Source organism: Lepisosteus platostomus, chromosome 7 (genome assembly GCF_059453375.1).
Source record: "Lepisosteus platostomus isolate fLepPlt1 chromosome 7, fLepPlt1.hap1, whole genome shotgun sequence".
Classification (NCBI taxonomy): Eukaryota; Metazoa; Chordata; class Actinopteri; order Semionotiformes; family Lepisosteidae; genus Lepisosteus; species Lepisosteus platostomus.
The window spans coordinates 20,583,464-20,645,599 of NC_142617.1; the positions used below are offsets into that span (position 1 = coordinate 20,583,464).

The 62,136-nt window shown below is 39.6% G+C and overlaps 3 protein-coding genes across 17 annotated transcripts; 2 read left to right on the top strand and 1 right to left on the bottom strand.

The window, feature by feature from the left end:
• Window positions 1-1,525: 1,525 nt before the first annotated feature.
• Window positions 1,526-23,745, top strand: LOC148658461 (maestro heat-like repeat-containing protein family member 1). Of its 13 annotated transcripts, none has more exons than XM_088639675.1 (39): window positions 4,544-4,728; window positions 4,966-4,993; window positions 5,389-5,480; window positions 5,984-6,120; window positions 6,456-6,590; window positions 6,797-6,959; window positions 7,266-7,364; window positions 7,602-7,735; window positions 8,029-8,175; window positions 8,538-8,630; window positions 8,884-8,953; window positions 10,045-10,155; window positions 10,293-10,366; window positions 10,551-10,676; window positions 10,888-10,977; window positions 11,190-11,331; window positions 11,752-11,792; window positions 12,052-12,184; window positions 12,831-12,883; window positions 13,174-13,281; window positions 13,660-13,779; window positions 14,684-14,800; window positions 15,368-15,490; window positions 15,983-16,105; window positions 16,242-16,321; window positions 16,633-16,738; window positions 16,986-17,081; window positions 17,417-17,521; window positions 17,834-17,966; window positions 18,221-18,327; window positions 18,704-18,859; window positions 19,238-19,386; window positions 19,584-19,704; window positions 19,867-20,055; window positions 20,287-20,436; window positions 21,671-21,805; window positions 22,202-22,304; window positions 22,700-22,765; window positions 23,294-23,745. In XM_088639675.1, the coding sequence occupies exons 3-39, from the start codon at window positions 5,396-5,398 to the stop codon at window positions 23,374-23,376; spliced, it is 4,203 nt and encodes a 1,400-aa protein (XP_088495801.1). In that variant the 5' UTR covers window positions 4,544-4,728; window positions 4,966-4,993; window positions 5,389-5,395; the 3' UTR covers window positions 23,377-23,745. The 13 variants fall into 13 exon arrangements, with proteins under 13 accessions (XP_088495806.1, XP_088495802.1, XP_088495801.1 ...); XM_088639679.1 differs by lacking the exon at window positions 4,966-4,993 and adding an exon at window positions 5,037-5,101; XM_088639680.1 differs by lacking the exons at window positions 4,544-4,728; window positions 4,966-4,993 and adding an exon at window positions 1,526-1,544.
• Window positions 23,746-26,554: 2,809 nt separating this feature from the next.
• Window positions 26,555-30,306, top strand: timm10b (translocase of inner mitochondrial membrane 10 homolog B (yeast)). The gene is made up of 3 exons (XM_088639692.1): window positions 26,555-26,907; window positions 28,400-28,495; window positions 29,769-30,306. Exons 1-3 carry the CDS (start codon window positions 26,881-26,883, stop codon window positions 30,027-30,029), a joined length of 384 nt encoding a protein of 127 aa, XP_088495818.1. The 5' UTR covers window positions 26,555-26,880; the 3' UTR covers window positions 30,030-30,306.
• A 27,595-nt stretch (window positions 30,307-57,901) lies between these two features.
• LOC148658463 (maestro heat-like repeat-containing protein family member 1 homolog) lies at window positions 57,902-61,374 on the bottom strand. 3 transcript variants are annotated; one of them, XR_015940554.1, is made up of 5 exons: window positions 61,293-61,374; window positions 60,737-60,892; window positions 59,535-60,350; window positions 59,162-59,311; window positions 57,902-58,078 (listed from the first exon to the last, which is right to left on the bottom strand). XR_015940554.1 is itself a non-coding variant. In XM_088641946.1 (5 exons), the coding sequence occupies exons 2-4, from the start codon at window positions 60,737-60,739 to the stop codon at window positions 59,168-59,170; spliced, it is 336 nt and encodes a 111-aa protein (XP_088498072.1). In that variant the 5' UTR covers window positions 60,740-60,892; window positions 61,293-61,374; the 3' UTR covers window positions 57,902-58,078; window positions 59,162-59,167. The 3 variants fall into 3 exon arrangements, 2 of the variants coding, with proteins under 2 accessions (XP_088498072.1, XP_088498073.1); XM_088641946.1 differs by having other exon boundaries at window positions 59,535-59,723; XM_088641947.1 differs by having other exon boundaries at window positions 59,535-59,723; window positions 60,737-60,971.
• Between the last annotated feature and the right edge of the window lie 762 nt (window positions 61,375-62,136).

The following is a 62,136-nucleotide window of genomic DNA, read 5'->3' on the forward strand; positions in this document are numbered from 1 at the left end:
AAAGTATAATTTACTATTTTGTTTATAAATTCAATATATACTGTAAAAAGGATTGTCTGCTGCTCAACCTTACCTACCCCAGCCCAGACAACACCCAGTTAAACACAGTTTTTATGGCTTTAAAAAAAAAATGGCGTTACTCTGTCTTCTTCATCCTAGCGTTAATCCCGCTTGTCGGCACACCCATCTCCATTTGGTGGTTTGAACCAAATCTTTGAGCTTACGTTACCATTAAATGAGACTGAGAATACTCCAACCGGTGTGTCGCTCCACCTGCCATCGGAGTGGGGGAGGAGAACAAAGTAGCAAATTCATAGAGGGGGATTATTTGGAGGCATGGGAAATTTGGGCAGGATGCCGGGGTTACACCCCTACTCTTTTCATGAAGAACGCTGGGATTTTTAATGACCACAGAGAGTCAGGACCTTGGTTTTACATCTCATCAAAAGACAACACTTGTTTACAGTATAGTGTCCCTGTTACTATACTAAGGTATTAAGACCCAAATGGACTGCAGGGTGAGTGCCCCCTGCTGGCCTCACTAACACCTCTTCCAGCAGCAACCTTACTTTTTCCCAGGAGGTCTCTTATCCAGGTACTGGCCAGGCTCACACCTGCTTAGCTTCAGTGGGTTGCCAGTTGTAAGTTGCGGGGTGGCATGGCTGCTGGCTCAGTATTACTCTGTCTGATTTGTGAAATTAATTAATAGCAACTGGGACACACCAGGGGCATTTTTATTTTTAAATACCTGTAAACTATAAAAATAATACATTGTGTGTCCCTGCCAGAAGTGTAAGTGTGAATTGTCTGCAGATTAGCTCATATACAGTACAGTACAGTACATCACAGATGTAAGCCTCAGTCCTCACTAGGTGGAGCCAAACCTCAGTATTCGCTGGTAGACTAGAAGGGAGTTTATCTATTTTTACCTCCTGCCCAGTAATGGAGTGTTGTTTCTCACAGAGGGGATTTTTAGTTTTTGTATAGTGCTGTTTCACATGACCCTTCAATATTTTCTGTAAACAGATAAAGATTAGTCTCTACCCGAATTGTGCATTCCCATTTGCATGGAGCAAAAGAAGGTACTTCGTCACTAAGATTTCACCACAATTTACATTCTGTTACATCTCATGCAGGTATCTATCTTTACCTATCTCATGCAGGTAAAAAGGCTCTCGTACAAAATCAAGCTTTCACCGCATTTCATATTATGCAGCATTTCTGAGTTCATGTGATACATGGAGGCGTCCTCGTATCTCTATAAGACATGTCTCTATGAAATGTGTTCCATGTTGCAAATATTTCTGCACTGACTGCCTCCTGTGTCAGTACTGCAGCAGACTATATTGGGCACAAGTTTCTTCCTTGCCAGGCTTATGAATGTCACCAGGAAACAAGCCGATGTTGTGTCCTTTCAGAGTCTCCTGACCGTTGTGTGTCCAGTATCTCTGATTGTTAAACCTCTGGGTTTCAGGCCTCTGAGCGCAGCAGCAGCAGAAGAGCCTCTGCTCATGCTTGCTTGGTCATCAGAAGGGCCAGTCAAGGTGAAGAAACTTTCCTGTTTCTCTTTGAAGAAGATTCAATATGTTGCGCAGTTGTTCTTGCTAAAAATACATTTCAGGATCTACCAGTAAATATGGCTGTAACCTTTAACAATACAAAAAAGGAACCAAAACCAGAAAGGAAAGGAAAGATCTATTGGTCTCAGCATTGATGTACAACTGTCAATCTACTGTCAATCACAGTCATTCTGTTCAGAAAATTCTTCTTCAAGTAAATTATTCTCACCCACAATTGAAGAAACTGCTGTGTAGCATTTTGTCCAAATATTAATTATGCTTCATTTAAATGTATTTAAAACAAAAACAATATAATATTTGCAGTTAGAATTGCATTGGTTTATTGGTTTAGTTTTTAAAGATAGAAAACTGTGATTTGTAAATTCTTTGAGAGGTTCTTTCTATGTTTTGTATTTTGTGCCTTTTATAGGTTAATACTTTTTTATGAAACAGTTCGTCTTCAAATTAATGTTAATAATAATGAAAGTTAATGAAATACTGTCTTTTTCTTAGAAAAGAGAAATTCAGAGAAATCTGACCTCGCACAATACATCTCATTCTCTTTCTTTAATGCATCTTCACTTCACTTGGTCCAGCCCATGTCATTCTAAGCTGCAGCCAGTCTTTTGTCTGACCATCAGCTCTTGTCTGAGAGCCTGGAGGAGCCCTGTAGTTTTTGTTTGTTGTTGAGCAGAATTAACAGGTTGCCAAAAGAAAAAGACTCCCTTTTTTCTCTTATTTTCAGGAATTTCTCTATTTGGTTACTACATATCTGAGGCTCCCTGTTTCAAAGCAGCAGAAAGCTTCGCTTCGCGCTGTGCATCAGTTTCAGCAGCCTCAAATCTGCCCTTCAAATCTGTCTGGTTCCATTCCCAAGAGGCTCACCATTCGGTTTCTCCCATACACAAGGCTCCCCGTTTCCGTCCAGTGGACTGTTTTCGGTCAGTTTCAGCAGTTTCAGCAGTTTCGGTTTCAAGACTGTGCATCGCATTGTGAAGCAGCCTCAGCTCTCAGAGTCGTCCAGTGCATTAGCTTCAGCTCCAAGCCTGTTCTCTGTAACGCCTGGCACACCAGCCGCAGGTCCTACCCTGCTCTTCGCGCCACCTGACGCAGCAGTCTCAGAATCTAGCTTGCACTCCAGTCCACATTTTTCTTTCACTGGTCACTGCATCGAGCCTTGGGTTTGCCAACCTACAATCCTGGCACTCCTGAGGGCTGCCCTTTTAAGCCTGTGTGGATCCCTTTTCAGGGTTTCACTATTCAGTTTCTTTCCATATCTGAGACACCCTTTTTCCAACCGACAGCCCTAGTTTAGCAGCCTCTTTTTGCCAGGGATGCAGTTAGTCCGGGTTCTCCCTGGATAGTCATTCCTCCCCATGGGTCCTACTGATAGCCCTGGGCTGATCAAGCCCTGCCGGCCAGTAATCAATTATTTCATTATCACCCTTCACTTTTCACTTTTTTCGGTCTCTTGGCTCTTGATTTCAGCTGTGGAACCTTCTTTGGTTGTGTTCACACACCCTACATATTATTGCTAATACATGCTGTATGTAACTACACATTAGTATTGGAGTCATTTTGAATCATCCTAGCTTGTACCTCTGGTTAAAACTATACGAAAAGCTGAATATTCATATGGCTGACACTGTTGAACCACCTGCTTAGCATCCCACAGAATATCTTGAGAATATTTTATTTATTTATAGTTTATTGAACTCTCAAGGGTGACATACAAGTAACACAACCTTGATGGAGAGAACTTGTGGATCATGGTACTACGACATCCTGATAAGAGTAGCCAAGAGCGTGTTTTCAGGGAACATTACGGAAATGTACTACCCCTGCAGATTCAAGAAGGGGACACCAAGTTTAACATCCCCGTGTCCAGGGGTTGCTATGGAGAACTTTCTTATTTGGGTTTAATTTACTTAAGTTTTATCTTTCAGTTTTACTTGTATTGTGGAATGTCCATTGTGTGCACATTGTGAATAAAAGAAGAAAATTAATCTCACTGCTGTTTCCATCTGGTTCATTTGGGCTGTCCTGACAATGTGCCTTGAAAATTAATTCTGGTGTGTAAAATACTGTGGCAAGTCACACAAGTAGTTGGATGGCCTCTGTGTGCAATAGTATTGGTTCACATTAGTCAATGGACAATCAGGACATGTTCAGGAAGACAAAGGCTGGAATTTGTTCTGTGGACAAATTGAAATCAGGAATAAGAGAGGAAATAAAGAACTTATAAAACTGATAGGTTTCAGACCCTGGTCCTGGAAGTTGGAAGTTACAGTCAGCAGCCAAAAAAAAAAAAACGTGGTAAATAATATTTACCAAGGCTCCAACTACATTAAAAGAAAGGGTAGGTGCACCACAAGCATTAAGTAAGCAAATAAAAATAGACATTAAGCTGCATCACTATTTATGTGTACCAGTTTAGGAATGAAAGCCTTTACAAAAGTAGAAGATGGAAATGAAACAAGAGAACGCTCAACACATCACTAAGCTAGAGACCAGAAAAGCCTCCAGACTATCATATTTATTCTGGTATTATTATTCATCAGAAGACAAAGAATGAATATTGATAAAAGGCCGACTTTTCTAGATAAAACGTGTATATTTACATCTATAATAACTTTTAATTATGCATGTTATAAATTTCTGACTTTCGTGAAATAATACAATGCGTGTCCTCTGTTGTATAATTTTACTCTGGTTGTTTCACGCTTCGATAACTGGTACATAGCTTACTACCTACAATGGAGTGTTCATAACCGTGTAAGAGGAGTATATTAAAACACCCCAGTGCTGTAACGATGTTTAGTAAACACTTCTATCGTAATGTGGTGTTTTAAAACGAAGTATAAAAGCAAACCCTGACTTTGGGAAAGATGCTTTAAAAATCGAGCTGTTTCGGACACGGTATAGAAAAAATAGCAATTCCTGTAAATTAGTATGGTAGGAGATTTTATATGCTGTTATTACTAAGCAGTATAGCCCCGATTTATTTTTCTGTCGTAAAACGAGGTTTATTTTGCTTATAAAACAAAAAGTGGAAAAAATAGTGGCGTACTGTACATTTCGGAGGAACTACGACATGCTCTAAATCACATTGCGTTTCGTCTTTCGAAAACTCGCTAATACATTCAGCAACAAATCATTGCTGCTATTGGTGAGTTAATTAATTAATAATAATAATAATAATAATAATAATAATAATAATAATAATAATAATAATATATCAGGTGCGTTGCGAAATGGCATAATCCCTGTGACGTAACAATTAGATGCCTAGAAACGCGATGTTGATGATTAGTTTTTACAGAGTTTAGCGTGATAGTCATAGCGGAGAAATCACTGATTTCTACTGAGAAAAAATTAAAGTCTTTTTTAATCTTTCATTTGAAAGGAAGAATCAGACATTCTTAGTGGACGAGGTACGGGAATGGCCTGATCTTACTAGAATGTTTTTGTTGGCAGGATGGAAGGAGCCATTTTAGCGACACCATTTCCGACCGAGAAGGAAAGGGTTAAGAGCTCTTAAGGTGTATTCCTGGGGGGGTGGTTCACTAGCACAGTTTAGCAGCGCACAGAGCAGGTCTCAACAGAAAACAATTGTTGTTTATAGTTGGGCTTTTTATTGAGGATATGTTCTTAATGAGTTTAATAATGTTAATTATGTGATATGGAAGAGTTGGATTATAGACATTTTTTGTGGTATCCATAGAATCTGTGTTTCTGGCTTTTCAAAAATATATTATATTTACTGTATAAACGCTGAGTAACAACCAAAGTCTAGCTTACTTTCTACTGTTCTTACTACCTGTGACAGAAACAAGATGAGCATGAGTCACTGTGAGTGTCAGAAGAGACAAAGCAATTGGGTCTCCTGTCTGCCCACCCAGTGCCAGTGCCCTGGGCCAGGTATGACACCTTGTCTTCCACACAAACGGTGCATTATTCGTACACAGTCACATTTCATTACTTTGTTAATCTCTTGATTTAATAGTTTCCAGCTCTTAAGAGTAAGAATATTTTAAGTTTTCTTTGATACTATAGAGAGAACTTAAAAAGCAGTGATGAAAATATTAAATCAATAAATAATAAAAGCAAATTAAGAAATGATCATTTCAGTGGCCTAAATAAAATGATGGTTAAATCAAAATCTAGGATAAACGTCAGAGCAAATTTATGTTTTCCATTCTGTCAAAAAATAGGTCTTTAAATGTCCTGTTTTATGTGTGTGGTGCTTCAAATACAGTTTTAATCAGTTTAAATTGTTATTAGAAAAATGCTAGTTAATTGGGGCTGTTGTCCCTCAGACGGCAGTTTTTTTCAGGGTTATCCAACTGGCAGCTTTAGGGGAGTCTGTGTTGAAGCAGCACCAGTGTCTTCCTGCTGTCCTGATGACTGTGTGTCTATTGCAGATGAAATCATAGCAGTAATGGAGGCTATGAACTCTGAGCCAGACACGCAGGAGCTAATCAAAGAGCTCTACACCCTCCTACAGCAAAACACAAAGGGGGCACTGCCGGTGGTCTTGAAGTTTCTCAGCAGCACCCAGGTGACTCATCCATACAGAAAAGCCTGAGAAATTGAGGCACACTTTCCTAAACACACTTAAGAAGTGTGAAGAATTCAAATTTAAGAAGTGCAGTTTAATCTGAACCCCAGAAAAGGGTCCCTACACTCCCCCTGAAACATTGTGTGGACACTGTGTAAATTAATTAAAAAATATGTATCTTGTCATTTGACAGTATTTCTTCACTACTAACCTACGAATAGTTTCTCAGTAATTGTTGACAATCATCTCCCTGAAGGATCCCTGTGAGCTTACACCACTAATGCTGTGACGAGAGCAGCAGTCTCACCCCTTGTTATCGTTCTCCCCTTTTCTAGATGACACCTGCTCATCGCACTGCAGTCCTCCAGGCAGTAGAGAGGCTGCTGTGTGAGACAGGTGCAGCTCTTTTGGATGAGCCACTGGCTAAGAGCACCGTGTCAGTGGGCTTAAAAGAGATGACCATGTCACCAGTAAGTAAAACTTGCCTTTTACCTGGACTTGCTGTGTTCAGAAGGAGTAGTTTTAGTACAGTCAATACATGAAGCTGTTTGCATGAACCAATGGTTGGTTCAAAGGTGCGACAAAAGGAGATTCCTCCTGTGTTAATGGGCTTTATCTTGCCCATTGCTCAAACTCCAAGGCTCCTGACATTAAACTATTTTTGTGCTTGTTTCAGAACTGGCTGCCTGATTGGCAGCAAGCAGGCAGCAATATTGTCGTGTCTGTGGTGAGAGATCACTATCATACAACCATGGACATGGTGCTGTCATATATACAGCCTGGAGAGCTCCCACACCATGCCCTCCTGCAGGCTGTGTCAGATATCTCCTGCAACTGCAGTAAGTTCAGTGCTAATAATGGGATGTGGACTGTCTAGAAACCTATACTGTATCTGATTACTGTGTTACAATTCAGTCTCTTCATTTCAGTGTTCTTTTCAGTAAGTGAAATTCTGTCTGTCTCTCACTACCGAAACCTTTTGTGAATGGCCTGATTGTGGGGTAATTAGATGAGGTTGAAGAGATTACTGAATCATTTTAAAGACACCATTATTTTACTTAGCCAGGCTTCGTACCTTTAATGTAACAATAAGTAACTTGGCCTCTGTCCAGTTTGAAATGTGTTTTTTTTCTTTACATTTGCAGTACTTGAAATTGCCACTGACATGGGCAAAATATTGGAGCTTTTAGTGCCTCTTCTACCTTTGGCAAAAAACAAAAAGATGAAGGCAATGATTCCTTTTGGTAAGTGTGAAAGCTACTGTACTACCTCGATAAGGGAGATATTCATTTAACATGTCTTTCAGAGGTGTGAGAGGGGGATTTCATAATAGATCCTGCTGTAAGGCTGCTGAGAACCTGACTAGTCTCATTCCCACTGAGCTACTGTACTGTGATTCTATAGAAAAGAATCAGATACTGAAGCAAGTAAATACTCAACACACAGCTGTATGATAAGATGAGCATCTCTTGTGTTTCCAGTATTAGGAAGCCTATGTGAGAGCTGGACTCAGTATCAATCCCAGGCTCCAGCTGACAACATCCTGGACGTCTCACAACACTTCAACAGCAGCTATGATATTATGTCCAGTTGGCTGCCAACAACGGACTTAATGGTATGAGATCTTCATTTTTCTATATTGCTTTTTGACATCCTGTTAATCATTTAAAACATTAATTTGTCCTGGAGAGAACAGAGGATTGTAAACAAAAGGTAAAGAAAACATGGCAGGTGTGACTGTGCAGGTTTCAGGTAAGACCAGCTGGACGAAGATCACCAGAATCAGGATAAAGTGCAGGACACACAAGTTATATTTTTGTGTCTATCTGATGTTGTGGACAGGTTTGCTGTCCTCTGATTGGATTGCTTGTTTGAATACTGATGTTCTCATCTCATCTTTTTCGGTAGGTGACTGAGGCCGTCGTGTTGGCATTTGGACCCATGTGTAGGTTTCTGTCAAGGGACACACTTCAAAGCAACCTGCTAGGAATGGTTTATGCCTTCCTGCCCCTGTACGCTGTCGAATGTAATTTCCAGTACAGCAGAATCAACAAGGTGGGTTTGTGTTGAGCTGCAGCTTTGTTACTTGCCAGATAGGTGGAATCTAAATGAATGGGTGTTTAGAAGTGGTTTCTGTTTCATTTGAGATCCTCACTCACTTGTCTAAACAAATCACAAAACCCTGTGAGAGAATTGTCTTATGAAGTACGCATAAGTCATTGTGGACATTTGTGAATCTAAAGTATCTTCCAACAGCTGACACCAGACACCAGAGAATGGAAAAAGGAAGAAACATTGTCTTTTGCTACTTTGTTTTCTTTTCAATAGAGTTAAAAGGTTCTGTTAGGTTCTGACTGAGAGAGTCAAGCCTTTTCATTTAGAATCTCCAATTTGACATCCGTGTGCTCTTCATTCAGAGTCTCAGTCTGATTGTGGAGGCAGGACTTCAGAAAGCTAGACAGGTTCTGTATTGCCATCTGAACTACGTGATGATCGTGATGCACTCGGAGGTAATAGGGAGTGGAGTTTGAGGTGACGACATGGTACTCTGTTCAGCTTCCAAAGAAGACATCACACACTGGCAATATACTGTACGATGCATCATATACTGTATTTCTCAAATCTTTAATCCACATCATAAGTATGCTTCTATTCCAGTAACTTTTTAATTTGAAAATGCTTCTTTATCAAATCACCACAATGTCTGTCAATAATGTACTGCAGTATATATGAATAGGTAAAGGAAATGTCTTTTTCTCTCAGATCTGCAAGTCTTTTGATCCTCCAGAAGACGAGAGATACATATACCTGATCCAGAGCTTCATTGACTTAGGTGAGGACTTAAAGCTTTATCTCAAACTTGTTTCTTGTGAGACAGCCCATGACAACAATAGCTTGATAAAGACACAGTTCTCCTAATCTAGGACTATGCTCTAAGCCAGGGGTGTCAAACTCATTTTATAGGGGGGCCAAACTAAAAACGTTTAATCATGTCGCGGGCCACACATGCAGAGATAAACACTGATTAGAGTTTTATTATAAATTTTTCCACATACAGTTTGCAAGTGAATGTAGCCTATACAAACAACATATTGCTTCAGTATTCCACTATTTAAGAATATGGTTGAGAATTTCATAAAAGAAAATGTATTCAAGATAAAAATAAGATCAAACATTTTAGGTAATTTTTGGCAATGTAACTATATTGCACAAAATGAATTTAAATAAATACATGAATTGAAATAAATAAAAACAGACAAACACAAATAAGGATAGGTCTACATCACAAACTGTTGCTTTAACAAGCCAGAAACCTGAGCTCTTTTCTTTGATGAGAGAAAGTCTAATCTGGGCATAAAATACTGAATTGCAACGAACTTCAAGTGATTTTGCAATAAATTTGGTCGCTTTATCTGAAAGCTGCTCTTGTAGATTGTTAGCAATCTTGTCCTCTCGAGTAGCCATCGTATTTCTAGTGAGACTGATGTTTGCAAAAGCATACCCTGTCTCTGGACACACCACTTCACTGACATTTAATAGGCACCACCTTAGAAAATCGCCCTCACAGAATGGTCTCCCTGATTTAGCTATTTCTTCAGCCACGATAAAACTTGCCTATACCACAGTTAGGTGTTACTAGGAAGATGATAGCAGTTTTACTCCTGAGGGGAGGGGAGGACGTTAATACTCAGTTGATGCGTGATGCGATTGGAGCCGAGGGGTCATGGGAATTGGAGTTCCTGCTGTTGCGGAACTTATACAATAGACCAGGAAAAGTCTTGCAAGCCCGGATTAAAACTGCTTGCGGGCCGAATGTGGCCCACAGGCCGTGAGTTTCACACTTGTCCTCTAAGCACTTAGGTGGAGGTTGATGGGGAATGTATGAAATTTGAAATTTCCTTCTGTCTTGTTTTTTTCTTGCAGCCAAGATCTTTCCACAGAAGGTCCTGGAGTTTGTCTTGGACTTGGTGGACAGTCCAGTGGAGCAGAACCAGCTGGGGAGCCTTACTCTGCTCTTCAATATTGTACATCAAGGTGCGTATGCACAGATGCTTTCATTTCTAATGAGGATCCAACATCGTGGCCACTACAAATGTGGTTGTCTTTTTTCGTATTGGAACAGTCCTATCTAATCACAGTGGTTGTGTGTTTGTGATTATGTGTTTATTCAGATTACGTCAGCAAACATTTGAAGGAGTATGTCCTGAAATCCTTCACTGAGACCCTTGGAAACCCTAGCAACAAGGTACAGTCAATCTTACAGTGAAATGACTCTTTCTGATGTTTTCATGCTCTGTATCCCCACTGCATCTGTGAATATGTGGATAATTCTATGGAAGTACCCCAGGATTTGTAAGTATGTTTTTTTGTTTTTCATAATGTGTTGAACCTCATTTTCAGTAACAATGAGCTGTGGTTCCTGTCCTCAGGTGAAATGTCTGCAGTCCAAGGTGCTGATGGAGATGGAGAAAAGGGGTTATCTGGGGCTGGAGGGCACAGTTGTCGCACTGCAATATATTGTAAAGAACTGTGCCCTTGCAGATGACATCACCAAGGTATGGAGTTGTGTGGAAATCAGGTTTACCCCTGTTGTGGTTTGGTGCAATAATGTTTTGCAGTTACACCATTGTACATTTTAAATGTATTTTTATTTGTGCTTCATACTGCACTTGAAGGATCAGAAAAGAATGTGGGTTTATAACTGAATATATTTATGACGACTCAGTGTAAAAACAGTGAATAATATTTGTGCTTCTCTGTCTTCAGAGTTTCAGAGACCATTTCAGTAACAGCACTGTGAGACACAGCTTTGAGGCAGTGCTGTGTTGCTGGTGCGCAGATGATACTGTGACTGAAGTAAGTGTCTCATTATGGTCTCTGTCACAGAGTACAGTCCTTTTCTAGTTCTGAGGTCACAAAGACTGTTTTCTCCACTAACTGATTGATTTTATTTCTGTATGTATCCAGTTTCTTCACAGAATATTCTTTATAATGTAGAGCAGCTTCCTAGTGAGGGAGCTGATGGGGTTGAGATTTAAGTGACCACTGTTTTGTGTTGTTCTTGTCAGATGCTGTGGTCCAACCTGCTGAAATTCATTTCTTGGAGAATATGCAGTGATGCTCTGCCTGTATTATGCAAAAACCTGAATGTTCTCTACAGCAGGCTCACTGAGAAGGGCTACTCCTTGATCTCGAACTTTGAAGAGCTGGGTTAGTATTGAGATTGAAGTAAACTGAGCTAGTGGCAACAGTTCAGATCCGCATGAATGTGACTTGTAGCACTTGTTGAGGAAAAGAGAGAGGATATTATCCACTTCATTGATTGGATTATGACCAATTCAGTCTTAGAGCAATGAACAGCCAAAGAGCTTTGTTGAGAGGAAATCTTAAAATTAACTGAAGTCTATAAAAAATCTGCCATTGGCAAATTGCAATCGTATTTTTTTTAAATTTAGGATTTCTGTGACTGTGACCCTTGTTAACCACATGTAGTATCTCCTGTCCAAAGAGTCATTGTAGTTCACTGGGAGTGACAGTGCAGTAAATTTGATTTTTCCAGAAACCTTTGACTCCAAAGTGTGTACTACTCCAAAAGTACTTCATTTTGTTGTCAATATCTGTGTATTTCAGGCTACCCAGCTTCACCAGACAACATGCTCATCAGACTTCTGGTAAGTCAGGCGATAGCTGCCAGAACATAAATCACCTGACAGTAACACAACCAGCTTCTCCCAGAGCAAACTAGAGTGGGAAAACAGGACAAACGGGGAGGTGATTAATAAATTGATCTACTGTGAAGTAGGGGCCAAATTGAAAAGGGTGTATTAGCTCTAGATGCAGTGTATACAGCAGTGAGAAAGGCATGAATTCTGAAGTTCATAATTATCAGTGGTTCTGAGCTGAATTTCTGTGGTAATGTCTGTTTCCCAGCTTGGAGCTTCTCAGTCGCTCAGAGGTGGGCATGAGTGCCTGACACTCCTGCACTCCCTGAGCCCAATCATCCACCCCAGGCTGCACAGCGTGTGGGAGCATCTCATTCCACCCCTGGCCAGGAGCCTCACAGGTACCCCCACACAGACCCCAGAGCAGAACAAGACCTGCTCTACTTCCGCACAGTGATGGTACTGTCCCTAAAGTATATAGACATACTTCAGGGCTCAGGGTTATTTTAGAATTGGGTAATGTACCGATTAATTAGCAGGGTTCAGTTAATCCTCAGAATTAGACCCACATTATTGTAGGACAACGTAACAGGTTTGTCACCAATCTGTGTTGTTGTTAGATTTATTCATAGAACTGATCAGATATGAATCCTTAAATTTCAAAACATTTTTAATATTAAATGCTCCAAAAGTGTACATGTTTTAAGAACAGGAGAAAAATTACACAAATGGACAATATATTTTGCTCTTTGGCACTTAGATCTGATTGATCCAGGGATTTCATCCAGCCAGTTCTTGAAAGAAACCAGGGCATCACTTTCTTTCTGATCAGCTTTCTGATTATTATATATTATTTTGTCCTTTTGAATCAAAAAGATGATGTTATCATCCAGAACTGAGCAGGATTGCAGAGTGGTTGTCACAGTTGTAACTTACCTGATTTTCTGGGTTGACTGCCTGAATTACCCCAGTTCTTGATCAATAATCTCTGTGTTACTCCAGGCCATATAAGACTTTCTCTCTTTTTTTCTTTCTGTTATGTTTCAGAATCGCAAGGGGAAGAGATTCTCCTGGAGCAGTGGCAGGAAAGGCTGTATTTGGTATGTACTGAGAGAGAGTGGGGATTGATAACATACTAAGTGTGGGGGAGTGGTAGGGAAAGTCATCTTTTTCCTGTTAAAGGAATGTCAGGCAGCTGGCAGCTGTCTTATGTTTGGGCACCTGAATGCCTGTGAATACATTTTCCTTTCTTCAGTAGGAACTGAAATGTTGTAGTGTGAGAGATTCACTGCCTGTGATACTACCTGTGCAGTTGTACAACATTGTGTCTGGGTTTGTTCACTGTGCATCCTGATACGGAACTGAGTGCCTCCCTTGTGTGTGTGTTCAGCTCCTGTCTAACACTCTGAGTTCAGTGGCAGATGAGGCCTGGGCCTGCAGCCTCACAAAGGCCATGACCAGAGGCATTTGCACACTCATCTCCACTAGTGAGGAGAAGGTGAGTCTGATATAAGAGAACCTCAAAATGTTATGTACTGTCTGTGAGTGGAGTGAGTGGAATAGCTCTCTGTGTCTGTAACATCCTCCTTCTAAATGAGGTTTATCATCTGGATAATGATCTCTAGAAAATCTTTCAGAAAGATTTCTGACGAAATCTAGAGTTTGGATACTGTGTAGCATAGGTCAAAGACTAGTAATTTGTTCTACATGGGAAGTTCTAAAAAGTGAGTGTTCAGGTAGGCCGATAGTACGGTGATGATGTATGAGTGATCTGTTAGGGGATCCACACTTCCCTCACTGTCATGTCCTCTCGGTGCTGTTGTACAGAGCAGCATCCTGAGCTCAGTGTTAACTCTGATCTCTGCTGGTGTCACAGGCCTTCCTGTGCCAGTGTGTGGGTGTGGCAGTCCAGCACGTCACTCGCCAGGACACTGTGAGGGATGTGCTTCAGGACTCTCTTCTAGGAGTTCGGTACGAGAGGCCTGTAGAAAGAGAGGTAAAGTGATCTGACTCTTGAGTCACTCTGAAAGGCTCATAGTTTAGACATTTATTGTTTTGGAAAGACTACTGCTGGCCAATTTCAGAGTTTTGCTCTAAGCAGGATCATTTCCTTCCATTTCCTAAATGTCATTATGAGGACTGAAATGTGTCAGTTTAGCAAGAGACAACATATTAATGTGAAAAAAGATTAAATGAAACTTTTTTCTGCTAAAAAGCGTTTGTAATTTTGGTTTACTTTAATGACTGAAGAAGAGGAGAAAACACTGATACTGACAAAGTACGTTGGAAATCTTTCTCTACATATTATTTAAAAAAGTGATATATTAGTTTTCCGCTTGTTGCTTGCTGTGATACAGTAGGTTTTGGCTCCTCCACGACGCAGAATGGATAGATGTTATTATTTTAACTATGAGCACTTAATTGTCAGTTGGCACTTTCTTGAAACCTGGTCTCCACAAATATGGCATAGAACTGATGTGTTCGGCAAGCAATATAAAGCCCACTCTTGGTATTTCAGTGATTTATCAAAGGGACTTGTCCATTCCTAATGTAGGGAAGCATTTTCCCAGTGAAGTTTCTTTTTAAAACTTGCAGTAGTACTGTTTTAAAAACAGTACTACTGTTTTTAAAACAGTACAGTACAGTACAGTACTGTCACAGGGTAGAAGCCGACAGGAGCTTCTTCAGTGCCAGCGGAGTCTGAGATGTGTTCTCTCTCCTTATCTCATTGTAACATAAAAGTGTTGTGTATCTATTGGGCTACTAATCAATATTTGTCTAAAATGATATTGGTACTGTAACTGAGCTGTATTTTCAATTAATCTGAAGAAACACACAATGGTACAAGGAATTATGTGCACTGTACAAGGGTCACTAAGAGAGCCTGTCGGGTGTCCCAGGGGCTGGCAGTGTTGATGGGGCTATGTGCCAGTGCCCACCCTGATGTGGTGCTGTCTGTGCTGGAGGGAGTAGAGAAGACCGATCCAGAGATCTACTGCAGTGAGCTTTGCTCTGAAGTAAGTACACTAGTTCAGAGTCCTGAGTGACAAACCACAGCTCTTCTTTAATGTCAGCCTTTGCCTACAGTTTTTTTTCAGCACTACTACAGCAATACTCTTAGGAGCTAATATAGTTGAAATGCCCTGCTTCTTGGACTTTTAACAGTTTTTGTCATTTATGTTGACTTAATTCTAAATGTTTCTTTTTGAAAATATTAACCGTGTTGTTTGTAGAATCATTAAGAACATTACATACTTAGTGAGAAGCAGAATGAGTTTTGTACATGCTTTATTCTTTTAATTCCATGATGTACATGTATTACTTGCATTTACAAAAGGTCTCTTTGGATCTTTTAAATTGGACACAATTTGTTTTTAATTGCAAGTACACAGTAAAATAATTCAATCATTCAGTAAGCATAGGAGCTCTCAGTGCAGGATAATTCCTCAGTTTACATTGAGGACTCTTCTCTATGGACATTTCATGAGGACTCATACTGAAGCTCACAGTTCTTTCTAATTAAACAAACAGCTGAAATGACAAATGAGAAGATGCCATCTACACTGTGTTGGTTTTCCCTGCAGAGTGATTTTACCATCGCTCTCATCCTTTGCTATGGGCATGTTGCTCTCAAAGCACCAGGAGGGCTCCTGCATCAGAGAATGGAGACTGACTTTTTTGGCAGAATCAGACATTTCACCACTAAGGTAGGCAAAACCTTAGTGTTCCTTTAAGAACAAAAGGCCTGAGGGCATAGTCCACTTAATGGGTCCTTTCTATAATCCTTTAAAAAGGATCAGACTCAGGATCTCATACCCTTTCCAGGTAACACTGATTACACAGTGGCTCTGACACTTTCATACACTGTTTGTGGTAATTGGGTAATCAAAATTTCAAACTGATGAAATGTTAGCCACTACATATTTTTTTCTTTAAGACAAGTAAACTTTTCAAGACAAATAAAGTGACAAATGTATCTTCTAAAGCCAAGAAAGTACTTACACTTTTAGAATGATAATATCTCACTGAAAACAAAAACAGTTTTAACAGTTGTGCACATTTCACTCTCTGAATCTCTACCTGCTCTGAAAACTCCTTGAATGCAGATCACAGTTCAGGCACGTGAAGGTGAAGTGTTCATCCTCCTTGCAGGAGTGCCTGGGCTTTGAGTGAGTGAAGTACTGTCTGTCCCCCTGCAGGACTCCAGCATCAGACTGACCCTGTGCCGCAGTGTGGGGATGATCTCTCAGGCTGTGCTGAGCTCCAGTCACACTGAGACTCCCAGCTTCCCAGCCAAGGCCCAGCTCCTGGAGACAATGATGGTCAGTGTCAGCTGCTGCAGTGAGACTGCTGGTGTCCCACACAGTCTTATTCTTTCAGTAGTGCGAGACTCCAATGAAAAGGAGCTAAAGGGTCTTTTGACGTTCTGGAAATTTCCCCTCTTCCATCTCTTTACAGACATTTATTAAAGAGGAGCCCAGTGACCCCCTGAGCTCTCCAGTCCGCTTGCTGGCCCTGCGCACCTGTGTGACACTGAGGTACTGATTCTTGAATAATCTTTCAATACTGCAGCTGCCTCACAATTACATTTTTAAATGTCCTTGAAACAAGAGGAATTAGGCTTGATTCACTAATGCACATTTTGAGAATATTATGTGTTGTACTGTACATCAACTCCCGAGCTGGTTTATTATGAGACTTTGGTAACGTTATGATTTTCATTTAATATCGCATTACAGTGGTAAAATGACATGATTTCACAGAATTCCAGCTCTTTTTATACAAACAATAGCTAAAAGTTGATAACTAATCAGTACTGTGTCTGCTCTAACTGTATTTTGTCCCACAGTTGTTTCAACCCAGTACTACCTGATGTGCACAATACCTTACTGCATATTTGTGCAAAGGCTGTGCTCACATTCTCTCCAGAGGATTCCAGTGGGCCTGAGCCCCAGGTAAGGAGTGACATACTCAACTGTGTTGAATTTAGTGTAGGACACATATGTTAGTAAATGTCTTTAAGGTGTACTTTAAGATAAACAGGTTGGACAGGTAACTTTAACTATTTCTCTTTAAAGCATAACCTTTGACAAATATATATATTAATCTTTCTGACATTATGTATTTTGATGTCTTTTTTCTTAATTCCTTTCTTAATTAAGCACTTACTTAACATCTGTGTCTGTGCTATGTGTGGGGTAGGTGCTGTACAGTGACCTTGCTGAGGCTCTCCTGGACCTGCTGCTCCACACACTGCAGCAAAACATCAGCCCAGCCAGACTGCAGGAAGCACTTGAGGTCAGAACTTTATGCTATTGTGATTTGGAAGTATGGTATCAGAGTATTACAGACTTTTATTCTGTCTGCCAATTACTGTAGATGTCTTAAAAAACAGAAGTTAAAAGCTATATAACAATTCAAGCATGTTGTAGCTCAATGGACAGAAGATTTTTGTAGTTCATGCTGGTACATTTGTATGAATAAGGTGTCAAATCTCTGATATTTGTGAACAAGGTAAATATAGAAGGGGTGTGTGAGCATTGTATATTAGAACAATCCTAGTTGTGTTGTTGGTTTTAAAACTGTCATTTGCTCTATCACGACACTCACTGTCTTTTCCTTGTTTTCCTCAGCCTGTGCAACTCTGGCTCAGCTCTCCCCATACCTGGGAGAGAGTGAGAGCCATTGAAATCACAAAAGCCCTTCTCCTGTTCTACCTTGAGAATTTTAATCCCATGGTGAGAAAGAATGTGGTGCTTTCTGTATGACACAACAGCAACATCAGTGTGTCATCTGTTACCATGGGTCCTGCTGTTACTGGACTGATCTAGGAAATATTACAAATAGCTTTGCCTGACAAACTGGGGTTATACTGTATATTAACAAAGTGAAATTCTTTTTAGGGAAAATCTCTTCTTAATTAAACACACCTGTGACAACATGATATGAGGAATTGAAGGGAAACTATCAGTTCATGGTTGCCATAAATGTAATTCCGCAGCTGAAGCAGACTCATCAGACTCATCCGTGGAATGTGTTCTCTGTCCCAGAATAACTTGATGTTCCCTGTTGGGGAGCTCCTAGGACTCCTCTTCCCCCGGTGCTGTGATACAGAGCCATCTATCAGGGAGAAGGCAATGGAGTGTGTCATCACCATACTGAACATCTGGATGAGCGGAGAAGGTAAAAATGAAGCAGCTCACAGTACAAACAAAAACAACTCAAACCTGAAAACAGTGTGGATCGATGTTGTTTCTGTACTGCATATCCAGAGACTCTGTACTTCAAGACTATTTATAGACAGTGACCTTTTATCTGATGTGGATTGCTCAGTACAATGAGATCTTTGTCTAGCAAGAATTAATATCTAAAATATCTGAGAATCTCTAAGAGACAGTTTGTATCCTGTGTGTTAAATCCATGCTGTTTCTCTGCAGGTGGAGCTCACAAACGCTGTGCCAAGTATCTCAATGCTCTGAAAGAATCAGTCTTCATGGAGCTTGACCAGGGCACAGTCAGGGTCTCCTGCTCTGCTGTCACTCAGGTAAGGCCAGTCTCTAACACAGCCATGGCAAGGACCTTGGCATGCAGTCTGAAAATTATAGTGCAAAGCAGTAAATATTGAAAACTGCTTTGCTTTGGTGTTTCTTAGTGTGTCCAATTATTAATTGGGTTGGGATTGAGATTTTCAGGTAATTGGTTTAGTTCCATCACATTTGTGTTCTTTCAACATAGTGGGGTGGCAAAAGTTTCCTGCTTGTTAGTGCATTGTTACATTTGCAGTGACCTCCTGAAGGAAGGTCTTGTCTCGTCTGAACCTCTGTGCTCCCTGTTTACTTAGTCCCAAGACAATGATACCTCCTGCACTAGCTTGTACTGAGGAGATGGAGCCTGATACTCTCTCTGTCTCTGTTTCCCAGCTGGTGAGTCGATTGCTCCCTCAGCACCAGCTGAAGATCATGGTAAGAGGTCTGTTTGACAGGCTGCTGTTGGACTCCCAGCCCAGCTGCTCCAGTGCAGCGTGTATCACCATCACACACCTCTTCCAGGCTCAAAGCAAGAAGCTGGCCAGCATGGTGAGGACATAACAGCATTGTCATCATTCATAGACAACAGCCTTATACTTTCAGCACCCTGATGTGGTCTGTTGGCGTACTAGAGAAGGAGATTGCTAGTAACTCCATGAAAACTGCACTGACCACTTTTTATTTTCTTAGAGTACCTTTGGGTTTTAGTAACTGAGAGACTCACTATGCTGTGAGCAGGGACACAGTTGCTTAATCATAGGGTCTCCTTCAGAAATGATCCCTTAGCTCCTGAAAAGAAAAAGTGTTTTTGTAATTTAAGATACCAGGACCAGCACAAGGATATTCCAGCCAGAGAAATGCTCAAACTCGTATGCCAGCTTCCATAGCAGCAAAGTGATTGGCGCCTGATGTTCTTGTTTCCTCTAGTTTCCTGACATCCTGTGCGTCTTTGTCTGCTGCTGGACTCTGGATGAGAGTGTGAGGGAGTGTTTGAGGGACGGGATTGTGTGTTTGGCATCACACAACCTCAAACATACCATCAGCTTCCTGCTGACTTGCACATCTCATTGTGAGAGGTAACGCACTGGGACACTGGAGTGCCAGTACAGTCCTTACTAATAACTATGCCGAAAAAAGCAAGCAAACACAAAATATAAAGAGTGCTACAGTAAATTGCCCATTGATGCTGTGTGTTTTATTCCAGATTGCATGTTAATTCATTGCCCTGCAGCAGCAGCAGGAGAGTGAGACTGTCTCTTTGTGTACCTTTCAGCTCACTCAAGGAGGTGTGGCAGGCCCTCAGTGCCAGCCAGGTGGCACCCAAGATTGTGAAGCACCTGGCTGATTACCTCTGCCTGACCAAGGGAAAGAAGATGGGTGATCTGGCCCTGACTGTAAGTAACCATTGAGTCCATCACCTGCCATTTCAAACTGGCAGATTAAATAGCAATACTGTGCTCAGTATACAGTGTGGTAGTGCTTTATATCTCTCTGTAACACTTGTCCCAGCTGTCACATACATCTAATTGGACTCAGATCTTTCCCTTCTTCCTCAGGCACACACATACGGCAAGGAGCAGCTGGCAGCACAGGATTCAAACCTGGCACAGCAGGAAACCCATGTGGAGCCAGTTGTCCTGCGGTCTCTATCAGGGCTGATGACCATCATGTCCGACTGGGAGAAAAGTCAGGCCAAGTTGCTGCTGCCCTACGTGTACCAAAGGGCCAAGCTCTGCCTGGAAAGTGTAGGTTTTGGGGTTTCAGTTCCACTATTCAAGTGTGTTTCTCCATAAAATCCAAGGAGAACAATTGTTACATGTAATAATTCATATTTATCAATTACAGTATTTGCACAGTGAGCAACAGTGACACTGGAGTTAACAGCAAGTATTTCTTGAATGTAAAAGTGAACAGAAGTGGGAAGATAATGGATTGTGTTTGTAAAATACCCCTCATCTCCTGCATCTTTCTTACAGGAGAGCCATGAAGTCCGCAGGGCATGTATGCTTCTTCTAGGGCAGCTGGTCAGGCTGGGTTCAGGGGATGCTGACATGAAAAAAGAAGTCCACAGCTCCCTGGTGATCCTGCTGCTCAACCTCTCTGACCCCATTCCAGAGGTCACCCAGGTAAAGACACATACCTGTACCACAGAAGATGACTACAGTGGCGTCTCTGGTCTTTCTGCTGTGCAGGACACACCTTTGGGTTTAACAAAATTTCAGTACTTCTTACAGGTGTAGCTAGAGCTGACAGTTTCCATAAATTGTCAGTCAGTTGTGCCATGCTTCTCTTGACCAGTCTGAACATTTTTAGAGGTAGAAAATGTGTGATGCCAAATACTGTCAAGATTTTGTGGTACCAAGGAATAAACAGAAAAGGTATTTTTTCTGTCTTCAAAATAATTACAACAATAAATGTCACATTACTGTCACATTTATTATTTTCACTTTTAAGCTTCAAAATACAGATGTTTTGTGTCTTCAGTGATATCAGATTTGTTTTTAATTAAAATGTTAATAATTTGCCTAGAAAAATGATTACGTAAGACTCTTACATACATTTTCTGACTTTACCAAAGCAGAATATTAGATAACTTATCAAGTACCAATTGCAGTTAAGTAATACCACAGTTGGTTGTAATTGTAATATTACTAATTGGTAATTAGTAATACTTCAGTACTACTCTATGTAAATAATTTTGAAATATACTGTACACTTTTTTTCTAATAATACCATGAGGTAACTGTCAGAATATTTGAATGATGTCACTACATTTGAAGTGAATTGTGTGAAGAATAATTTAACAGTAGGCTTTAGCTGTACAGACCATATACTAGCAATGAGTAAATTAAAATCACAGTCAGACATTTCTTTCATCAGGTTGGTGCCTACATCCCACATTTGTGAATCATATCCAAACCAAATGGCTTTTTTTGAGCAGTTTGGGATATGAGCCATGTTTCACAAAGCTCATGATGGCTTAAAGAGTGCAAATCTTAAAAAGTTGTTTCTGTGAATGTAACATTTACCAATTTTAAAATCACCCAGCTGCAGTGATTCACAAGAATTTTGGCCTCACACTAATTGGCCTTTTTGTCCCACGATTCATGACAAAACCTAACAGCTATTTTTACCAAGTCTTTTACGAGGGGTCTTTTGAAGTTGAGGAAGAAAAAAGTCATTACCTTCATTGTTTTCTAGCAAGTTTAGAAATCCAAATACTTCTTGCAGGTACTATCATTGTTGTACATAAATATTTGAGTGCTAGGTTATCTTTTTGGTGAAGTACCTATCTTATTCTGTCAGTTTTTCTCCTGTGTGAAGATTAACCTGGGTTTTAAATGGTCTGGATTTTTCTAGGCCTGCAGGACAGCTCTGATGGCCTCTGTTCCACTGATGGGCTTCCATGTTATCTCAGCATTTCTGGAGGAGAGCTTAAGCCAGGACAAGGAGCTGAATGTCACCCAGTTCATTAAGGACATGGCCAGCATCCTGGTGAGTGAGGATCTCCCGGGACTGTCTTCTGGGTTGATGGAATGTGAAGAGGGCACTCATAAGGAACTTGACTGCTGTCTAGCATTTCTACCTTTGCAACTAGTATTCTGTCTGATTTGGTCAATTACTTAATTGTAACTAAGATAAGCTTTGCATAAAATGCATAATGTATTGTGTGAAATGTCTGTAGATGACTTCATACATAACATCAGAAATGTCAGACTCAATTCAATTCAATAGATGGTGCCAGTGGTGTTCAGCAGGTGAAGTTAATCCTAAAATGAGGGTGTGTACTCCCACCTGCTGCCCTGTAATAGAGTGTTAACTGTCACAGGGGGGCTTTTTCCACTTAGTAGAGTGGTATTTCACTCTCTGTTTAATTTTCTCTGTGTACAGATAAAGACATTCCCTTCCCAAGTCAGCCTTTTCCAGAACTGTGCCCTCAAGCTTGCAAGGAGCAGATGGGCATGGGTTCGAGAGAGTGCTGCTATCTTCATTGGTAAGAGCATACTGTAACTACACTAGTGATGTTTTGTTTTCTAGGTGGGAGTTCAGACATTATGAGGTTCTGTTGATATTACCTGAAATTGCCTTGATTGAGAAGATATTCTTCCAGAGATTTCCCCAAAACACTTTGGCACATTTCTGTCATATTATCTCATGCTGGTAAAAAAGACTCTTGTACAAAATTCTGAAGCAGAATCAGAAAAAAAATGCCTGTATAAGAAATGTTCCAAATCTCCGTACCAGACGTACCAGATGTGTCTTTACTGCAGCACCAGTTTCTTCCTCGCCAGGCTTACAATGGTCACCAGGAAACAAGCTGCTGTGATGTTTTGTACTTTCAGTGTCACTGTACCCAGTAGCTCTGATTGTTAAACCTCTGTGTTTCAGGCCTCCTAGTGGAACAGGAACAAAAGAGCCTCTGCTCATGCTTGGCCATCAGAAGAGCCCGTCAAGGTGATGAAACCTTCCTGTTTCTCAATATTTTGATCAGTTGTTCCTTCTGAAAATACAATTTAGAATTTAATATTACAAACAAGGTACCCAGAGTGGAAAGATGTGAGGGTCAGTGTGCAACTGTTTGTTTTTACTGACTGAGATGTACAGTTGATCAGTTGAGGAAATTCTTTTTAAAGTGAATTATTCTATACACAAATGAGGGAACCCCTGTCCAGAATTTTAACCATTTCTGTTTTGTTTTATTTCAAATGTATTTAAAAAACCAAAATGCACAATTGTTGTAATAAGAAGGCTGTCCAAAGAATGATTATATTTTAGTTTTTAAAGCAATTCAATTGCCAAATTGTAATGCACTGTGGTAGTTCCTTCATATTTTTGTCCTATGAGCCTTTTATATGTCACAAATGAAACAGATGTTCTTCAGCAATGAAAGTTAAAATAATTGTTTCTTTCACAGTTAAATTTCAGAGAAATCAGATCTTAAAGGTTTTCAAGAGTAAAAGGGTTGTTTAATTTCTTCCACAGGGCTGAGGGTTCTCTTGCAGGACCAAGAGACCCAGGTGCAGGAGAGGGCTGCTGAATCCATGCGGTTCTTAAGCCAGCCCTGAGCAGTTACACGTATGAGCTGTGGGGTTCTGGAGGCTGCAGCCAGAGACTCCTGAGTGCCCCCTGTTTTGGAGAAGAGGACAGTATGGACTTTGACTACAGAACTCTGAGTCCATCAAAATTTGTGTATATATATGTAGTAGATTTAATATGTAATGTAATAAAAAGTAATAAAAGTATACAGATCTTTATTATTCAAAATGTTGTAACTGATAAAGATGGCTGGAAGTAAAGTAACAATGTATTGTATGGGGCACTTACAGTACCTTGGAAACATATTTACTTCCTTCCAATAATGTCCTGTCCCTCTGTTTTGATGAATTTGTAATGATGTATATGCACTTTATTAAACTGAATATTGTTCATCAAAACTTGAATGGTGCATTACACAATATTGATAATGGAAACAAAATTAATTTACAGTTAGAGGAGAGGAATGGCAATCGGTATCTGGAAATGGATGGATACATGACAGATTAAATATTGTAAAACAAAGAAGTTCAGAGTCTTTAATCAACCAATATGACATGATTCTGGGAGAACAAACCCATAAAATGAAAAGGAATTGCGGTGCATCTTCAGAAATAAAAGGTAAAGCCTTCTCTCAAGGATGAAAAAATATAGATTTTTTCACATTCACAAATAATAATGACCATATCTATCAATTGACTTATTTGTTTACAATAAATGGAAAACAAGATGATTATCTGAAGTATATACTGTATAAAAGGCTTGTTTTGTAATATAAAACTAACATACACCTAAAACTAACAATTTAGTAAAAAAGAACAATTATATAAGTTGGTACAAATATTACTTTTCAGTCAGTTCTAAAATTATCTAATTCATAAATTTCAATAAATAAATTTACCATCATATTTATACAGATCTTTATTTTCAATACCAAATACAGTACCTCAGTGATGAAACAGGATGACCAGGCATCTTAAAATTCACTCCTGTGGTAAAGAACAATGTTCTCCAAACACTGTATTTCATCCTAAGTAATCCTAAGGGCAGTCGGTGTGATAAATCATAACACATGCGATAGACTTCCAGCAGCAATGCTTATTGATGAGCCTCAGAAAGAGGGGTTGTTGTGAAACCCCAGCAAAGCACCGCTCTGTGATCATAGCCACAGATAACCTGGAGATGGATGTCCACTGTTGGTGCCTGAATGTCTAGCAGAAGGGAATAGATACATCTGGACATAATCCTAAAAGTCAAAAGGCATGGTCAATCATCCAAAAAGATGAACGACCAACCAGTAACCTGCTGAGTGTGGGGACCCACTCCAGCTGGTGACTTCTTGACCAACTGTATTTTCTCCCGTTAAAAAGTGCATCACCTCTAACTCTACTTCTCTCCGCTGAACCAACTTGGCTCACTGACAATACAACTATGTGTCTGGCACACTTGTTGTCTGAACTTTGGCATTTAAACTTTTTCCCAAAGTGTTTTTAGCGAGTGAGCCCATACGTAATGACAGAATTCTGCCCAAGGACTAGCCTGCAGCACCAGCTACAGTAGCTACTGTACCACCATGTGCCGCTTGATCAACAGAGCAAGTTGAAACACCAGCTTATAGCATTATCCAGCAGTAGCTGCTGCACCGGGAGCAAACTAAGTATCTCCCCTTTATGCGTGATTCCCATTTAGAATCCATGTTTGGAGTAATTTAATTGACTGTAAATTACTATATTTAATTGATTCCTAACATTTATCAAGAACTCTCGCAATTTACTGTTTTAAATTTCTAATTGTTACTATAAATGTAAACCTTCATATCACTACACTGTGCATTATAAGAAAACTCCAAATTTCAACTTTTGAGTCAGCTGAAGGACAGATATTTTTTACTTCTGTCAAAACTCTTTTGAATCTCTTTTCAGAAATGGGCATTGGGACATTACTCTCTTATGTGAAGGTGTGGTAGTATTTTCTTACTGTGTATCTGACTGTCACAGATGTATCAATTGCCAACATTTGGCATTCAAAATACCTCATGCCCATAGACAGCATTCAAGCACCTTTATAAATAGAAAAAGTATCCATTCTGTAAAAGTACAGTTAAGTGGTAAAGCAAAGCATGATATATAATTTGCTAGATGCAGAATTTTCTGGCCGATCCTGATTCTTTATATGACACAGTTTGTAATCAATTGCTATCAGAGGCCAAATATTCTGAACAATTCAATCCTTATTACTGTAACCTCCTCCGAGGTTAGTTAGATGATTATGGTCCCTTGTGGACACCTCTCAGGTACAGGTACGTGCTGAGATCCAAGTCTCTCCAGAAACTGAATTAGTTCCTTGTCCCCTTTCCAACTTCTTAAGGATTCAAGATCAAACAAAGCATCAGCATCTGACCCAGGTGTAACATGAGCCAGAGGAGGCAGAGACCCATGTCTGCAGATACAACAGGCTCTGTTGTCTTTCTGTTATCTTGTGAGGTAAAACGGTGAAAAAAGGATATTTATACTGGTGTATATGACCTTTACACGTACACTTCTACTTACTTCTGTTTGTATTTTTATTTAAATGAGAATATTTTGCATGTACAGTGTTTACAGCACAGCACATTCATTTCTACTTCACATTTCTTTACTGCAAGGTTTAAAGCAGCAATATGTGAAAACTGAGCAGGGTTCTGAAGATATTAGCAGGGCACTTTATAATAAGCATATGAGCAGAAAGACAAGACTTTGTTTTGTATGGTTTGAATGGCTCTGTCTTTTTAGTCTCTTATACTGTTGAGATGTGTAACACGTTCACCAGTCATCAGGATGGCCAGCTCATACCCAGGTGCTGGTATGACATCATTGTGACCTCACTGAATTCTGCCACTTTCACTTTTGACAAGTGGATTAAGATCTTTATTCAGTCTCATTGACAGTTCATGCATAGGGTTACCCGTCTTTGATAAATACTACCTTCGTTTGGTTCTCATGGAGTTTTATGATGAAAATAAATTAATGACTTTGTCAGAAATAAAAAAAGTAATAAAATGTTTTATCTGCATATGATTATAAAATCCTCTGTGGTAATATAAAAATTAAACAAAATGGGACTGAAGAAACTTCAGAAATCTATCAGGTTATAAGAGGATATGAAAACACAGCACTAATGTAATGTAATGACAAAGACCTAATACTGCACACGCACACCTCAGACATACAGACGCACACACCTCGTGACATCTAGTAGGTGGAGTTTAGGATTAAAATGGCTGCGCCCATGTCAAAGTCATGTTAGATGTTGCTACTTTGGTAAATTAAAATTCTTTATAGAAATGTTTGGAAGAAGGCGTCCCATGCTTTATTTGTAATGCTTTTACAGCTATCAAAATTGAACGAATTAACCTGAGCAGTAGCCAAACGAAATAGACTACTTTTCCTGAGGAGTTCACATTTTCTGATCTTCATTATTTTTGTGGATTAAAATAATCGTATTTCTTTTTAAAAACAACGTATTAGCATTCTTTGAGGTTTGGAACATACAGTATCATGGATCGCGATCAACAACTACGCAATGTAAGTTGCTTTAAAAAGTAGAATTTCCTTAATTACGTTAAAGGCGGTTTTATTCGACATATAATATCAGAACCACTGGAGATACAACAAAGGAAGCTGATCATTTGGGGGGGAATATGCTTATATGTTCACTTTCCAAACATTGAGTTAGTTAAAAAAAAACTATTAAAACGGGTATCCATTCAGTTTTGTATTGTCAGCTATTAGAGTCATGATTAAAGTATGATTTTATATTTTATTAATATAAATCTGTTTAAGACCATTGACTTTTTAAAACACGTTATGGATAAAGTGTTAGAGAAACTCATATCAGGAGAAGGATCCCAAACAATGTAAACAGGTGCAGATCATCATTAAGAAGTGTAACGCGCCTTTTATTACCTTGACTACCCTTTAAAACTTACAGTAGCAGCCAGGTGAGCAGATAACCACTGTAACAATTATTTTTTCAAAAAGATTTTTGTTGCCTTTAATGGACAATATCCCAGGTTTAGCTCCTCTTCTACCTTAAGAATGTATCTGAAATGTGTCTCTCTGATAAGACACTGACTTTCAGAACAAACCAGGACATTATAAATTGAGTTCAACTTGACACTACCCAAATGTACTGGATACCTGGAGGTTACCTGTCACAAACCCGAGTGGTCCAGATTCTGTAAAAAACAACAAGTTAATGTTGTATAAAAATGGTATTGTACAACTACACAATGGCTTAAACAGGAGCGCCACTTAAGTGCCGTAAAATTCTTAAGTTAGGTTATACCAATACATGCGTGCTTGCTCAATTTTTTAAATAGTTTTGTCTTATCATGAGATATTCAATTGGATTTCACAACTTCCACATTCAATTACACAAATTTCTTTATTTGTGTATAATTTTAATGTAATTGTTAATAACAATTACTAACAATAACAATTAATGTAATTGTTCAAGGAATTTATATCATATCTTTCATTCATATCTTTAAGGACACAAACTGAAGATGTGAGGACTAGCACATTAGATCCCCTGGCTAAAATGTACCTGGAGGATTTGTAAACATTGGAGATGAGCTGTGATAAAGCAGCATTGACTTTATAACCATCAAAATTAATAGTTACAGGTTGTTAGCACAAACTTTCTAACCCAATGCCCCTGCCCTCAATGCCTTCTGTTTTTTTTTCTGCAGATAAGTTCTTGATTTTTTTATATAATCCCAGATTTAACTAAAACATTACTTTACCAGAATAACTTTATTAGCTAATTAGGCACCTTTGACTAGTTTTCTTCTCTGTACAAGTTTTCAAGTTTCTTGTAAATATGGGTAAATAACTTTTTTTTAGGAGCAAAAAAACATTCAATCAGATTATCAGTTCAGTAGGCAATTTGTGTTGACCTCTGCTGTGTCACTCAGGGGGTGCTGGTACATTAAATCAGGATGACTGACTTTCGATCCTTTTCTAAACAATGGGACGGGATGGAAAAGTAAGTCAAATCTGTATTTCGTTTTAGCTACGGGATTTTCTCCTTGTCTATAACAAGATGACAGAAATCTGCTTCCAGCGTTGCACAAGTAATTTGAACTACAGGACACTCACAATGGATGAGGTAAGGGTGGTGAGTGAGGAAGGATTATTTCACTGTGTGTTTATTGTGTGAGAAATAAAATAGGAAAAGCAAGAAACATTGTTCAGGATGCCTGAAACTATACAGTTTTTTTGCTGCTGCCCAAGAGGCACACGAAGTCACCGACCAGAGATAGTTTTGGGGAGCAGCAATGCTGGACAGTTATTTTGGAACATTTGGTTCTGGTAACTGGGTCCATGGGGTTCTCTATGAGTAACTTCTGTCATTTGTTCTGTGCATTATTAAGGGGGCAGTCGTAACAATTGTGTTATGTGGCTACCTTTAGTGAAAGACAGATTGAAATACTGTGAATAAATGGGATATTGTGTATGATAAATCTCTTGCCTGTCTGCAGATGCACAGATGGTTCTGGGAAATAAAATGAACCTGCAGCAGAGGAAAAACATCCATTTATAATTGCTACAGTAATTGGTGTAGTCAGCTACATACAGTAGCAAAAGCAAGTCTTGTATTTAGGGGTCACTGAACCCTTGACATTAGCTCTTCTCTGCAGTTCAGATTGGTCTGCTATGAGATACATCTGTACATTTAAAAAATTGCAGTACATATAATTGTAACGTACTTATTTTTCTGAGGTTATTACAAATTACAAATTCTACAATCGGTACAATATTCTCTGGAATTGGGTGGTTTATGTGTACTATACTGTACTGTATGTGATCTCTTCTCCCATCTTCACATTTTGAGGTGAAATCTTAAGTATTAATCATTGCAAATATTGCTTTCAAATTATTAAAGGAACACTATTTAAAAATGAATTGTCCTTATTGTTTTGTAAATGTGAATTTACAAAATGTAATGTGTTTTGTAAATATGATGATTGCATATTCATGATCATTTATTGTGATCTTGCAGTACCTAATGGGTAGCTTTTGTTTTAATTGCATTTACTGTTAATCTTACTGACATTTGAAGGTGTGACAAACTGCACCTGACTTTGTTAGATGTGAGGGCATGAGAAAGAGTACACACTAAATGACTGTTCACTCAGAGATATGGTGCTATGACCCAGCCTACCAGCATTTTGTATTACAAGGAAATATTAAAGAATATTCTCTTTCAGGTGTCATTTCAGATGTCAACAGTTGGTCTAAGCTTGTGAAACGTGAAGACATTATTGAGATCTGAAAGGACACGCTTCAGAAAGAGATTCAGACAACGCAAATATTAGAAAGTGGTTGTGAGAGCAGGCCAGGTGATTGGTGCCAGAATCTGATTATTTGAACTTTCCCAGGAGCGCTGTCTGGACAGCTGTGCTGGCAAGCTGATTCGCTCCAATCACCGCCTCATGGGAGCCTACCTTCAGGTGATGCCCGGTATCGTGCAGCGGAGAGTGTCGGAATACGAGACCAAGGCGAAAGAGATGGCACAGGCTTCCGAGGCAGCCTCCCTTCCTGATCCGAGTGCCCCTCAGCCTGTTGAGGGCACCTTCTTTCCAGGACAGGGTAATCCAGACACATCCACTGACAGTGCCCAGCAGAGCCCTGGTCTATAGCCTGTGTGGAGACACTTAGAGACAATCCAGTGTCAACAGTGGATCACAATGGCCTGCTGGGCAAGGCTGAGAAAGACAGGGGGTTCAGAAGAGCAGCTCTGCTTCTCTGGAACCCAACTCCTCCAGATGGATGCAGAATGTTGGCCAGTATGACTGTTGAAGCAGAGGAAGCTGTCCCATTTTTGGTGATCTTCAGATTAACATGACATGTGGTTTATTTGTGAGTTAATTTTAGAGTTGTTTTTTTATTAAAAAACACAAAAGTGAAATTGGAGAAGACAGTGTTTTCATTTCTTACATTTCTTAATGTCATATCAGTATTGTCTAGATTTTGTAAAGCTCTTGTGTGGGAGTCACCTCAATGAACTGTATGTTCATCTATTTTTCTGTTATATACTGTATCTGCCCACATTAGAATCAATTTCTCATTTATCTGCATTAGTGCCCAGCAGACACACTCAGGGTAGATTGAGGGAATATAAACAGACTGGCCTACGATTCTACTTAGCCACCTTTAAAACATTGTTTGTAATTAGTTGTAATTTTCCAGTACATGGAATATATTTTATTAATAATTCAATGGAATCAACACAAAACACACATTTTGCAAATTAAATTCATTTCACAAAAATAAGTGCCTCAACTATTAGCACCCTTGATTTCAGTTGTTCATGTTGTGCACCCTCCCTTTGCACAGATATGCGCATTTGAGACTTTTTCTATAATGCCTTATTAGATTGAAGATCACATTGGGGGGGATCATAGAATATTCCACTATACTGAATCTTTCCAAATCCTTATTATCCTTCAGGCAATGCTTATTGACTACTATCTACAATTCAAACCACAGGTTTTCAATGGGGATGAAGCGGCCTGAGGTGGCCATTGCAAAATGTTGAGTTGGAGGTCAATTAACCATTTTTTGGTTGATAATGATGTATGCCTGTGGTCATTATCTTGTTTGAAGATCCACTTAAATCCAACTTGAAGCCCCATGGCAGTGGCAACCAGGTTTTTGGCTAAAATGTTCTTTGTAGAGTTCATAATGCCAGTGACCTTATCAAGGGCCAAGGACAAGTGGAAGCAAAACAGCCCCATTACATTAAAGATCCACCATTCTGTTTCACATGAAATATGATGCTCTTTTCTGCATAAACATCCTTTTTAGACTGATATTCCTGACAAAGAGACCTATTTTTGACACATCTGACAATAGCAACCTGATCCAAACCAACTGCCAAAGCTGTTTAGCAAGCTGCAGGCACTTACCGTGCATTTGTTGGTTGCTCTGAACATATATTACAATACAAGAATTTGTTTTTTTCATTTTCATTTTGAGTGTAAATGTAGGTTCTTATCTATGTTGTTTATTTTATACAGCATTTTTTGCTAATCTTCATCAAGGTTAACAAATTTTGGAGGTGACTGTAAATGGAATGAAAACGCCAACTTAATGAATTTTTGTAAACAGAAGTGCGTTCTGTCAATCTGGCTTGAAATTTTCCAAAATAATTGTTCATTGCTGATGCTCTAGTGATGTCCCAAAGAATTCAGATGCAAATTGACACATCCTTATTAAATGGACAGAGCATTATCTGAAACTAATTCACCTTCCTCTTTTTCAAAGGGTTTAATGCAATGTAACTAAATTAACAGGAAGAATGTTCTCTCAGAGCTTAAAATACTTTTAGTGGATTTCACTTGAGAAACTATGAGTAGTAACAAAAGGATAAAAAGCTATTTGAAACTGATTTAAAATTATAAATCAGTAAATCTGGGATAGTGTATGTATAATTCAAGTCAAAAGAAATACAATGATTGTAATGTTCTGTTTCTCTGATTCAGTGGCTCTAATTTGTGAGCATATTTGTTTTTTACAACTACAATAAGGACTTTGCAATTCAATTGTGAAGTGGTCTAATCTATCTCTGTTAGTCTCTGTTGCCTATATTAATGTAGGCTTTAATTGCAGTCCTTGGAGGCCCCAGGCCCTCCTGATTTGCAGTCTATCTCTGTTCTTTACTGCTCATTTAACTCTGTATTTGACTAAACTAGACCAATTTTACCTATTTCCTTGGCCTGAAGCAAGGGAAAGATTTAAACTCTAAACCTTTCTGATGAACCTGGACTTTAGCACTTAATGGACACTGGAAAAGCATTTAAAATAACAAGTACTGACACCGTTATGGAGGAGGAAACTGCTATGAACTACTTCAATGGCATAATTTACATGCACAACCCTAATCCCTCGAGAACCACACTCCAGAAGGTTTCTTTATGTCTCTTTGTCTATATCTGAGAGAAGTGTGGAATGACATGAGGAAGATCTCCGGATACAAGTTGTCTGGTGACCAACAGAGTGAGGGAGGCCTGGAGAGGGCCAATGAGCTGAATCTTTTCTTTAACAGATTCGATACAGGGTCCAATGTCCACTCACCTCACAGGCCTTCACCCCAGTCACCCCATCATGAGATCCCTCCCACTCCTACTCCATCTTCCCCTGCCCTCCTCGGCCTATCCATCACAGCTGACCAGGTCAGAAGGGAGTTGAGGAGCCTCCATGCAGGGAATGCAGCGGGTCCTGACGGTGTCAGCTCCAAGGTGCTAAAGATCTGCGTGGACCAACTGGGTTCAGTGCTGCAGTACATCTTCAACCAGCCTGAGATTAGAAAAGGTTCCGATGCTCTGGAAGACATCTTGCCTGGTGCCAGTACCCAAAAAGGGGCACCCTAAAGTCTTGAATGACTACAGACCAGTGCACTGACATCACACCTAATGAAATCTCTGAAAAGGCTTGTACTGGACCACCTCAGAATCCTGGTGAGTACAGCACTGGACCCCCTGCAGTTCACCTACCGGCCACACTTGGGAGTGGAGGATGCAGTCATCTATCTGCTACACAGAGCTAACTCTCACTTGGAGAAGACGGGGAGCATTGTGAGAGTTATGTTCTTTGACTTCTCCGGTGCCTTTAACACCATCCATCCACCTTTACTGAAAGATAAGCTAAGGGTGGCGCAGGTGGACACTCCCCTGATGTCCTGGATTATAGACTTTCTGACCTGCAGGCCACAGTATGTACGGCTACAGAGCTGTGAGTCTGAACAGGTTGTTAGCAGTAATGGGGCTCCACAGGGGACTGTCCTTGCTCCATTCCTGTTCACCTTTTACACCTCTGACTTCAGGTACAACTCTGAGACATGTCATCTGCAGAAGTTTTTGGATGACTCTGCAATTGTGGGGTGTATTAGGGAGGGGAGGGAGGAGGAATATAGGAGCTTGATTACCAACTTTGTGGAGTGGTGTCATCTTAATCATCTCCAGTTTAACACCAGCAAGACCAAAGAAATGATCTTGGACTTCTGAAGGAATAAGTCTCCGCTGAACCCTGTTTCCATCCAGGATGAGGACATAGAGGGGCTACAGTCCTACAAGTTCTTAAGGGTACACCTGGATGATAAGCTGGAGTGGTCTGGTAACACTGACGCCCTGTACAAGAAAGGTCAGAGCCAACTCTATTTTCTTAGGAGGCTCAGGTCCTTTGGTGTGTGTGGAACACTGCTACACATTGTTTTATGAATCAGTGGTGGCGGCAGCCATCTTCTACGCTGTTGTGTGCTGGGGCAGCACCATCATGACAAGAGATGCAAATAGGCTCAATAAACTTATCAAGAAGGCTGGCTCTGTGTTGGGGATGAGCCTTGACCCCCTGGAGGTGGTGGCTGAGAGGAGAATGCTGACCAAGCTCACAGCCATCATGAACAACGCCTCTCATCCGCTTCATGGGACTGTTACTGGGCAGCGGTGCAGTTTTAGCAACAGAGTGCTCCAGCTACAGTGTTCAAGGGAACGTTTCCGCAGGTCTTTCCTCCCAGCGGCAGTCAGGGTGTATAACGCTGCCCTAGGCTAGGACTGTTACCCCTTCATTTGCTCGTCTATGGACAGTATGTTTGCTCCATTGTACTTTTTGGACAGTCAGTCAGTCCATAAACATGCATATTTTTCATATATTTTTATTGTTTCTACAGTGACTATGGTCATCACATTTTGCACACACCTATGTATTTATTATTTAGGTATTTTATATTTATTTTGTTGTCTTTTGTTTTTAGAACTATTCTGATGTCTGTTTTTTCTTGTCTTGGGCTGGACTGCTGTAACACATCAATTTCCCTACGGGATTAATAAAGTCTTATCTAGCTATCTCTATGCCTCTTTATATCATCAACAGCTGGAAACACATAAAAAGAGTGGTTCTCTTAATACCCAACTCAAGTAGATCATTAAGAGCAGAGATACACTCCAGGACTGGAGTTGTGCACCTGCAATAGACCAGTCTTCAGACTAGGAAGGCTGCTTTTCCTTTTTTGTTTTACATAACTAACCACAGGACAAAAATGGGCTTCACTATGTGAGCGAGTATAACAGTATTCATTTTAAAAAGAATGTACAGTCAACTACAAGATGTGCAATCACAGTCCAGTCCAAGGAGGATTTTTTTTTCACGTAATCCAGATTTATTCCTGAACCAGGACAGCTGAGTACATCATTAACAACATATAACATTCTTGATCATTTGTGACACTTAAACCTTAAAAATGTGGATGCTGGAGCCAAGAAAACTACAGGATTAATTAAACACTACAGGTAATAAAAAATTTGATATGAACAGATTTCTACCGTTACCGACTTGCAGTAATGCACACTTTAGTCCCGGGGTAAGCAAACCCCAAATCTGGCTTGCTGAACGTTTCTAAGTGGCTTGCAGCTTGCTACTGTTCGAATCTTGAGGGTTACTTTTTGCATCAGATATTGAAAATCTTCCCCGAATCTCAGCGTACTCAAAGTGGAGTATTAGCCTGTGGCAAGATAAAGGACAGGCCGAAGGCAAACAGTTTAAACAACTGTGGGGAGGGTGGCACTGTCACCTACAGTAGGTGCTGTCCTCCCCCCCTTACAGCGACTGCAGGCAGGATGGTGTTGTGATTCAGGCAACATCTGCTTGCTGAGCATTTTCCACAGCGTTTTTATCTGCTCGGATCACCATAGAGACAGCTGATGCAGAGCACCTGGATTTAATAAGAGCTGTCACACTAGCAGGTACTCTGAAGGTATTTATACCCTTCAGTCTCTCCTTGGAGATCCGGCATTGTTAACATCTCTTCCCTTCTGAGCCACCATCCAACATCCCAGCTGAGCCCTTCTTGTTGCTGGTTCCAGTTCCCATAGGCTCTGCTTGAGAATTCTACCCACAGCTGTGCTGTCTGGAGGATTCCAGTGGCTGAGAGCAGACTGGAGCTCAGTCAGGTCTGAAGCAAGAACCCAGCCTCAGCAGAAGTCTCTCTCAGCCTGGTCCAGATAGCAGGAAAATTAATTTTGTCCTCTTCCAGGCCTGCCTTACAAGAGACCACGCAAACAGCACACAGCTTAGTTTTTGGAGGAGACAGCTCTTAGGCATACACCTTGAATCAACCCATTTCCTGGTGCTCTCCAGCTGGACCACTCGTTTGGGGTTTCCTGTCTGCGTGAAATGAAATAGTGATTTTTGTATTTATAAACAAACATCTCAACAAAAGGAAAGGGGGGAATTAATATTAATATATTTATATTAATAGAGAAGCAATAAAAAAAATAAACAGTAATATGACAATGTATAAATTCTTATTTCTGAACACATCAAATCATGGTTATCACCTAATTCTTAAACAGTGGCATGGTAATGTAAAACTCAGCAACATGAAATTTAGTTTATTTACCTATTTTACTATTTGTCTACCTACTATTTAACACATTTTGTTATTTATCTAGTCTGAGACATACACACTATTAAACTGAACCCAATTTGGGTGACTGTGATTTCAGACATTGTCTACACTTTATTCAAAATATATATAAACAAATGTATGCATTGCTTCTGTTGTAGACTTGTCTAAGGTTTGTTATAAATATTACTTTTATTACATTTTGCAAAGTTTAATAAGTTCATCTGACTCAAATAACATGCCAAAAAAATCTTAACACAGCCCTCAAATTTAGACACAATACCTGGGCTATGAGTTGTTTTATGGTGTTTATAGAGATGGACTATTTGCAATTGCTTTTTATTATATTGCATATAGGGTTTCTGAGTTGGACTGCTTCATAGCAATGGAGCCCTGGGTTCAATTCCTGGAGTGCTGTCTGCTTGGAGTTTGCATGTTCTCTCCAAGATAGCATGGGTTTCATCCAGGGGCTTCGATTTCCTCGCACAGCTCAAAGACAGTAGTAACTTAATGGACGTCTGTAACCTTGGCCATGCAGTGAGTGTTTGCATGCCAATAGCAAAAAATCTCACATAAATCTATTCTGAATTTACAACATAACTGTGAAAAATACAAAAGGGTGAAAGCACTCCAGGCACTCCAGCAGCTGTTTTGCATTCTTTTGGTCTGTTCAGTTGTTGGTCTCTATAATGTAGGTCTCTAGCTGTACTGTTACAGCTTATATGAGGGACATTATTGTGGCTTCCTTTGTTCTTAATTCCGTCATATTATTTAATTGTTGTTTTGTATTGTTATTTCAAGGAAAAATGTCCTTTATTTAGGTCATCTGTCAACCTGCGTCTTTTTTTATTTGGATATGAATACCTTAAACAGCCAACAGAAGGGCACCTCAGTCCATTCTGTTTATAACCGCTTCTTCCAATTCAGGGTTACAGTGGAGCCCATTCCAGCAAGCAACAAGCACAAGGCTGGATACACCGCGCACTGGACACTAGTCCATCGCCGGGCACACACACTCTCATACCAGCATCAATTTGCCCAGAAGCCAATTAACCTACCAGTATGTCTTTGGATTATGGGAGGAAATAGAAGCACCATATTAAAACCCACAAAAACATGAGGTGGAACATACAAACTCCACACATATAGCACTGAGGTCCCCAGCGAAGCGATTTTCTTCATGACCAATCATTGATAACCTCAAAAAGTAAGCAGTATATCTGTGTATACAGTTTCCTTTCTAAGCTGTGCATGTTAATGCGGTGCACTTTCAGTATTTCACAGAGTTTAAGTTTCAAAACATGTAACCAGGTGATAATGTGGGGGAAAAGGAGTAGTGTCCTTGCACAAGTAGCATGAACTAGCAATATTATGCAACACAAAAACCATGACATTTCCATCAAAGTAAAGTCCTTCAGTCCTTCAGTGACCAGTACAGCAACATTAAGCAACGCAAGTGACAGCCAAAACACCTGTTATTTCATCCAAGTTACTTGTAATACAATTGTGGTGGTACAAGAAGACCGGCTTACCTCTTTGGATAAGCGAGTAAACATATCTCCGACCCTGAGAAAATCCAATATTAAATAAGAGTTTCCCTTCTGTCTGAAAGGCTGAGGGGAACATGTACGTGACTTCTGCCCTATGTGGAAAAAACATGGCATAATAACAATTAATGTGACTAAAATTAAACATTCAGAAGTCATACAGCAATTGATCAATACCGCCTACCTATCACAAAAGGGTAACTTTGTAATCAAAGTTTAGGCACATCAGAAGGAAGACTCCAAAGAAGCCAGAGGAAACACAGCAGCAGATAAGGCAGCCAAAAGGTCCACACTGGAGACATTAGATCTGGGAATAAACGTTGCCCAACTTAAGCTATCTATATCTGAGAACAGACTGGGGACCTAGTGCCCTGGTATGAAAAAGAGGCCTCAGAAACTCTGAGGAGTTAGGAAAAAAAGTAGCTGGGCTCACTACGGAAGGAGTCTAGAGTTGAGGGGATCATGTGGTGGTATTCACTGGATTGTGACAACCCCTCCTGCAGACATACCATGGACCAGGACATGTAGGGAGGGGGGGAATGAAAGCTCAGATAGAAAAAACATGGTGTTGGCCTGGCATAAGCAGGAACATTAGTGATTTCTCCAGATGGCGTGTGATATGTCTGAAGAATGAGGTTGGACAGGGATTTAAGGTTAAACTGGGGCATGCTTCTTGACTCTTAGGGTCGTGGACACACCTCCAGATGGACTTCACTGGCTTTGCCACACAGTGATAAATCATCTAATTAGTAGGTAAGTCAAAGCATTCCCGTGTAGAGCATGTATACTGTAGCTTTAGTTGACGCAAAGTTGCTAGCCACAGAAGTTTTCCCAAGGTGGGGAAAACTAAGGATCAGGGTACACATTTTATGGGAAAACTACACAATTCGTTTTAGGATTATTCGGGGTAAAGCAAACGTTCTACAGTATATCACTTACTACCCCCAGAGCTCAGGCATGGTAGAGCACATGAACCGGACAGAAAAATAACACAGCTTATCAAGGAAGTGCAAGAGATAGACAAGGGGTGGCACGTGCTACCGCCTGCCATCCCATGGAACATTAGGGCAGTGTCAAACTGATTGACAGGACAGACAACATTTAAAGTGATGATGGGACAGGTTATGAGGTTACCACACAACGCACCACCAGTAGTGGCTGGGGAGGGGAACATTTTCTTCCGTGGAAAAAATAATTGAATTCCTGAAGGAGCTAGACAGTATATCCAGAAGAGACAGTGAGCAAACAACGGAGAGATAAGAGGAAAGTGACAGAAAGGAAGAAGAGAAATGGGAAGGGTGCCCAAAAACCTTACCCCGATGTAGGTGACTGTGTATTAACCAAAAGGTCTGTCAGAGGGGCTTGGAGCCCAGATGGAACGGGCCATATCAAATTCTTCTTACATCACACACCTCAGTATGCCTGCGGATGAAAGGGGGGTTGAGATAACGGCACTGATCAGAAGTCAAATAAGTGCATGGGGAGGGAAGTATTCTTGCAGGAGAAGAGATTTGTGAGGATGTGAATCTTCCTCTTAACTAACACTTTTCTTTCCACAAGGGTACCCCTGACAGTGCTTCTAACCCTGGGTGACCTACAGTATAAGATGCTGCTTGGTTTGCTCTGTTTGCTCTGTCTCTCCTAGAAGGGCATTACATGAGATTCCCATCAGAAGACCCTCTGTGACCCCCTGATCCCCTATCGTGATCGTAGGGGAAAGGACCCGTACGATACAGTGGGAGTTATGTAATCTGGGGAAAGCCACTCACATTTTCTGCATAATATAAGCTTCTCAGGTAATTGATCCAATAATAAAATAAATCGTCTTACCTCCTAAGTAAAAAACCTTAAAAAAGACTGGAAAAAAATACTTCTACAGATACCTCCAAATTAGACGGAATGTAAAAAGTTGAGTAAAACAACTAAATACAGAGTAAACTAATAAACTGTTTGATAATTTTATAGCTTCACACAAGTAAAGCAAACAGAAGACAAATAATATCAAAACTGTATAGTAACTTTGAAAATATGAAAAAAAGATTCAACAGAATATATTAAAATGAAGTGGTAAAAAGAAAAAAAGATAAATCAATTTATGCAGAACAGTTGAATAACATCAGCAGACCTCAACAAAGCTCCACCAGTTCACAAATCTGAAGAAATTTCTGTTGGAAGAATGTGAGTTGTTTTTTATCAATCCCAAAATTCAAGCAAAATAATGAGGCAATAGTTCACAATATTGGAGGTTATGTGGAGAATTAGTAGCAACTCATTTACACATATTCTGGTCATTTCCGAAAATACAACAATATTGGAAACTAATACATTTTGCGCTTATTAGTATAGTGAAACTAGACATTCAGTACGGTTTGAATTCTCTGTTATGTGTTTGTGTAATTTTACTTTTGACTACATGGAACTAAAGGATAGATACTGTATATACAGTACTAGTAATTCTTTTAGCTGCCAGTAAGAAAACTATCATGAGAAAATGGTTTTATAAAGTACTCCCAATACTGGAAGAGTGGATCAATGTTATGAAGGGGATTTATATTATAGAAAAGATCACCTTTTCTCTTAGGTAACAAGTGGAAAGTTTTAGCAAATACTGGAAAGCCTGGATGGGTTTGTGGTCCTATTGAGATTGTGTGAAAGAGGATGAAACAGTGTTTTGTCTAGATTGTTGGTTATTTGTTGTGTTTTTGCTGATTATATTCCTAGATGTACTGTAACCTCCCATCTATGTTGGCATATTATAAATAGTTAATTGTATATGAAAATGAATACAATCAAGAAATTAAAGATGAAAGCAGTAAATTATTTTACTTTGCATTGTTGTATTTGTAAATCCTTTCATCGTTAAATAAAAAGTAAAAAAAAGAACTACAGTACATGTCGCAGGATGTGGGCCATTGAGGCAATAAAAGCCTGGGTGATTAGGTTATGTTTATTTCCAGGGTGGTGTCAATGTTGCCTCTCACTCAGGGGGGGCAACTGCAGTTGTCCCAGTGAATACCGCCTAGCAGGAACAATTAGGTATTGAGACTTGGAGGTGTGAGGAGTCGCAGAGCCAGTTTAGCCAGACAAAGGGAGGAGAGAGAGCTGGAGGGTGAACAATGACCTGATAAGGTCCCATGACACCTACAGGAGCTTGGCACCCCCAGTCCTCAAACAACACAAGTTTCCTCCTGGAAACCTACTGGGCAAACCTGATTCTGCCAGGGACTGTGGAAAATCCCCTGAAGGGGATTGGCTAAGGAGGGGGATAAAAACACACCTGAGACAGAACAGAGTTGTCTCAGATTTCCCACTGGACCCTGGAGACGACACAGGCAGTGCCGAGGAAGCTTCAGAGTGCGAGACCATGGAGGCAAGGACCTATTAATCCAGGAATTGACAACTACGGGAGACATTGGCATTGTAACAGAGGTACTGTACAGAGACTTTTTAATACCTGAAGGCAAAGGACAAGGAACCTGGCCCAGCTAACGGATACAAAATGAGCGGAAATAGAGTACAGCTCGTGGGAGGATTTCTAGTGTAACCTGAGATCGGGAAATAGAACTGGGTGATACCCCTCTCCTTAAAGTGGTTGTTCGTCTCCAGGCCATCAACGACTTTCACCAATATTAAGAAGAAATGTGGTAGTGGCCTCCCTTCAGTACTTTACAGAAGAAAAGACTGCTGTCCCTCTGGATTTCATTGCGCCCCTTTGAACTATTTTCTTGTTGTTGTGGATGTTCCTTTTTCTATGCTTCTTAGAATAGTAGATCGTGTTGATGTATGTTGAAAAGAAAAGTATTATTAAAGTAAAAGTATATTGAATTATATTGTTATGTTAAGAAGGAGCCTCTATGTACCTTCTACAATAGTGAGAAGGTAAAAAAGGTTAAAAAAAATCTTTTTAACTTTGTGACTAGTTTTTTAAGGCAAGCTTATGCAGGACGTGATCACCATAGTAACTAGTAAACTGCAGGCAAGGGTTCTGAGAGGGCAACGTGCGCCCGCAATTCAAGACTAACAAACACAAGACCACAATAACCCAAGTAAAACTGGTCTTTAACTGGTGATATCTAATAATGGATGAAAAATTCAAAGGAAAAGGTGTGATACTTTAAAAAATACTGTAACTCCTATGCCTTGAAAATTAAAAAGACCTTCACTGCATCTTGTATCTTGAGAGGAGGACAGAGAAAATCTTTCCAACAATACCACAGTGTCCTAGTACTTTCCACTAGATTGTATTTATGACACCTGCATTATCTTGCAGGAGAGAGATTAACACTTGTCACACAGTCCATTTTGAATCTCAGAAGTAAATGTTACAATTGAACACTAGTAATGTTCCGACTGTTACAGATGTTGAGGGCTCTGATGTTGATTTTGAAGATGTATAGAAATTAAAATCACCATTTCTTGATCAATTTCACAATATTCATATTAAAGCAATGCCTGATATATAAAGAAAGAAAATAATGGGCATACTTAATATTTTGGCTCAGAAACTTACAATTTTTGTCACATTTGCTGGCATCAATCCCAATACAGGCAGACATACAGTACTAACAAGCTGAGTATAGCAACTACAAAAAAAAGATGGAAAGTATACTCCATCAGACAGAACAACATCTATTTGGGAGGTAAGTTTAAAAAATACAACATTAGTGTTTCTAAATGGCAAGAAACATCACTTAACAAATCAAGAATTGATGAATGTGTGGGACAGCTAGGAATTCTTTACAAAGGATGTAAAAAGGAACCTTTTGACAATAAAATTGTATTTATCAAGAATAAGAAAGTGTCCTGACCTTGTTGAAGAGCATGAACACAACAAATTCCACAACACCTCAGGCATTCAAAAGCCTCTTATAACAAAAAATAAATAAAATTATAACTGTAAAGATCACTTTATTGGCCATATACAATTTTTTGTATTAGGAATTTGTCTTTTCACATACCCCAACTTGCTCTCCATGAGACACGTGGACAGGGAGGGGTCAGAGTTGTTTTTATGACAAAATCCCAAAATAATACAAAGTTAAGATCTATACTACTTTTCATTGAAAACCTGCATGATTTGAGCTTTAGTGTGAAAGACCAGAAGTTTACAAAAATTTTGAGAGATACAGGTGCTGCTCAGTCTTTCAATCTTGCAATTAATTTCCCTTTTTCGGACCAGACTTCTTATGACTCCAGTGTATTACTGCAATGCATAGAGATGGGGTATGTGATGGGTCCAATACATACTGTGAATTTACTGTACGGTCTCATTTAACTACTGGCTTTGTTAAGGTAGGGGTGCATCCTACTGTAGTACTGGTGTGGTATTTTAAGGAGTACTGCAATGTTTTTTTATATTTTAGGGTTAGAAACAATCAGCATTGATGAGTGTATTTCAAACCACAATAAAAAAAATGTACATAGTAACCTGTAAAACTTTCAATTTACATCACAAAACTAGATGAAATTTATAGGTATGCGCAGTACATTGATCTGTAATTCAGAACAAGGCAACAAAACTTCTGGTGAGGTGCTATAGCCCTATTACATTGTAGACAATCAGGCTTGCGAATACATCTCTTTTAATCCAATAAAAATATTGCTCTGGAATTCAAGACGGTTTCGCCGACAAATACTACTTATTTGTTAACTCTGCATGCAGATCACATTGGGAGATTTCTACAGTGAAATGTCTCCTGCACAACTTGTACTTATTTGCTTGTACATTGCATTAGTCATTATGGTGACTAGTGAGCAGAAAGGACTGCATCACGTTGCAATTTGTTGGAATTTGAATGCGAGTTTGTGACAACATGGCAATTTACAGTACTTTCACAAAGTTCACGGTTTTGCACTTAATTCGAAATTTGGAAAATGTTTCTATAATTCAAAGAATTTATTTATTACTGAGATGTATTAACTGGTCTGAGAAATTGTAACTGCATTTACCCTGTGAGAGACGTCAGAACAGTTAAACTGATACATTGGTCACGTATGTTAGAGGGTTAGATTTGGGGGAAGTTTTCTTTAATCTGAAGAGTTATAGTGGAGTTACAATATCTTGTGAGATGCCTACTTTGTTTAAACAAATATTATGTTATTAAAGTTGGGGGTGGTATGTCCCGTTGTGTTTGTTCAATGGAACAGGCAGTCTTCTTTGTATCTATCTGAGTATCTTGTTTGATTTGTGGGTGTTAGTAGTTACAGTAGATGTGTGGAATGGTAGTGCTTTTTTCAGCACTACTATTGTTTTTGTTTTTTGGGAAAGGGAGTAAGTGGGTGAAAACAGATAACCTAGAATAATGTAGTAGATTTTTGAATGTGCTTCCTTGTGTTCAAGGTAGATGCAAACACATACTGTATTTCAGTTTGTTTCACTTCAAGACATTAAACAGCTGGAGATTGTTGGTTTGATCAGGCTGGTAGAACTAGGCTTTAATTCCGATCATATATACTGTATACCAAATGATCTGGGTCCAATTCCAGTCAATTTGCAAGTTGTAATTCATCTAACAAATATACCACTATTTTCAGATAGTAACTGATAGTAACTTGGAGATAACTAATATGATAAAAAAGCATGTGAATTACACAATACTAAATTAAAATTAAGTGCTTCACATTTCATTGAAAATGTTGGTATTACAATTGTTAGGAATAGTAGCAATTACAGTATATTTGTATACAAAATACTTTTAGTAAGTAACCTCTTACCAAGACTTTGCCTAACCCTTAAAAGATTGTGAATGTAAAGTGAATATTTAATATCATGTGGAATACAATAACAACAGCAAAATGTAGTTGAAATGAACATGTCAAAATGTTTAAAATAACCACAAGTGAATGACTTAAAGAAATTGATCAGGTTTTTCAAAGTGGAATATAGTAGCTCTACCAGCTATATAACTAACTATATTATATTTAGTTACATAAATTAATATTGTTAATGAGGTTCAGAAAATGTCTTTAGTTACATTTTTCCATTTTCATGATTCAATATTCATTGAAAAAAATAATATATTGTGTTTTTTTATAAACTATATAAACATTATATAGTTAGAACGAGGTCATCAAAACTTTTCCAAAATACACATAGCATGTGACCAATTTAAGGACTCTAAATGGGAAAATGTTTATGAAGAAGGTGGAATACTGTTGTGTACATTTTATTTCTTTAATTTTAAGCTCCCAGTACCAGCTACAGTATATACAGTATGAATATCATATTTATAAATTAATATTGTTTATGACATATAGAGATATTGTACTTCAGTTATTTTTATTGTCAGCTACCAAAACTTTCACTTAGTTACATAATTCATTAGTATTCTATATTGAGTGGATTTAAAGACGTACAATAAGGAAACATTAGATGAAGCAATCCTTTCATTAACACCTAACACCACAGTTCCACCTATCGATCAACTTTGGTCAGTAAACCACATTGAGAAATAATACTGCGCCTTGCTGTTGTATGTACTGTACTGTATAACACAGCTAGTGTTCTGAGTGTCTGCATCTGTATATACTGTAATGATATCTGCGGGTTGGTCGTGTGAAAGCACCTGTTCGAGCCAGTGTGCTCAAAACACTCTCGTTTCTGGTTTTACTTCTTCATTTTCCTTTTACTCCTTTTACCCACTCCCTCTCCTTGCTCCTCCTTCTTCTGTTTAGTATTTTTTAATTTATTTTCCATTTAAAGTCTGCTGAGATGCAGTGTTGTGGCAAAACTTGTGTTCATTCACTATCATGCCACAAATTGTACTGTTATGTCTCGTGCCTTGAAATATTAATGGTATAAAGTCATCTGTTACAATGAGAAATATTGCACTAGTTGAAGAAATTGAAGGTTGATGTGTGTCATCTGCAAGAAACACATTTTCTAGGATCACAATACGACAAACTATTGCAATTTAAATGGATTTCAAAATTTATTTTTGCATCACATAACTCAGAGTAGAGGAGTAACAGTTTTGATTAATACATGTTTGTGTTGTACTATCTAAATCTATAATACACCATGAAGGGAGATTTATTATAATTCATTGTGAAATAAACACTAAACAATTTATAATTATTATTACATAATTAGTTTTAGAATTCATATAATTGCTCAGAAATTAATTATACTTTAAAGCTACTTTGGTAATTGGTGGAAACCTCAATTTAGCATTACAGCATAGTCTAGATCAGTTATTCTGAACCTTTTGTCACCCACGGACAAGGTTAAATATTCCTCTACTGACCATGTTTCACAAAACAGCAGAAAGCATGGGCTTACGTGTGTGAAGGATGGAGGAGCGAGTTAGAGCTCATTCCCAGGCCACGGACGGGATTTTTGTTTGATTTTTTTTCATGGAAAAGATTTTGGATTTATTTGTTTGTTATTTTTTACAACCTTTTTTCTCCATCACTCACCCAAGAAAAAAATATATTGGTGCACCGCTGGTATGGGTAATTTTAAAAGAAGTCAAAATTATCCATCTGAACATTTTTTACCTATGCAAATACTGTACTGTACATACTATAAACAAACAAAACATACGTAAAAAAGGCAGACTCAACTAGGAACGCTGTTATTTTCAATGTTATACAGTTTCACTTGCTTTCTTCTAGAAAGATGTTAGATTTGGATTTAATTTTTATCTTCAGTCACATATTCTGTTATATCCAGTCGAGACCTGTACCTATTCTTTATTGATATAAAGGCTGAAAATCCGGTTTCTTACACGGGGAGGAAAAGGCATCAACATTTTTTTTTTCGAATTTGAATCCAGAAAACAGTTAAAGTGCATTTTGGAATTCCAATTTTAGTTCGCCATCAATACAAATGTAATTTAAATCTTCTTGTAATCTTGCTGGCAAATGTTCTGGTTTTAGAGTTGACAATAGATTGCGGGTCTAATTGCCCGAGTTATAATTTTCCGGAAAGTAATGTAAACTAAGACAAAAGAGAGTACATATTCGCAGATATATCCAAAGCAAACGTTAAATTATTTTAATCTAAAAAGGATTCCATTGCAGAAAAAATATTCCATTGTGTTTTTGTTCATTCAACAAAGCAAGCTAATAAAACCAAGACCTTTATCATTTGCACTAAATATACCGTAGGTTTTGCCGGTCCTTCATGCTGTAGATTTAATTCGTTCAATTTCGACGTTATGGCAGTTTAATTAGCTATTTTTTGTATCGGTAAGGCTGATATAATGCTCAAGCTTTAATTTTTTAAAGAATAACATTACTTCTTGGCAAAAAATAAATAATTTTGTATTTAACCTCTATAAAGACAACGAACTTCGGTGTACAAAACTTTCTTGGATTCGAGCCTTAGATTTACAGTCAGTTTTATTTTCATTATGTACAGTATTTATCGAGAGTCGTAAAATGTGTCCTGCAGTAGTTCTTTAGGGCACTTGCTTGCGAAAGAAAAAAATCAGTAAATATTAAACTCTCGACGACTTTTCATTCTAAGGAAATAATTCCAGCTAAGGAAATATTTTTCCCTCTCCGAAGTTCGTTAATTAAAAAAATCTTCCGGGTTAATTCTGAAGTCAGCGTGTTTTGTTTCTTAGTGGCGACGCACAAATGCAGCTGTAAAGCTTTAATTTGGCAAAACGTCTAGCATAAAACACATTGGGGTTTAGGATCACTGTACTGTAGGTTCCATTGCATATGAAGTCTAATTTAAATATTCATCATCATTTTCCCTATATTCTTTATTCTCTTTCTGAACTTGGAGTAGGTGCTTGCATTTCAACGCTTAACTAAAAACGACTTCAAAATTTGATTTTTTTTTTTGTTCAGTGCAGTGCGATTAAAGCAAAGCAGATCTTGTGTGTGAGACACCTTTTTTCTCTGAAATTTAACTGAGAAAATTTAAATTTTCAGTGTTGTTAATGTTCATTTAAAACTTTCATAAAAATATTCTTGTATTTATTGGCCCATAGGGCAAAAATACAGCTAATTCAATAGAGATCCTCAGTTCTTTGCACTCTGGGTACCTCATGAGCTAGGTTATAGCCAAATTTCCTGGTAGAATTCTAAACTACAGTATATCTTCAAAAAGAACAACTGCTCATTGAAGGGAAAAAGGAAGGTTTGTTCACCTTGACAGGTTCTTCTGATGGCCAATCATCAGCAAAGGCTCTTTTGTCACAGCTGCACTAGGAGGCCTGAAACAGATTTTATAATCAGGGGTGAATTTCCTGAAAGCATCGTAGCGCTAAGAACATCGTAAACTCGATCTTAAGATCGATCGTTTATTTACGAGTGTTTCCCAAAACCTATCGTAACTAAAGTAGCACGTTAAATCATTTGTAATCTACATGCTCCCCGACCCACTCGTTAATCACTAAGTTCTTCCTAAACTGGCTACCTTTTGAACCAACCTTAGGTGCAGAGTTCGCCAGACAGAAATTTGGAATACTAAACTTAATATTTGACTAGATTATATCAGCATTGTCATGCTGAAATGCAGTAATGCTTTATTTATGTATATATCATTGGGCTGTAGCGGTGGCTTGTATCTTAGCCTATACAGGCTACAATTGAAGAGGGTTATTGTTATTTGTGATTTATAGGGCTAATATTTATTTATATTTAAATTTTGAATACTGTTTTATGTTCTGTCATGATTGTTGACGGTAATGCTTATACCTATTTGCTTTTAAAGTTGATTGTAGATCCTGTATGTGTTGCGAGACCATACTAATTTGTGCACTTGACACATGCCAGTGTTAGTAGTTCATTTTCCCAGATGTCACGTTAATTTGACCAATTAAAATGTAGTTCCAATAAAACCAGTAACTATATAAAACAGCAGTATATTCTCATGAAACACTGTGAATCTTAACAATGGCAGCATGTCAAAGAATTATTGCTTTAAATCAAAGACGCCTTCCAGGATGCACACGATGACCGCGCAGTCAAGCTGTGTGAATTAATGCGGTGGTTCGAACAACCTTCAATCCACTTGATCATTCCAGTGAGGAGGCAATAATTGAAAGATATGGGTTGCCAAAAGCAGAAATATTGGCACTTCTTAATCTAGTGGAGGAAGACCTTTCCAGACCCACCCGTTGAAACTATGCTTTAACCCCTCTGGTGCAGCTCCTCATAGCGCTGCGATACTATGCTGCTAGAGGATTCCAGCAGACTGTCGGAGATGCACATGGACTCAGCAAGGCATCTGTGTGTAAGTGTGTGCATAAAGTCACCAGACTGCTTCTACGCCATGCAAGAACCTACATCACATTTCCGTGCACCCCTGAAGTGCTGCGTGAAACTAACATCAGGTTCCACAGAAACGGCCACATCCCCCGCGTTGTGGGAGCGGTGGATGGTACGCTGATACCAATTCATTCTCCCAGCCTCTTGGAGCCTAATTACACCTGACGTAAAGGGTTCTCTGGATTGAACATACTGGTGATTTGCAATCACCAAGGACTTTTTACGGATATTGTGGCAAAGTGTCATGGAGGTACCCAGGATGCCTTTATCTGGGCCAATTTGGCAGTGTGTCAGAAGGCAAGACAATGTGAGTTTGGTGGTGGATAACTACTGGGTGATAGCGGGTATCCCCTTCATTCATACCTGTTGACACCTGTAAGTAACCCCTGGACAGTGGCCGACAGCCAACACAGCCCATCAGCGAACCCGCAGCGTGGTGGAACACAGTATAGGCATTTGGAAAAGGCACCTCCGCTGTCTTCATAAATCGTCAGGTGGCAGCAGATTTTCACCTCAGCAGTGCTGCGCAGTGATAGTTGTGTGTGCGATGCTGCACAACATTGCTGTTAGAGCACACGTACCCCTGCCCAATGATGATGAGGAAGACGATGATGAGGAAGAAGTGATGGAGTTTGGAAATGTCCATACTCCTGATCTTACAGCACAGGGTGTATATGAGGCTGGTGTGGAGGCTAGACAGACCATCATCACTACCGTTTTCACATTTTTTTTTCCCTCAGTTCAGTTTCAGTTTTTTTCTCTTAGTTTCCCTGTATATTTGAGAAATAAACACACTTTGCATAGTCTGCAGGAGTGTGGAAATTCTTTATAAATTGAATATATATATACACATTGGTAACTTGTTTATATATTGCCTCCAGGCGGTGTCCGAGTGCCTGAAAAGAAAGTAAAGTAATGTATACATTAGGTTGCAAATAGAAAACTACAATAGAAGAGTATAGCCCAGACATGTTCACTGTAACTCACCCTGTTCAGAAGGCAGTATTATTGGCACCGATATAGAGGGCCGGTCATACTGTGCCTCCGACACAGCTAGCTCTCTCACTATCACATCGAGTTTCCTCTTCTTGTGTTCCATTAGCTCTGTGTGGTGCCTTTCTCGCTGCTCCAGAAGATCACATTGGAGTTTTAGTTGGAAACTCTCCCGTTCAAGAGCTATTAGCTCTTGACTACAGACACAGGCATTCACCTGTGTCTGTGGTTCAGGAGGTGGCCGTCGACTGGGGCCTGTCTGAGATGGCCCAGGGGTGGAATCTTCGCTGGAACAAAGGGATGGATGCTGGGGTGAGGAAGCGTGGGGTGGTGATGATGGAAACTCATTCCCACAGACATCTATCCCTCCAGATATTCCCTCTGCAGCAACAGGCCCGAGGATTGCCAGGGCTCTTTCCTCTTCTAGAGAAAGGGGCAATGTTGTCATCTGCCCGTCTCCAGTCTTGGCCGTCTCTCTCTTCAATTCGGCCGCTCTTTTTTTTTTCGCACATCAGAGCCTGACCGAGGTTGGGACGTGCAGGCACTCATTCTCTCGGCTATTTCATTACACTTAACTCTCTTCTCAGTGTTGGATAGGCTGCCGCGTGCCTTTGTCAACAATAACACTCAGTTGTTCTCAATTTCATCTAAAAGAAGAGCAAGCTCTTCCTTAGAAAAATGCGACTTTCTTTTACGCCGTGTATCTGTCATTGTTTTTGGCGTTCGTCCTTGAAACGATAGGTGTCAAATTTTGTGCCTATTTATACGCTTTTGCTTAATTGGTAATTAAATGATGTCATGTTTACTTCTTATTACTTTTTCACAGCTTTATTTAATCACACTGAAGGACCAAAACCGACACCATATAATGAAAGTATTGTCAATCGATTGTTTTTCAATTGACTTGTAATGCTTTTTGCTAAGCGACTTCAGGGGAGGGGTTAACAAAGAAGTACTTTATATTCGCTCATTAAATGACCGATTAAGAGGGGTTTTGGGAAACGCACGAAAAAGTAGCTCGTACGTTATGTACTAACATCGTAAAGTTGCTCGTTAGTCTCTAAGATTAATCGTTTTTGGGGAACTCACCTCAGAGCTAGTGGACACACAACAGTCAGAAGACTCTGAAAGTACACATCGTGACAGTTGTTTTCCTTGTAATACCTACATTAGTGCTCAGAATAGCCAGCTGCAGTACTGATACAAGAGGCACTTGATACAGAGATTTGGAACATGTCTCATAGAGGAAGCCTAACTGCATCACATGATTTCAGATATTCTGACTGCTTTGGTGTAAGACCCTTTGTTTCCAGCATGAGATAATATAACAAAAATATGTCAAAGAGCTTTGGAGAAATTTCAGTAATGAAATACCGTCTGTGTAAACAGATGTCTGAACTCATCCAGAAAAAAAACCTAATTTCTACACTCATACAGCACTAATGTCATTGCTCTCTTTCCACTGAAGATGGCAACACTCTCTCAAACCCATGCCCATCTGCTCCATACAAGCTTGAGTGCACAGTTCTGGTAAATTCTGATCTGGCAAGGGATTCTGTTTCTGTTCATGCAAAATATTGCAGGGTTGTGTGAATCAGCACTCTACTAAATGTAAAAATCCCCTCTGTGTAAGCAAGCACTCTGTTACAGGGCAATGGCTTTAAAAACGTGAACTAATCTCAGGATTAACTTCACCTATCTTAATTGTTCCAGTTTTTGTCCTCACCTAGTGACAATTGAGGCAGGCATTTGTGATGCTGTATGTGAGCTAATCTGCAGATATTTCAGACTTACACTTTTGGTTGGAACACACTTTTTATATTTTCTTTTTTTTTAGTTTATTTAAAGGTCCACATAACCTTCTATGTCTCAATTACTTGCAAAGGATGAAATCCTAGTGTTTGCTGCTAGACAGCAGTCAGTGCCGAATGAGTGCCCTCCTCTCCCTCCATCAACCCAGAAGACAATCCTAGAAGATCCTCACTTACTAGAATGGAGGCCATATCGTTAATGAAGTGGTCTTACTTGGGTATCATAGTTTTCCTTTTCGTAAAAACACCAGCATTACTTTAATATTCACAAGAAAGTATGTTTAAAATAATCACTCCATAAAACAGTTAAATCCATGTTATTTTGGTAATTTTTTTGAAGCCACAAAACCTGTTCTCTTTATTCTTTGGTACCATAAAATTTCTCCAAATGTATACTATAAAATATCAACACATTTTCTACCACTCAAAATAAATATTGAAAGTTTTCACAAGCAGAAAGGTCTGCAGGGTCAGACTGATTCAGTGTGAATGACACAAGAGAACAATTTATGGACAGAGTAACTTCTAGATTGTAAGAAGCACTGAAATCTTTTTTAAGCTCAAACGAGTGCCCTGCCCCACAAAAAAAGCAGAAAAATCACTGAGTCTTCCTTCTGTGCTTTTAACAGTTATCTCCTGACTGCAATCAAAAGCAGCTTTGATTGTTTAACTTGATGACCTCTAGGCTGGGGCCCAGTGAAGTTGAGCAGCAGACTGACCAGGGATCTGGGAATCTCTTTTTTCATGGCAGCATCCTCTGAACCCAGCCTGACCAGCTATCCAGAAGAAGCACAATGGTACTGTGGAATTCATTGCTCTCCTGTAAGAATGATAAAGGACAACAGGCACATTTTAAGCACACAACTCATAATGCTTCCACTTCTGTTCTGCAGACTGCAGAATACAGAGAGGAGATCAGTGTTGTTAGCTCGAATATCACTGTTGCCTACTGTACAAACATTGTAGCTGAGAAACATATTGTAAATGCCATTAAAGGTAACTACTTATTGTAAATGCTATACTTGATTATATGTCGAAACATATCTGAATAATGAACAGCCTAAAAACCTACACTTTTCAGGCAGAGTTTTGATACACAAAATGCATCAGAAATGTGGCCCAACTCTTCTCCCAGTCAATCACGATGGTCATCAGTCCTGATAGAGCCAGCAGGACAGCTGGCTCTAATTGGGATTCCTGGTGTACCTTGCTGTATCTGTGTACCTTAGGGACGAGGGACGGAAGTCAGATTTGATGTACATGACAGCTGGAACAATGTCAGATGATAAGACTCTTTGGTCACTCACAGGGCGACATCAGCCATCTTCATTCCTTTGGTCAGGGAGAGATTATAAGCCAGGTGCTTTGCGATCTTGGGTGCCACCTGACTGGCACTGAGGGCCTGCCACATCTCCTTGAGTGAGCTGAAAGACACACTCTCAAAGTTGGTGTTACACTCCTGCTGTAGGGCAATGAATTAAACAGTGGGAAGTAAACAGTGGGCAACATAACACTCTCATTATATTTTGTGTTTGCTTTTGTTACTATAAAAATTTCATTGTGACTATTTTACAAAATGTAAATACAGGATCAAGCATCTACCTACATCTGAAGCTCAGTACCAAGCTAAGGTCTTTTAGTCTGCTTAAATCCTTTTACTCCTTTTAGCACAGTTAAAACTTTCCCTCACACTCTCCCTCACACTCATGTAGATTTCAGCAAGTGATAAAGTCTTCTAGGATGTCAGGGACCAAGAACAACAGCAGACAATCACCTCATCAGCTGTTTATTGTTTATTATTGTCAAGGAGAGTTCTTTCCGGACCCTATGCAGACAACACGATCCAGGGTTGAGTGAGAAAACACGAGGAAAAAAGGCATGCAGGATACGGGAATGAAAACAGGGGGGGCTTGTCCATGGAGTGCCGGTGGTCAGTGGAGGTGTGGCCGAGGCCAACGATCCAGGGATGAGACAAACGGGAAATCCAAAAACAGGGCAAAAGTCCAAGGCCAGGTGATCCATCCGAGACAGACGATTAAAATCCAGAGTCAGGACCGGCAGGGGAAACGGGAACAGGAACAAGAACAGAAGCTAAAACCATAATGGAGCCAGGCGCATCCAGGTCCCGGGCTCACATGATGCAGAAACCAATGCAGAGCCCGGATTAGCGTCAGTGTGTGGCTTTTAAGGAGGAACTGAAAAGGGGCTGAAACAGGGAACAGGTGTGGGAGATGAAACTAACAAGGGCTGGAGTGCCCTTAAGAGGAGGGGTTGCGATCGTGACAATTGTATTATAATGTCCTCCATTAACAAAAGTTACAAAAGTAACTCTAACAAAGATAGTATTCTAGAGACAAGGCTAATTATTACACTTAGAATTAAGGATTATTAGCGATTTCTAATAATCTTTGTGCTGTCTTGATCAAGCAGTCTGGTGCCTCGCTGTGTTGGGGCACAGGAGTGTGCTAATAGGCCCTTCTGATGAGACATCATAACGTTGGCATCTCAGCCTGTCACCAACTTATTTTTAATACCCTAAAAACCAGAACCCAACTAATTTTCTTTGGTTAACCTGCTGGATGCTTATCTGATCTTAACTGACACCAGTCCAAGAGAGACAGTCAGTAAAGTGCAGAAAGTGAAGAAGTCCAAGATATCTTTGTTTGCGAACCCATATACTGTATATTTGCCTGATCAACAAAATTAGACATTTGTTTTTTTTTTTGTGAACATACTGATTATCTGAGTATATTTAGCACTGAGCTATAGGTGGGACCAACCAAGTTCTCCCAACATGTCTAACTTGCAGCTGGACCACAAGAAGACAGTGTACACAGACAGTTCCAAAGACCACAGTTCAGGCACACTTACTTTAGCAAAGCTCCCTGAGAGCCAATACAGGCTACCCAGCATTGGAAGGCAAAGCATTTTTCTTCTCTCTCTCTGGCAGATATACAGTACAGAGAACAGATGCAAGTTAGACCATGGACCAGTCCACCAAGCACTGCCTTACCAGCAGGAAGTTGAAATCATGAACGTTTGACCAGCATAATTTTCAATCCAAAACTTCTCTCTTCACATTATAATTCTCAAGAGTTGAACTATTATTCCAAACACAAGTTTTATGTTTAGTTTATGACAGCAAATGCATATTTACTTGTATTTTAGAATATAAATACGATGTAATTATATGAGACTGATAAACCTATGCAGTAAATCATAACTCGTTAGTCAAAGCATTTTAACTCCTACTATTATCTCCTCAACTGCCCTACCCAGACACAAAAGCTCAATTTAGAGTTTTCTTATACTACACAGTGTAGTGATATGATGGTTTAAATGTACATTAACAATTAGAATTTTGAACAGTAAATTGCCAGAATACTTGATGACTGTTAGGAATTGTTGTAAGAGACAAATAAGTTCTGGATCCCAAGATGAAGTTTAAACAACTGAGTTTATTGCATGCAAGGAACCATAAGATCAAAGTATTGTTCAGAATATTGGTCCAAAACTCCAGTTTATATAGCAAACCAGCTGTTTCTGGTGCAAATTGTTATCGTGGTAATGGGAGGGAGGTCACCTGTGTTTGGACATTCCCAAGACCTTGACCACTTAGGCCAGTTTTATCTTCCTTAGTTAGGGGGTCTCTGTCTTGCACTTGGATTCTCTTATCAGTTAACTCCCATCCCTGCCTTAACTCAAAGGTGCTTAAGCATGGAATGTCTTTTATCACGAAAAGTCTTTGTGCAGAAAGAAGTCAGTTAACCCTTTTTTCACATCTTATATCTTTCTTCAGAATCAATAAAACATAGTAATATACAGTCTCAAACATGGATTCGACTTGAGAATCACATAAAGAGGAAATTTATTTTTATTCTCAAAGAACATATTTACACACTATTTACAAAGATCTTACATCTGATGGAAACACAAAATCAAAAACTGCCAGTCAATCCAAAATACAGTAATACAAATTAGGACATGTAATGTACAAATAAACCTTTCCATCTCTCTTTATTTGCGTGGTAACCCCTTTTCTTTACATCCAATACTACAGTACCTCGCACCTAATTCTATATAACAGTTGGTTATATAAACCTACCACACTTAGATGTACCCCATTTTTAACCAAAACGGTTCGTGCCTTCCATTACTCCATTTTCACAAGACTGATCAGTACCCACCAAAGTTGTCTGTTTTGGATATGTTCCTTTTTTTAGTCCATACAATATTACATTCAAAGTGATTACAAAATTTGGTACCACCATCCCCAACACAGAGTTGCACATTCCCCACATCTTTTTCGCAAACCCACATTCCCAAAACACATGACAAATAGTCTCTAGTTTGTTACATTGTGCTCTTGGACATTCTTTCTGCAACGTCAACTTGTGCCTGTACAATACATCCCTTACTGGAAGCCTCTGCCAAGCTATGAACCAATTTAAATCCATAAGATCATGTTGTAGATCTCTGTGTTGGATCCATCTCCATGCTTCATTCGGCAGTCCTCCAACCTCTGTCCTTGGCCATGATGTCCTCATAGAGTGCCCTGTGGTTAGATAACACCCCGCCCTCCACATCTTTGGCATGCCTTTGTATCCAGGTCATCGCGTGCCGGTAATGCCAGGGCAGGTCTTCCCCATGAGGGGGCTTATTGTCCCATTTAAACAATCCCCTCAGTTTCCCAGCCAACCAAAAACACACAACAAATTGAGCCATATGCTCAATTGGTTTAGAGGCAATACACATCGCAGACACAAAGATACAGTTGATTTTCATGGGCAAATGTGGTACCGCCCTTCCTCCTTTCTCTATTGGTCTGTACATTTCAACTTGTGCGATATACTCATATTTCTTACCCCATATAAACCAAAAGATCTCTCTTGTTAAATATCTATTCAGTCTTAGGGGCACAGGGTAGACTGATGCCAGATAGCTCAACATAGACAGGACTTCTATCTTTATTATGAGCACCTTTCCTATGCGAGTTGTTCTTCCATTGGCTTAGGTGAGTTCTTGCTTTCTCCAATTTAACTAGCCAGTTGTAATTGGCTGCCTCCTCTTCCGTATAGTAGATCCCAAGTATCCGCATAGAATCCCTGCAAACTTGTAAACCACCCACCTTGTCCTGCCTGTTTCTCCACCTTCCAAAGAATTTGATCTTGCTTTTCTCTTTGTTTAATTTAGCCCCAGATGCAGGTCAGCATCTGAATTCATAAATAAGGTGAGGTCGTCGGCATATAGTGCTATCTTAGCCCTCTTTCCTCCACTCCCTGGTACCAAGACACCATCCATTCTCAGATCTATACATACCAAACGAGTGTACGCTTCAATGTAAGAAAAAGTATGGCAAAAGAGGGCATACAGTATATAAAGAGGAGATTTTTTTTGGAAAAACTGTTCTATAAAAATTACATAATGACAAACATTAATAAAGAACCCATGACAACCTTTCCAGTCAACCAAAACAAAGACCATAATCACAACCAAACCCATATGTAACAAACGATAACAAACCATCATACCATTCAAAAACACAATCCATCTCAGCCGTCAGCGTAAAACCATTATACAGTGAAATTAATAACTCCATACATCCATATTTAACTCCAATAGCTCACAAACAATCAAACCACATAACTCCAACCTTTCCCAAATAAATCTCATTTCCATAATCAGCCCCTTATGCAAAACCAAATCCCTCCCCCTTTGAAATCCATACCATTCAACAACACAATCCCCTGCAAACTTCAACGTAAACCATTAAACAGCAGAATTAATAACTCCATACCTCCATATTTAACTCCAATAAATCACAGTCATATCACATATCTTAAACTTTTCCCAATAAACCTCATTCCCATCATCCCACCCCTTATACAAAACAACATCGCTCCCTCATTCTAATCCTTAACCCGCACCCACAAATACACATTCTGTCTCAAACACCACAGACCTTCCTATACCTCTTCACTTCATCAAGAAACTATAGAGAGGAGATCTTTTTTTCCTACAAAATGTACTTTATTCCGCAAAAAAAAAACATCTCAAAAGGAAAAATTCTCACACGTATTAACACTGCATGTAATAAAAACAACACGAGAACGGCGGTGATTGTCCGTTATCAATCATTGCAAGTGGGGGCGGATTTGTGCTATTATGAGAGTCCCTCCAAACCCTACCACTTGCTATTGTCCATTAATCTACTAAGTGGAAAAAGCCCCCCTGTGACAGACAACACTCTATTACAGGGCAGCATGTGGGAGTACACACCCTCATCTCAGGATTAACTTCACCTACTGAACACTACTGGCACCATCCATCCATATGACATTTGTGATGTTATATGTGAAGTCATCTACAGACATTTCACACAGTACACTTTAAATTAGGACACACACTGTTTTGTTTCTGCAAAGCTTATCTTAGTTACAATTAATGGCAAAAATCAGATGGAATACTACAGCAGTTGCAAAGGTAGAAATGCTAGGCAGCAGTCAGTGCCTTATGAGTGCCCTCTTCACATTCCATCAATCCAGAAGACAGTCCCAGGAGATCCTCACTCACCAGGATGCTGGCCATGTCCTTAATGAACTGGATTACATTCAGCTCCTTGTCCTGGCTTAAGCTCTCCTCCAGAAACGCTTAGATAACTGGGAAGTCCATTGATGGAACAGAGGCCTCAGAGCTGTCCTGAAGGCCTAGAAAAAGCCAGACCAATTAAAACCAGGGTTAATATTCACACAGGAGAAAAACTGAAAAAATAAGATTGGTAGTTTACCAAAAAGATAAACTAGCACTCAAATATTTCTGTACAACAATGATAGTACCTGTAAGAAGTATTTGGATTTCTAAACTTGCTAGAAAACAATGAAGGTAATGACTTTTTTCTTCCTCAATTTCAAAGACCACTCATAAAAGACTTGGGGAAAAAAGCTGGTAGGTTTTATCATGAATCGTGGGACAAAAAGGCCAATTAATGTGAGGCCAAAATTCTTGTGAATCATTGCAGCTGGGTGAATAGAAAATTTGTAAATGTCACATTCACAGAAACAAATTTTTAAGATTTGGACTTTTTAAGCCATCATGTGCTTTGTGAAACATGGCTCATATCCCAAACTGCTCAAAAAAGCCATTTGGTTTGGTTATGATTCACAAAGTGGGACGTATGCACCAACCTGATGAAAGAAAAGTCTGACTGTGATTTCAATTTATGCATTGCAAGTATGTGGTCTGTACAGCTAAAGCCTGCTGTTAAATTATTCTTCAAACAATTCACTTCTGACAGATAAGTTATCTAATATTCTGCTTTGGTAAAGTCAGAAAATGTATGTAAGTCTTACGTAATCATTTTCATAGGCAAATTATTAACACTTTAATTAAAAACAAATCTAATATGAGGGAAATAAATTCACTGAAGACACAAAATATTCTTTAACATCTGTATTTTGAAGCTTAAAAGTGACAATAATAAATGTGACAGTAATGTGACATTTATTGTTTTAATTATTTTGAAGACAAAGAAAAATGACCTTTTCTGTTTATTCCTTGATACCACAAAATCTTAACAGTATTTGGCAACACATATTTTCTACGTCTCAAAATGTTCTGACTGGTCAAGAGAAGAATGGCACAACTGACTGAGACTTTATGGAAACTGTCAGCTCTAGCTACACCTGTAAGAAGTACTGAAATTTTGTTAAACCCAAAGGTGTGTCCTGCACAGCAGAAAGACCAGGGACGCCACTGTAGTCATCTTCTGTGGTACAGGTATGTGTCTTTACCTGGGTTTACTCTGGAATGGGGTCAGAGAGGTTGAGCAGCAGGATCACCAGGGAGCTGTGGACTTCTTTTTTCATGTCAGCATCCTCTGAACCCAGCCTGACCAGCTGCCCTATAAGAAGCATACAACCCCAGCGGACTTCATGGCTTTCCTGTAAGAAAGATGCAGGAAATGAGGGGTATTTTACAAAAACAATCCATTATCTTCCCACTTCTGTTCACTTTTACATGCAAAAAATACTTGCTGTTAACTCCAGTGTCACTGTTGCTAACTGTGCAAATACTGTGATTGATAAATATGAATTATTACATGTAACAATTCTCCTTGGATTTTATGGAGAAACACATTTGAATAATGGAACCCCCAAAACCTACACTTTCCAGGCAGAGCTTGACCCTTTGGTACACACAGGGCAGCAGCAACTTGGCCTGACTTTTCTCCCAGTCGGACATGATGGTCATCAGCCCTGATAGAGACCGCAGGACAACTGGCTCCACATGGGTTTCCTGCTGTGCCAGGTTTGAATCCTGTGCTGCCAGCTGCTCCTTGCCATATGTGTGTGCCTGAGGAATGAGGGAAAGATTTGAGTCCGATTAGATGTATGTGACAGCTGGGACAAGTGTTACAGAGAGATAAAAAGCACTGCCACACTGTATATCGAGCACAGTATTGCTATTTAATCTGCCAGTTTGAAATGGCAGGTGATCGACTCAATGGTTAATTACAGTCATGGCCAGATCACCCATCTTCTTTCCCTTGGTCAGGCAGAGGTAATCACCCATGAGCTTCTCAATCTTGCGTGCCACCTGGCTGGCACTGAGGGCCTGCCACACCTCCTTGAGTGAGATGAAAGGTACACAACGAGACAGTTTCACTCTCCTGTTGTTGCTGTAGGGCAATTAATTAAAATGCGATCTGGAATTAAACACACAGCATCAATGGGCAATTTACTGCAGCACTCTTTTTATATTTTGTGTTTGCTTGATTTTTTAAGCATAGTTATTAGGTCTGTATTGGCACTCCAGTGTCCCAGTGCGTTACCTCTCACAATGAGATGTGCAAGTCAGCAGGAAGCTGATGGTATGTTTGAGGTTGTGTGATGCCAAACACACAATCCCATCCCTCAAACACTCCTTCACACACTCATCCAGAGTCCAGCAGCAGACAAAGACTCGCAGGATGTCAGGAAACTAGAGGGAACAAGAACATCAGGGACCAATCACTTTGCTGCTATGGAAGCTGGCATAAGACTTTGAGTATTTCTCTCGCTGGAATATCCTTGTGCTGCTCCTGGTATCTTAAATTACAAAAACACCTTTTCTTTTCAGGAGCTGAAAAGGGGCATTTCTGAAGGAGACCCTATGATTAAGCAGTTGTGTCCCTGCTCACAGATCCAGCACAGTGAGTCTCTCAGTTAGTAAGAGGCAATGGTACTCTAAGAAAATAAAAAGTGGTCAGTGCAGCTTTCATGGACTTATTAGCACTCTCCTTCTCTAGTACGCCAACAGACCACATCAGGGTGCTGAAAGTATAAGGCTGTTGTCTATGAATGATGACGATGCTGTTATGTCCTCACCATGCTGGCCAGCTCCTTGCTTTGAGCCTGGAAGAGGTGTGTGATGGTGATACACGCTGCACTGGAGCAGCTGGGCTGGGAGTCCAGCAGCAGCCTGTCAAACAAACTTCTTTACATGATTTTCAGCTGGTGCTGAGGGAGCAATCAACTCACCAGCTGGGAAACAGAGACAGAGAGAGTATCAGGCTCCATCTCCTCAGGACAAGCCAGTGTAGGAGGTATCATTATCTTGGGACTAAGTAAACAGGGAGCACAGAGGTTCAGACAAGACAATACCTTCCTTCAGGAGGTCACTGCAAATGTAACAACACACTAACAAGCAGGAACCTTTTGCCACCCCACTATATTGAAAGAACAAAATTTGTGATGGAACTAAACCAATTACCTGAAAATCTCAATCCCAGTCCAATTCATAATTAAACAATATAATGAAGTAATTACAGACACACTAAGAAACAGCAAAGTAAAGCAGTTTTCAGTATTTACTGCTTTGCGCTATAATTTTCAGACTGCATGCCAAGGTCCTTGCCATGGCTGTGTTAGAGACTGGCCTTACCTGAGTGACAGCAGAGCAGGAGACCCTGACTGTGCCTTGGTCAAGCTCCATGAAGACTGATTCTTTCAGACCCTTGAGATACAGCTTTTGTGAGCTCCACCTGCAGAGAAACAGCATGGATTTAACACACAGGATACAAACTGTCTCTTAGAGATTCTCAGATATTTTAGATATTAATTCTTGCTAGACAAAGATCTCATTGTCCATATCAGATAAAAGGTCACTGTCTATAAACAGTCTTGAAGTCCCTGACAGATGGCTCTGTATCACAGCACCGGGGGAAGAGGAGTCCTAGGAACTCCACAACAGGGATCATCAAGTTATTGTGGGACAGAGAACATATTCCAGAGATGAGTCTGATGAGTCTGCTTCAGCTGTGGAATTACATTTATGGCAACCATGAACTGATAGTTTTCCTTCAATTCCTCATATCATGTGATCACAGGTGTGCTTAATTAAAAATATATTTTCCCTAAAAAGAATTTCACTTTGTTAATATACAGTATAACCCCAGTTTGTCAGGCAAAGCTGTCTGTAATATCTCCTACAGCAGTCCAGTAACAGCAGGTCCCATGGTAACAGATGACACACTGATGTTGCTGTTGTGTCATACAGAAAGCACCACATTCTTTCTCACCATGGGATTAAAGTTCTCAAGGTAGAACAGGAGAAATGCTTTTGTGATTTCAATGGCTCTCACTCTCTCCCAGGTATGGGCAGAGCTGAGCCAGGCTTGCATAGGCTGAGGAAAACAAGGAAAAGACAGTGAGTGTCATGATAGAGTAAATGACAGTTTTAAAAACCAACAACACAATTAGTATTGTTCTAATATACAATGCTCACA

Excerpts from the sequence above, each read along its gene's own strand:
- LOC148658461 (XM_088639680.1), top strand. The coding sequence starts at position 5,396 with ATGAGCATGAGTCACTGTGAGTGTCAGAAGAGACAAAGCAATTGGGTC. Across the intron at positions 10,978-11,189 it reads CAGATGATACTGTGACTGAA|ATGCTGTGGTCCAACCTGCT; the intron begins GTAAGTGTCTCA and ends TGTTCTTGTCAG. Across the intron at positions 17,967-18,220 it reads CATCTGGATGAGCGGAGAAG|GTGGAGCTCACAAACGCTGT; the intron begins GTAAAAATGAAG and ends GTTTCTCTGCAG.
- timm10b (XM_088639692.1), top strand. The coding sequence starts at position 26,881 with ATGGATCGCGATCAACAACTACGCAAT. Across the intron at positions 26,908-28,399 it reads GCGATCAACAACTACGCAAT|CTACGGGATTTTCTCCTTGT; the intron begins GTAAGTTGCTTT and ends ATTTCGTTTTAG. Across the intron at positions 28,496-29,768 it reads GGACACTCACAATGGATGAG|GAGCGCTGTCTGGACAGCTG; the intron begins GTAAGGGTGGTG and ends GAACTTTCCCAG.
- LOC148658463 (XM_088641946.1), bottom strand. Across the intron at positions 59,312-59,534 it reads TCAAGCTCTGCCTGGAAAGT|GAAAGCCATGAAGTCCGCTG; the intron begins GTAGGTTTTGGG and ends TCTTTCTTACAG.